Here is a 71,588-nt window from a genome sequence, read left to right on the forward strand (position 1 = left end):
GCCTCTTGATAAAAATGTCATTGTCCACCGTGTCAAAAGCTTTAGACAAATCAATAAAAAAGAGCCACACAGCGTTTCTTGCTATCTAAGGCTTTTGAGATATCATTAAGAACTTTCATAGTAGCAGTGCTGTTCTTTTCTAAACCCTGACTGATGTCTGGATAAAATTGAATGGTTGTATAGGTAGTTGTTTACCTGTTCACTAACCAGAGACTCTAGCACTTTGGCCAATACAGAAAGTTTAGAAATAGGTCTGTAGTTATTTAACACTTATTTAACACTGTTGGAACTCCACCTTTTAAAAGGGGGTAACACATAAGCAGCCTTCCAAATCATGGGGATCTCATTTGAAACCAAGGTCAGGTTAAAAAGATGTGTTAAAGGTTGATCTATAAAGTCTACAGCTAACTTTAAAAAGCCAGGCTCCAGATGGTCCGGGCCAGATGGTTTTCTGGGGTTTAGCGTCTTGAGAGCTTTGTGAACCTCAGACACAGAAAAAGGCACAAAGCTAAAACCGTGGTTCACAGCACTTTCATAATTTGCATAATCATTACCTGTGGTTCCAGGGCGAGTGAGAGTCAAACAGGAGCCCTGATGTTTTAACATTTCAGACTTGTCAGATACAGTTACATTGTTTTTAACAATACATTTAGGTTAACCCTTATCTGGGTAGCAAAGAATGCCAAAATGAAATAAGAACTTCTAGTTACTAAATATGGGTGTTTAAAAGTGCTAAAAACAAATAAAAAGACAAATTACAAACAAAATGAGCAAACACTGAACAGAGACAATAGACCTGCTGCCATCTTCTTCATGATAACCGTTTACCAATATGAACACAGATATAGAAGGCTATACTAGAATATTTCAAGACAAAATATTGAGGACAAAAACAATGTATGAGGAACATACTCAAGTTGCAATGCAGGGTCAAGTCATCTAGCCAGGTGTTCCTTTTGAATGACGGAATGCGTGACAAGTTGGAGTAGGAGTTGAAATTGGACATCCTCTCCCTCATCTGGAGGAAAAACAGCTGATGGATTAAGAGGCTGGAGATTCCAGTAAAACCCTGTCATCGCTGGCAGACTGGGCACATCCCCCTGTTTGCCTGACTTGAGGAATTTTGGAGGATTCAGGAGTTCCATCTCCACTGTTGACATAAAACTATTCTGGCATCAGACTGGATGATGAGATAAATTGAAGTTAAATACTGCTCGTATCTCAATGTTTTTTCCTCTTGCAGGAGATCACTAAACCCATCAATTTCCCTTCAACGTTATTATTTCTGTGAGCATTTTCATTCCCTAACTTTGACACCACAATGAAATGCAGGTATTAAATAGAAAGAAATGTGGTTTGGCTTCTTGGTGATCTGCCCTCTCAATCCTATTTACCCTTTTAGAGTTAATGAAACATAAATGGATCTGTCATGACCGAAGGCAAAATCAGAGAGCCCTCCAAGCTCATGGTATGTATTTCTCAGTCTTTCCTTCATCTTTGGCACAGTGTGCAGTGTGATCTGGCCACTGCTGTGCTCCGTTATCAGTCATTCCTGGCAAGGCTTTCCCTGGCTGGGGAATAAGCCCACGTGGCTAGGGATAAGTCCTGCTGCTACCAGACACCTCTCTGCCTGCATTCAGCATGGCTGGACCCATAGATAGCACACCCTCTCCATGGGATGTGTGTGTGTGTGTGTGTGTGTGTGTGTGTGTGCGTGTGTGCGTGTCTCTATAGGGAACGGCCTGTGAGCAGCTTTCTAAGCACTAGGGTCCAAAGTCAGACCGATGTGCCTTAAAAAAATAAAATAAAAAAATTAACTGAGGGAGCCTAGCTCAAATGTGCTCTGCAGGAATGGGATGATGCTACTTGCTCTTGCTAAGAGTTTATTTTGACATGGCAAATGTGTGTGTCTAATGTATCATTGCTTTATTTTCCATGGTACAATGTCCAGGGGGATCATGCAGAATAGTATTACGACACATTTTATTTTTTCATTGTCTTCATTTGAAAGTGTAGAGTTGCAGCTCATTGGAACCATGTGTTGGCCTGTCCTCACACAGCTCGGTTGTGGTCTGAAGAAACGCACCAGTTCCTGGCCAGTGATATTCATTGATATTCCACTACATTTGGAATAGAGGTTCACAGCAGTTCACTTTATGGAAGTACTTTAACTTGACAACATATGGCACTGTCAAAAGATAAAGTTCAAATGAAGAGAAAAATGTGGCAATCGGTTACAACAAACAATGATCATATTCCAGCATCTAATAGGAACCTCATTGAAGTTAGATTCTACTCTCCATTCGAGTTTGCAATGTTTGTTTTAGAGTCACCGCTCCCAAGCACCTCATATCCTTAAACATCAAATCAAGAAAATAAAAAACAGGTGTCATTTCTGGAGAGGTCAAAATGACATCCAATCACAGCAATCTTACCCTAAGTCTTGTATACCTGATTAAAGAGGGAAAGCAACTGGTTGGGATTCATGATTGACCAAATCCTTTTACCCCTGAGTCCTGGCGATGTATCACATCCTACTTGAAGGTAATTCAGTCTTGTAAGTAACTGAACCATGACAAATTAAAGCTGGAAGACACACGTTAAGACATCCCTATCATTCTTTTTCAGTCTTTTCTGGTAATTGTGTTTCTATTCTTGATTTATTTTTGAGGAAAGACTTATTTTTTCTTTGCAACATTGTTTTTTCTATGCAACATTGTGTACCCTGCATGTATTTGTTCACGATCTGCCATGTTTGTAGTCTGGTATGATAAAAAGAACACACTGCTTGAAATTGTTAGGCATGATGTTTATACAGTACATTTCAGAGTCCTAACTAAACAAAGCAGACAAGATTCAGACTCAAGAGCCCATGACTATTTGTTATGTGTCTTGCAAACACATTTGGCAGAGTAAGATATGCTTTTGTTTAAACTAAGCCTTTTAATGTAAGTTTGTTTATGGGAAATAATTTCATTTCTCATGTCTCTGCTCTGTGAATTCACAGTCAAATGATCAATCTGTATTCATGTTCCCAGTCCTCCTCTCCGATACTGTAGATCAGCCCTGAGGTGCTTCAGTACATCTGTCAAAATGTTCTACCTCTCTGACTCTTGGCCCCCAACAAGTACAACCTCAAGCACTAAAAGTCCCTTAGAGACAGACTGAAGGGGGGGAGAAAGAGTGAACACATTGATCTGATTTTGTAACATGAATACATTTGGCAATTGGTCAATAGAATCCCATTGGTTCTCTTCTCGGCTTCCATCACAAGACTTTCAATGGACATTGGCCTTTCAACTGGTTAGCCAGTGGGTTCTATGGTCAGCCAACCTTCAAACTTTGGGTTGAATATTTTGTCCAGAACGGAGACATTGCAGGTCATACATCATCCTGTTAGACAGTGGAACGATTGGGGATGAAATGTCTCACTCTGTGTAATAGAAAGACAACATAACGTCTCTGAATCAGAACTTATGATACTCTATCTTGGATTTTCTGATAATGTAACACTGCATCTCTCATTGACTTGTCAACCCTTTCCTCATTGCAGATAGTCTACTACAGGTCCATTAGAACCTGTCATGTTCTGTTGCTTTCTCAAGCCTCCATTTGATTTAAAAACTGAAATATTCTTGAGAGACGGATGTTTTTTGTTTTTTTTCCCAATTCCCCATCACTTTTATTTGCTTACACAAGTAGACGCCTAATGTAGACAAGGTCTATGTTCATTTTTCACACTTTAACAGTTGAAAATATTTCAATTTGGATCCTATAACTAAACGATAAATGGAATATTTCAGAAAAATGAAAAACAGTATTCATTTCCAACTAACATTTTTGTTTCACTGACAGTGTTTGGAGAGCAAAGTGCTCTCTCCAACTTCCATTTTGCCACTACCTCTCACAGTTCTATTCCTAAAATAGACTATTTTACATATTACCTTGGCAACTGCCTCTTTTCTCATTAGGTAGTTCAGTATTTCTTTAATAATAGTCTCATTCTAGCCCAAACGTTTCGTATGTAAATGTGGCTCCGCCCAGCATTGACAAAACAAGGGTCCCACTAAGAAGGATTTGTTTCACCCTCTGCATTAACAAATCAAACCAAGATGAGACATTCCATATCTCAACCATTTCACACAAGTCCTAGTTCTTTTTTTCCTTCTTGTTTTGACTACAAGATGACCTCAATTGGCTAGCTTGCTAAATGCATGACTTCAATTGTTGTATTACTATTACATTGACATAAATAGCAGTATACAGTCATGGTCAATAAGCTTTAAATCTCCACCATTCCTCCTCTTTAGTCAAACATTATGGGGTCATAGACCCTATGTACCATCACACTCCCTGTGTCTTGTAGCAGTTTTGTCAAGTGAATGACCAAACATGGCCACTGGTGAGTGTGTGATACCGGTCAGCTGGGCTCTGCATTAATGTACACTCTGTGAGAGGGTGAACGGGAGCTGGAGAGAGGCTTAAATGTCTGTCCACTTCTATTTCTCTCCTAATTTCACACACTGTTGAGTCGGCCTGGTGACTGACTGCTTATGTTGAAGCTGGTTTTCCACCAACACTGCAGAAGTGGGACTTAGAAGTGCTTCTCACTGCTTCATTTCACCATGTAGGATGTTGTCCCCCAACACTTATTTAATGATCTTGATGTGTGAGCCACCATCAGCTCTCAGGATGTAATGTACAGCATGTGTATCAGTCCTTGTTCATGAGAGTGGGTGGGTTTGTATCAGTTTGTCACAGTGTGTGTGTCACTGGGATGTATGCACAAGAGCATGCTATCAGTGTGTGTGTGTGTGTGTGTGTGTGTGTGTGTGTGTGAGAGTGAGAGAGAGAGAGAGAGAGAGTGTGTGAGGGAGAGAGAGAGAGAGAGAGGGGAAAAGAAAGTAAGAGTGATCTCACATTCATTCTAGAAGATTATTATCATACGGATGATGAGTCTGGTTGTGTCTGCATTCAGCAAACCTGCAATGCATCATGGGTACAGGGTTGCTTTACTAAACAAGACAAACGTGTTTAGTAAAGCAACACAGCAGGTTACTATGTAGGCCACAAAAAGCCTGAAACAGCCTCTACATCTCTGATTTCCAAAATGACTTTACACCCCCATCTACTCTTTTTTTGCACAATCTGAGTTTGACCACTGCCAGAGGAATATCTAGAAACAAGCACACTAGACATAATAAATCTCATTGCTCTGTCTGCAAGGAGCCATACCATGAATTGAAACGACACTTTTTTTTCTAGGTCACTGGAATAAATAAAGTAAATCACAGTCTTATAATCAGGTTTCTGTCACAATGTTCCAGTGAGGCCCTTATCTGGGCGGACAAAGCTGTAGACATTTTGTTTGCGGGTGCAAATAACATTATGTTGGACATGAAACAAGATAAGGTGCTTTATAAAATATGAACCATCTTGACAGGTTCTGACAGGAGGCTGATATTCCATAAAAGTGATTTGGTTAGTGGGTGCGAGCAAAGGAAATGAGGTAGAGGAAATATTATTTTTTGCACTCACTGATATGAAGAAAACGTGGTGCTGTGAATTTTCCCTGATGATATTCAGATGTCAAGGTCAATCGATGTGTGAATGGTGACAGGAATGTTTCCCTCATAGAAGGAGTGAGGATTAGTTTCTTTGTTTGTCTTAATTGCTAAGGTGTTTACATTGTGTGAAAATGTCTTTGTTAATAAGGTTGTTTACATTGTGAACATACCGATAAAGCCTATGACTGAGAGAAAGTATAATTGAGTGCAAAGGTTTGTGTGTGTGTGTGTCTGTGTGTGTGTGTGTGTGTGTACAGTATGCCTACAGTATGTTTGTGTCCCCTCAGGCAGCATGTCTCCTGGGTTTGTCCCCCTCTCTGTCTAATAAACCCCTAGTGTTGCACTAGCATGTGTTGCACTAGCATGGCTTCCTGTGAGGGGACAGTCTCCTGCAATCAGCTTCTTCAAAGTGTGAGTTGTGTTGTGTGTGTGCGTGTGTGTTTGTTTGTCTATGTGTGTGTAGGTGAATGTGTATGTGGGTTGGGGGAGGTTTGCTTGCCCCCGTGATTTGTTATTCAGTGAACCGCGTCGCCAGAGAAATGGATTTACTCGCGTGCCCTCCGCAGAGGAATGAAGGTCGGCCCCAACCCTCGGCGATGTCATTTGCTGCGCGCTGTGGTTGTTAATACGGCGCTGAGAGAAAAGTGGACGGAAAAACATTCAACGTCGATTTGGAATTCCAGTGCTTCTGTGATGAGAAGGGGAGATGAAGGAGAGGGGTGGGCTGGATTAAGAAGGACAGAAGGAGAGCTTGGTTACATCACCTGTAGCCTTTTCTCTCATTTTGAGGGCTCTCTGCAGTTGTCGTTAAGCAGTAGGCTACTTACTTCTGCTAGGGGTAGAAATAACACTGTTAGAAATAACACTGGATAAGGAACAACGCCGGCAACATTACATTTTCTGTGTTGCACATGGTGCCCTAATGTGCATCGACGTGTTGTGGAGCCAAATGGAACCATCACATTGTTGCTCCCTCCACATAAATAGGTGGAAGTATGTTTTGGAGATACATTCCATTGGTTTGATGTGATCGTTTCTTTCTGAGGACCTGTCCTTGACCACCAGCACCTTGACCCTGGTCAAGAAGGCCCACAGGAAGCCTCTTCTTCCTGAGGAAACTGGCCAAGCTCCATCTGTACACCCCAGTGCTGGTGAACTTCTATCGCTGTATGATTGAGAGCATCCTTACCACCTGCATCTCAGTCTGGTACGGAAACTGCACTGCCAAGGACCGGAAGTCACTGCAGAGGGTGGTGAAAATAGCTCAGCGCTTCACTAAGACCCCACTCCCTTCCATCACATCAGTCTACGAGAAGCGGTGCTTACGGAGAGCACGGAACATCATCAGAGATTTCAGCATGGACTGTTCACCCTCCAACGTGGTACTTGCTCTGGACCAGGCGCTACCGTTAAGTGATCTTTTTAGCCGGTTTTTGTGGCATCGTCGGCATTATTTTTCAAGGTAGTCTTCTTCAACCGCCATACAACTCCGCATAGCGGACAGCGCCCCATCTGGTCGGAAACCCTCGGAACTACCTCGAAAAATAATGACGATGCCCCAAAAAACGGCTAAAAAGATCACTTAACGGTAGCGCCGAGCTTTCAAAACCCATCGTTTGTTAGAATAGGCGTTTCTGCTTTGGTGAGTGGCTTTGAAATGTTCATTTGACACTTTTAAATATGAGTCAAAATGTCCTTTGTTGGTAGAAAGGACTGTGGTAGCAGATGCTACGTCATCAGCGCACTCACAGTTCCTGAGAAGGGCTATCCTAACCCTAACTCTAACCCTAACTCTAACCTTAACTCTAACCCTAACTCTAACCCCAACTCTAACCCTAACTCTAACGAACCCATTTGTAATGCTTCTAATAGTTAAGCCATTGTTTTTCTACACGGGGAAAAACACAATATAAAAGTGCACTCATATAGAATATGCATTTTTAATGTGCCAAAACATGCAATATGAACATATTGTAACAGTAACAAATTGAAGGAAGGAATTTTCTTAACAGGCATCCAAATAGACAAGTGTCACAGCAAAGGCTATTGGACAGCAGGAAAGATGATTGTCTCTTCAATGGCTGAGGCAGGCATCCATATGGGTGTGAGGTTTAGCGGTTAGAGTGACATAGAAACACATTATCTGTCAGCAGGTGTGCTGTACTATGCCCAGAGGTGTTTGGACACAGTACAAGTATGCTCAGAGACAGCTGGCACATCTGCCTGTGCCCTACAAATGTCCCAGGGCACCATGCCAACTGGACTAGTATCTTTGAGAATATCAACTCTATTCATCATTGTCCCCCACCTGGCGACAGCCGAAGGGGGGGGACTTTAGGTTGGCCGGTGTCACCATAGACATAATAAAGTTCTTTACTATGTCTATGGGTGTCACGTCGTGAGTCTGTCAGTCCCCCCAGAATCCACCACAAAAGGGGCGCCTTTCCAATGCATTTTTCCATTGACAAGTACATTTAGATTTTCACATCAAAAACTATGCTTGGTGTCTCAGTATAGTCTCAGACAAGTTTACTCGGGAAACCATGTACTTTCTACATCCACAGAGAGTAGAGCTTGAGGTGTTTAGTAGAGCTAGATATGTCTGTATTTCAACATTCATTAAAAGACTTTAGACCATACAGGTGCATGGACTTGTTTGCCCACTAGATGGAGACGTTATTGAACTCTTATTCACTCAACCATGGTTTGTGAAGAGCTTACTTTGGTCAATCATTGATACACATGATGTGACATTAGTAGCGCCAGATATGTCTGTATTTCAACATCCATTATGGGACTTTTGACCATACAAGTGCATGGACTTGTTGGCTATTAAAACGGTGCTCATCCGTTGTTGCTTTCTACACAAAAAACTGTAAGTGTCTCAGTGTTGGCACAGTCCATTCTAGCCAGGGGCTTTTTAACTTGACCAGTGTCATCAACCACATGAGCTGGTTAGAGCTCACATAGTCGTACTCGTTATGTTGTTTTTCCCATTGCTAGTAGATTAAGATTTGAAGACAAACTAGTATGTATTTCAGTTAAAGTATAGTCTATTCTACTGAGGGACACTTCTACTTTTCAAATCCAGAGTTTAGATAAAAATATAGATTCCTGGCTTGTTTACTCATTGTTTTACATGTTAGGGGTCTCATAAATTAGTAGTGTATCATATTAATTCAAAAATAAATTCCATCTTTCCACTCCATCATTGCCACAAAGGAATATGCCTCATGGGCGGGGGCCATGTTTACTGTGCACTTGTTACAGTATGGTGAGGGTTGTTCCAGCTCACAAATCGTTGTAATCTACGAATGATTTCCTTTCATCTTACTTGCCCGTCGATTAAAATGAAAGCATTATACCCACATTTGACGTTTTTCATTGCCTTAGGATATGTGTACTCTGCAGACAAACCGCTGCACATAGTGAAGTCCATGGATTATTTTGAATTGAATGGTTGTCCAGCTCACAGACATTTTGGACAATAATGATGAAACCAGGCCAGGTCAAGCCTGGCTTATGTGCATGGCTGGCTTGTTTCTGTTCAGGACTGGTAGGACGGAAGCTAGTCATGCCACTGAAATAGCTGTGAATTGAAATGACATGAAATAATGTCTGATAAATAAAGATGGGTCTTGTCACCTGGACACATCAGTTCCAATGCTTCCAATGCTAATCCAGCACAATAAGAGTGAGATAGCCAGTTAGCTCATGAGCTCACAACAACTAACAGCAGCTTCCAAACATTAAAGGTAGCGGTCAGTGGCTAAAGCAGTTACACTGATGATTCCTGTAATATTAGCTATTTTGCTGTAATTGGTTCAACTTCTGTTTCTGGACAAAGGTAAGGGATAAACCCAGATAATACAAGGCTAGCGGACCTATAGCGGGTCCCCGATGGACGAGTTGGCGGACCTCCGGCGGAATATAACACAAGGCTAGCGGACCTACAGCGGGTCCCCGATGGATGCTCCACCACCATTCCACCGGTAGTTAATTGTCTATATCCTAGGCCCATTGGCCGTGGGGTCCATGGCGTGGTGGCGAGACTCCGCCCCCTCGCGTCAGAGCAGTTTGGGTGTAGTGCAGTTACGTCCGGGCAATCTCCATACACCCACTGGTGAAAACCGTGTGTCTCTAGCCCGCTCAGGGGCTGAGTTGTGGGATCCTTGGCGTGGATAGTGGCGTGATGGCGATACTCCGCCCCCTCAGGTCAGAGCTGGTCGTGGACAGTGTACCTCTCTCTGGGCCACCCACCTGCCCCCACCAGTGAAGACCCTGTGTCTCTAGCCCACTCAAGGACTGAGTTGTGGGATCTCTGGCGTGGTGGTGAGACTCCGCCCCCTCCCGGTCTGCTAGATTGCTGTGCAATTAAGCAACAGTTGCCTACTTCACACAAGCCCATTTCACATGACTGGAGGTGGGTGGCTATGCTGGTTTAGGCCAGAGTACAACAGTCTGGAGACTCCTGCACTTTCCCTGAGGTTGTAACTCCTCATCGATTACCTGCTCATTTGGAATCACTGAAGCCAAGCACTCTGCTTAAATTATAATTACTGTACCAGCACTCCATTAGTGTGTGCGTGTATGTGTGTGTGTGTGTGTGTGTGCGCGTGTGCTTCCGCACTCACATGCACCTGTGTTTTGATTCCAAATAGAAAGAAGTGCTGATGGTATTTCCCCCTCTCCACATACTGCATGCACTCAATGATTTTCATACATCAAGAGCAGCCTGCAAATTAGGGCTGCACAATTAATCGTGAATTAATCAAAATCGCGATTATGACCTCCGCGATTAACTAATCGCAAAAGGCCGCAATTAATGTGATTAAATTTTTTTCTTTGAATTGAGTGTGCTAGGACTACACGGACGAATCACAGGCGCTTATGCTATCTGACCAATCACATGCGTTCAAGCAACGTTCAGAAATTTCACTGAGAAGACGGATAGCAGTAGGTCAAGACAAGTGTCACAAGTGTCACAAGAGTACCCGCAGCCGTGAGTAGTGAAAAAATTAGCAAAAACAAGGTCAGTGAGTTAGTAGCAAGAAAGGGATCAACGTCCGTGATTTGGGAGCATTTTGGTTATTATGTATTAATATCATATTCTATATTAAATATGAATCGCAATTATTAATCGCAATTACCATTTGAAGCAAATAATCGCAATTATTATTTGTCATAATCGTGCAGCCCTACTGCAAATAAGGAGACGTCTCCTCTCTATACTGCAATTTAGGCTACTTATGCTACATCTTACAAGCTTTCAACATCATTCACCAGTTTCCTCAAACAGTTGCTTGAACTTGAAATGAAGTACCAGTATTGCTTGGCCTTCTGTCAATCTTTAATACAGAGCATTGGCTTGAAACATGTTCCAGTAAAGTTAGTCAAGTATGATAACATTGAAAGCCTACCACTTCCATTGTGCACACCTAAGCTCTTTGAATATAAATGCTCTGCCATGATGACAAAGCATGTAGCCTAATTCCTCCAGAGACCAAGTTGACATTTCCCAGTCTAGATGTCTAAATTCTTTGTCAACCTCACCTTATGCTGCTGCTGAGACCCTTTGAAACCGAGCTGAACTGATTCCCTCGGGTGTTAAGATAAAGATAAACAAATGGTTTAGGAACAAATCCCTCGCATTAGCATTAAAGAGTCATAGGCTAATGTTAGCGAGTGGTGCAGTTTCTAAGTGAGATGCTGGGCAAACGATTTGAATGAGTGCCAACAGTGGGCCTACAGTTAATAGTTCACATAGACCCCGCTAGCAATCAGCAGCCCAACTCTCACCTCATTAGCTTTGGCTCCTCTCCACAGCAGGGAGAATGACTCAGATAAATAAGAAGATAATCAGGAAATCTTCCAACTGTGGTCTGACCTGAATTCAGACTCCTTGCTGATGCAGACGGTAGCTACTAGCCTACAGCAACGCATTCATGAATGGCACAGTCAATTGAGTGTGCATGAATTGGACTGGTAATAATGAATTGAATGATAACTCCTACCACCCAAAACATGCTCACACACGCTCACACACACACACACACACACACACACACACACACACACAGAAATTACATCATCTCAGCATAAGGGGTAACAGGGAAACCATCTATACATACAAACATCAGTTCAACACATTCTCCACATTGGTGGAGTTGCGGTTGATAAAGTTTGAATTGATTGAAAAAAGTGAACCTGAGCCAAAAACATCTCCATATTTTCTTTGGAGTGCCGCTATTTCCACTTATTTGGTGTTTTTTTCTACAGTATCGACTGTAGCTGAGTACCCACGGCCAAGGAGGCAATTAGAGGATGCCAGCTGCTCTGCATCTCAATGCTCTATGTTTGAATGAATGAACATGAATGAATGGTACAATAGATGCTTTCCCCAGAACCATGTTGCACTTTTTACTGGTGCCCTGTAAAATAATAGAGTGTGACCTCGGTTTTATTTCCGAGTGGAACAGTGATCACATGGTCCACCTGATACAAAATGAAAACAATTATGTTTACTTAGTATATTGATAGTGCACTAGTAAAGAGTTTAGGACTTACTGGTTTGGGCCCACCCTGTTGTTTTCTGTTATTCTCACTATCACCATTCACCACTATCACACGGCTAAATCTGGAAAGTAAAAATACAGAAGGTTCTCACAGACATCTCAGTGTCCGAGCGCTTCGACAGCTACGCAGTCTGACTCACTGAGTCACAACTGCTGTTGGCTTCCCTGGCTGGACTTCTGAGGGTGCGTCTCACTCATTAGTTGAGTGGCTTCAGCTGGGGCTCTCGCAGGTAGAGCCTGATCACCCAGCTGGCCGCACCTGGGGGACTATCTAAAACATCTAGTGTACCTAATGTAGAATATCTAGTGTACATAACATAACCACATGCAAATATAGTTTATTCTATTCAGGGGCTTTTCCAAATCTTGTCTTTGAAATTGAGAGTTTAACATGTTTTTTGAATGATTTTTCAAGGTGCCCACCCACATCCATTGTATGACCAAAACGGTGGTAGAGCAATTATCAGACTTTCTCAAAAGTGCTAGTTTTTTCAACGTTTTGATCTGAACCATTGTATATGATCATAAGTAACCTTAAAACAGGGCTAAACATGCATTTTCCCTTTACTACTCCTTTAATATAAAAGAACCCGCCCAAAAGGAGGACTGTCCTCCCTTACATAAGATATGTACAGTAGGCCTATGGGTCCGCCAGCTGCACTTTTTGTAGATGTCACTTTAGAATTTCAACAATAGGTTTTTATCCATGGGGCAAATCTGAATTATGAACAAAACTGAGATAATATTCAATATGAATTAATTATTAATAAATATATATATATTCATATTAAAAATGTAATCCCTCTCTACTCTCCAATCCTCCTGTACCTAAATGGACGAGCCTCCTCTGCCCCACACTTGGTGTGCACTTGGGTGATGTATTTCCAGAGGTGCGCAAGAGCACAGCCAAGTGTGAAAGTTAGCAATTTACACGGCTGCTACCAAACGAATTGGGACACCCTTGGTGACGTCATCATTGTTTACAACTCTCACAGCTGTTTTTGGTCTTTTGCCAAGTTTCAACATGGTCATTCTCTAAATCAATCAAAATCTACAGTTTAACAAAGGTGCCACCAATTAAACATGTCTTTACCCAAATATGAAAATAAAAGTACCAGTCAGGATCCTTTGAAAGGTTTGTTGATCAAATCATTGATAAAAAAAAAAGTAGAAAACAAAATATTGCCTACAAATCAACCTTTTGAACATGCCATAACAGGCACACCTAACTCTCTACTGTCGTAACTTATTATTGTAATGCACTGAAATGCATGGCGCGTCCATCTATCCATCCAGCATCTTCTGACCTTGACGGTGGTACCCATATAGGCCCGGGGGCTCGGGGCATGGGTTAAGTAATGCCATCTCAGCTGCGTTCCACCTCCCCTCTCTCCCCCCCAATATCCGTCCGGCAGCATCCGAGCCACATCGGTTACAGATCCCTATCTGCACACGCGCTTTAATTATTCACACAGCTGAATCACACACTCTTATCAGATAGATAGCCCCGGCGGCCAGACTCCCTGCTACCCCTCCCCTCATTGTCTAACACTAACACATTCCTCAGCGTGAGAGAGAGAGAGAGAGAGAGAGAAGGAGAGGGAGAGAGCAAGAGAGAGAGACACACACACACACGTATACAAACAGAAGTACCTGGAAGCAGTTAGGTTACCTGCCCACACTGTGACAACGACCCAAAATAGCAAGCCTCAACTTCCTTCCTGTCTTTACTGTCGCATGAAGCAGTAGAGAGAACTCTGTAAGCCTTTGCAAGAACCTGTAGAGTTTAGCAGAAACATAATTGTACTGTCACAATCTCTAAAATATTCTATCTTTTCAGTAATCTTAGATAACCGTTCATCATCGCCATTACACACCAAATCTATCTGTAGCAAAGCCTGTCCAGTGTACTTACAAGAATGAGTTCAGCCCGTTGGCTCCACTGTGCCAGACAAACAATCATCAAAGTAAGTCTAATGATTTCAAATAGTATTTTGACCCAGGTCTGCACCCCATCCCACCCCCAAACCCCCGTATACAGTACCTCACGCCAATGTGCACTCAACATCCCAAGGCCTTGCAACTGGAGCTTTGTGACTCAGTGACAGGCTGGGGACAAAGAGGAGGAGGTAGATTCTTGGGAGACGGGGACATGGGATGAGGTGCCAGATTGACAGGGAGATGAGGGTGTCCCGTGTGGTGGGGTAGGGGGATGGGTCGTGCTCACAGCTCACAGATAAGCGCTGGTGTGAATATGAGAGGCAAGATGGTAATCTTTGTGAGGAAGTGAGTCTATAGCGTCGCCGGAGAAACCGCAGGAGGGCGGTTGACCTTGTACGTCTGAGCTGCAGCCGAATAGCTTTTTGAGTCAGGCTACGCTGCTGCAGAAGGCACTGTGTCCTAATACTACTGTCATCTGACACCACGGCCAAAAAGTTCTGACATTTCTAAACTGCTACTGCCAGCTGATGATCCGATATTCTCTGTTCTACCTGTGAGGTAAGTATCTCTGTAAAAGTTGTTTGGTTTTCTGTGTCACACTACAATATAGGCATAAATAAACCTATTTTGGCACAGTTCAGCCTATATTTATTTTGGGAACTGTTATGGATCCAAAATGTTAACAGTATACGATATGACTTCTCATATTTTTAGGCTATTTGAACCTCCAATTTGTGCATTGATCAAGGGCTTTTGATGTGTGACCTACTTTCGCAAGAGTAACATTGAACAGCTTTAATATATTGTATATTTCTTTATAAACAGGAGTGAGTTTTTACTCCTAAAATAGAAATATGCCTAGATGGAAAGTTGATCTAATAAAAAAAGAGTAAATGTCACACTCCCACACTCTGATCTTCGATGAGCTGACGCTGAAATGTCACGATGCTCAGGTTTAAATTAAGAGTCATACATCTTTACATGTACCTGTAAAGAGAGGGAATTTGAAGGCCAGCTATTTTGAACTATAATTACGGAACGCTCTGTGTGGGAAACTCATTTCAGAAACAAAATTGGACGCTTCCCTTTTCAATGAATACAGGGCTCGACAACCAGACTGAACAGCTTAACCAGATTGCACCAGTTGCAATCAAACTACAGCAGTGCTTTTGTTTGTGCTGGGCAATTACTGTAATGTGAAATTCTGAAATCGTTACACCAAGCTATGGACAGCAGCATGAAAAGGCCCATGAATCAAATGAAAAATTAAGTCTTAAACAAACCACCTGGCATGCTGCCAAATACAGAAAACAACAACTCAAATGTCTGAATTATCATTTAAATTATTTAAATGTTTATTGGCAACCTTCCTCTCAGAATGAGCAATCTAAACAAACGTCTTCAGCCAGACCACGTCTGCTTAAAGGAAGCGCCTTTGTCATGGAGACTCTGTAAAGGTCAATATTTTGTGATGCTCACCACAACAGGAAGTGATTTGGAGCTGCGCACAATTGCAGTGGGCTGCGCACAATTAATCTGTTTGAATTATGAGAATTATGAAAAGAATAAAACCCAGCATTAGAGTTGACACTTTGCTAATTTGAGTTACATCCTCAATATACCAAATATAGGCCTGATAGTCTCTTTTCTTGTTCTAAATTGGAAGGCTGTCGATGGGGTATTTTGTCACTAAATGAATGCATGACATCCATTCTTACTATTTGTCTGTTCCTGCATTGGCCTCATTTGGTAAACATACAATGGCAATGGCAGTGACCCAAACATAACTGATGGGCTGTTGTCGAAAAGAAATGTGGACACAAAGAGAGAGCAGACGGGCCGTGAAACTCATACATGTAGCAGAATCAAATGTGAAACCTAGGCCCTTTAGTCCTCAGTCTATTACATCACAGAACGCAACTAGCTGCTCTCTCTTGAAATATTGTTTGATTTTAATGGCTGTTTACCATCTATATCCAATTTCCTTTTAGATGTTGTAGCATCTCAATCATCTGTGGAAGAATAGTGTTCTGTCTCATCCCTTCACGGTTATTTGGTTCTGGCTTTTACTGTTTCTGTTAGGGTAGTCAGTGATAATGTTCCCTTTACTGTCTGTGCACATGATTAATGACACTGTATGCTGTTCTGAAAGTAAAACCAGTCTGAAATAGTATGTCATTCGAGGTACTGATGCAAAAATGTATTGATTACTGCTAAATTAAGCATGTACGAGTTTTGTATATAATATTATTGCCACTGTTTCAAATAAATCTTTGCAACTTAGAGTCCAAAGTTCAGCAACACGAATGTATAATGCCCAGTGAAGCCACAACTCTGAAGTTGAGGTTTTAGTTTGTTTCCCCTCTTGGGGCATCAAAAGGTCCGAAGCGAGGCAGTAAGCTGTCCTCTGTCCGCTACTCAATTAACTCAATGTCAAATTTGATTAGGCTTCATTTGAGCTGGAACTATGCAAGCAGGTCTTATTGAGTTATAACTTGTTGATGGTGAAAGTGACTGAAAATGACTAAGTAATGTCATCCATTTTGAGTTAATTTGCCAGCAATAGGCCATAACATTTACTCTTAACCCTTTCGATACGACCACGTCACCGGCAACATTTAAAAAAAAAATCTAACAAATATTTAATAATATTTTAAAAAATATCTAACAAATCTAAAAAATTCCTCACTCCAACACTTGCTGAAAGCTGAGAAACTGCGCTTTCTAGTATTATAGGGAAAATCCAATTAATATTCAAAATGTTGTCACTGTTCAGGGTTAAAAGGGTTAATCTAATCACAGCCATTGAGTTTTTTCCATCCCTGAGAGCTGCAATTAAAGTATTTCACTATCATTGCTATTTCCACTCACTGTTTTTATCAAAACAGACCTGCCACTAATCATGTGACCCACTGTGCCCCCTTACACCTTTCGGAAGTTACACTTACACTTCAAAGCACAGGTGCTTTTGCCAAACACACAGTGGCATGTTTTTCCTGTACTTGTACACAACACAAAGGCATATGAAGTAGAGAGGCAATGGAACTGCAGGGAGTCCCTTTAACAGTCACAAACTGACTCACAAAAGCCCACAGCTCTGCATGTGCTCAATTGCCGAGTGGCTCCAAGGACGTGTTTTGTACTCTTGCATTCATGCGCCAAACTAATTATGTTTTTCCATTTCCTTTTGCCTCCTTGTTAGCTCAAGAGAGAGGGAGCAGCTATGCGTCTATTGTGATAATGGTGAGTAATGGCTCTAACACTCTTTACCTGTCTGCTCCACAACACTGTTCCCCTTGGGAAGGTTCCAGAACTCACAACCCTTACTGTAATTACTGCTCTGTCCTCAGTGACGTACACAGAATGAATAGTGGGTCTCTGAAATTCAAGGACAATTTGATATATTGTGTTGTGTATGTTATTTATGTGTTTATTTTTGTTGTACCCGTAGATTAAATCCATTTGTTGTAGCGAAATATTTGGGGTATTATGTCAAGTCATGCATATGCATACTATTGAATTTTTTAGTTATTCAGCTAATGGCCATCGAGCGGGCATTAGGGGGCTGGACCCACGCCCAAAAGTGCTAGTGCCCCCCACTGGCACAAGTGTCTGTGATCTGCCCCTCTGTGCAGCACAGAGGAATCAGATTTCAGTTTCAATTTGCGTGAAGAGAGTAGGGTGAGGGGAGAGGAGGAGAAGGTTATGGCTATAGCCTCTCGAGGCTAGCTAGCTAACGTTAACAGCTAACCTATCCACCAAGGAGTGGCTGTTGCCATAAGCTAGCTGGCTAGCTTATTCCAGCAGACTATTCTCTCACCTATTCTAGCAGCGTTCCATCCACAACAACATCAATTTGCAGAGGCAATTTGACGTTGTATGCCTCCGCAGCTTGCCTGCAAATGCAAGATAAACATTACACTCGGCCCTGTTCTTCTTTATGATCAGAATCAGAATTAATTTACTGCCATGTAGTTTTTCAATATACAGTAGGCCTACTAGGAATTTGCTTCAGGCTTGGTTCATATTCCTAGTAAGCCATGTTGAAAAACAACATGGCAATAAACTAATTCTGATTATAAGGAAACACAGGACCAAGTGTAACGTTTATATCTTTCCTTTCTGTGATCACACATTTGTAGGCAAGCCGTGGAGGCATACAACACCAAATTGAAATACACAACGGTGCAGTTCAACGTACGGCAAAGGTCTAATGTACGCGCTCTCTTATTGTAGACGGTGTTACCGGTAATACCGGTGTTGTCATCCCTGGCATAAAGCTCTTGACCTGCAGCAATACCAAACATGTCCTGCTTGCATGCGCGCGCACAGAGCCACGGAATGCATTCATGGGCGGAGGTCTGTGCCCCCCCTAGCACCATTTCTAATTTACGTTGCGTCTTCCTTAAATGTTACAGTATTTTTCTGTACGAACTTTATATTCCTTATAAATGAAAACATTAAAATAGAGAAACAATTGTCTATTTTTGTTTTGACGGGGTTCTGTTATGTGAGCAACAGCCTTTATCTCTGGCTGAGGAAAAAGGAGGTTGTCAATGTAGCGGTAACCACCTGTGTGATTTCAATTGGGAGACGAGCAGAGTTGTGCACTCCAGACCCTGCTGACTGTCACAGCTTATAGGCCTACCCTTGGCCTACATTTGGGGACATCTAGGCTACCGCAACAAAACTGCTTTGCAACACTTACAAACATTTTCTCTGAGAATTTTTATAGTATGTTGCACAAACGCAAGGCTCAGCTTATTCAGCGTGCCTTTGAAAATGGTCAAGTTCAATGATGAATGGAAGGACATTTTGATGAGAAGATTCAACGCTCAGAAACGCTGCCTTCAACTTTACTGAGTCAGAGGGAGAACGAGAGAGCTCATTAGCCTATATTTACTATGTCAGTGCTGCACAGATACAATAGCATAGCCTATTGTACTATCAAAAATGTGTAATAATTGTGCCCCTTCATTCAGTTCATATGCCCCCCTTAAGACTGAGCCCTGGCAACGGGTCTGCTAGAGCTGCTTACGGTCAATGCTATTGGTGGTACAAGATTAACGAGACAAAAACAGAAACCCCACAAATGATCACACATTAGGCTACTGATGAAGACTCGGACCATTAAGCACAGACGCTAGTCATAATGAGCTCTGTGATGCGTACATGTACCACTGCTTGATTGGTCGGGAGGCTTTGACCTGTGGACATCCTTGTAGCCTCGACGGGTGAATGTGGCCCGTGGATGTATTGATGTGGGCCCCAACCACTCCCAGTTATTGCCACCGTCTGTCTCATTGTGACTTGATAAAATAATGCGCATGAAGTGAGCGTGAGGAATTAATGTGGTGGTGACGCTTTTGGAGAAAGCTGTTAAGAGGGAAAAGTTGGAGGTTATTATGGTTGTAGTCAGGATGGCAGTAGTCTCACTCAAGGATGTAGATTTTGGCAATAAACCTTGTCATTCGTTGTCACACTGCCCAATCAGTGGCGAGACTGGCGACACAAATTAGTCTGATTCGGGCCGAGAGATTCTCTCGGCACCAATCAGATTCGATCCAGACTATTTTGCAAGAGCACCTTCGCTGCGTCTGGGGCTGGCTCCGCCCAAGACGACTGTGATTGGTTTAAAGAACTACTGAGTCCCCCCTCCCCATAAGGAGGGACAGTAATCTCATCGCCCCCTAGTGGTAGCATTCCTATTCCACGGTTAGTAGGTTCTTACTGTAAAGACACACAAGTTTTTGTTTTGATAACTTCACAGAAATGGCTTTGTAGTAATTATTAGAAAATCCGGTCTATGGGAGTTTACATTGAAACTCCTCTCATATAGGAACAAATCCGCTAGGGGCGCATGTTTTCACTTCCCCTCCCTATTGCAGAATGGTAATACAGTATGTCCATCCCTATACCTCCATGGTCCATCCAGACCTGTCCCCGGCGCTGGCACAACATAAACGAAGTGTGGAGATAGGTCTGGTTAGGATGCCACCCAGCAAACACGCAACGGCAACGTCAGGGAGACGTTCAGATCAAGTCTTAATAACGTCCGTCGGTCCTGAACCCCGTGTGTTCGTCTGCTGGACCCCTCAATATTCACACGTCTGGCTTGGACCCCTCTAAGACGACTGTGGACGTGTTCATCATCATTGTTCACGTGGAAAACGGGTCCAATATCTGAACGTTAAAAAAAACATTCATTCTGGCTCCTAATTGGATGTCTTTGGACGTCCGAAAAGGACAAAAAAAAGACGTCTAAAAACGTCTTTTAGACGTGTCTTTGCTCAGTGGGCAGCGACCTTGTGTCAAAACATGCCCTAACACCAGCTTTTATAATCAGGGTAGATGTGTAGCTTTATAGCCTACAGGAGGGGGTGATGAGAATAAACACGTAAATGGGCTACGTGCGGTGTCTGTGTTAACTCTAAAATGCTTTCATACTGGATCTATCAACACATCACTGAAAAGAAAACACTAGTTCTAAATTGTGTGTTCATTGCTAATCTGAGAGGCTCCACCTTGTTCTACACAGGAACCTGGTAATAAGATAACACCAAGATATGGTCGATATAGCAATGTGGAGGAGACAGAGTACGACGTGGTGGACAGCGAGCAGGATGTGCACATCCATCAGGCCAGGGGCCCTCAGTCTGAGCCAGTATATGCAGGTATGCTATGACCTCTAGCCCGTCACACATCTCTGCTCAGGTTAGGAATTCAACCCACTGTCAAACACCCCCAAATGTCTACTCAGAACCCCAAAGTGGGGGTTAAAAGGTGAAAAGGGGTGATTTTCCCCTCCTTGCAGTGCTCCTAACCCTTCAACGCATATTTTAAGACCAACCACAACTTTTAAACTAAGTGTACTTGATTATAGTCAAAACCAATACACCCACACACAACAAAATATTCTATTCCTTTTCCTTGTTTTCACATTCTATGAAAGTTGTTTACTACAAACTCATATTAGATCCAATGATAGACTACTTAAGGGACTGGAGAGAGACTCGAGAGGAAACCCCGGTGAGAATGAGAGTGCTGTGTGGAGATGTCACGCTGATGAATAAAAAAAGGCCTGTAAGTTGGTCTGCAGAGCCATCTGTTGGCCAACCCACACAGTGGGAGAAATGCAAATGATCCTGCAATGAGGCGTGTGTGGAGGGCTCACCACCTCCATTCACTGTCTTATTACCATGATACAGGGGTTTCATGTGTTTTAGTATACAGCGCCACCGCGTGGCTAAGGTAGGGCCATGGTTTTCATACAAAATTTGTTTTGTGTTTTAAAGACAGGGACCCTCCGGGATTTTCTTCTGCTCAGAGTCTCTGCTTCAACACCAGTGTAAGTTAACCTGTGAAAGTTAAATCAGCCTTTACGTAGTCCTCCAAGTGTGACAGTCACTCTTGCGAGACATTAAATGCATGTGTGTTGTACGTCATAGGGCAGCCCTGTTGTACCCTCTCGATTTCCCCAAAGAGGACAACATTGTAATCAAGGTAACAAATACAAATTACATATCTGCCAAATATATGACCTTTAGATAAGACTGGACCAAAGTGCATAGCTTGTTTAAAGTACAGTTCCATATTTGAGTCACTGAAATTGATACATGAATTACAGCACCTGCTGTCAACCGACATTTGAAGCCAGGCAGATTGACGGCTCTATTGGGTAATTTTGGACACGTCATATACAAAACAGAGCAGTGTTTTAAACACACAACTCATAACATTCATGACTTTTAAATGCTTTTTTTGTTGCAGATGAGAGAACACTGGGCGTGGAGAGTAAAAAACAGGTACATATATATATTTTTTAATTTAAGCCTATTTATTTTAGCAAAACCTGGCTTTCATATTTCACATATGAAAAATCACACAATTGATGTTAACTACACAAACTGCATTTCAATTTGTAATTTTTCATTACTGCATCCCTCTCTTTCACAGAACATGCCTCTCCCTCATAGGTGATGACTTAGGGTTGACAGTGTCCAGAACTTGGCTGGAAAGGGATGAGAATGCTGAAATGTTGTTTGGTTCCAGGTCCCCAAAGTCCTTGTCCAACAACATGGTAAACCTGCTATCTGAGTTGGAGCTTGAGAAACCCTGCAGAAAAAGAGAGTAAAATATCTTCTATCTTAACTATATAATAGTAGCACCATCTCTTGGCCAGGCCAAACATGGCTCCAACATCTGTGCTCCCAGAAAGAGTAGGCTGTACACTGCAACTTAATGCAAATGTGGGAAAGATGACTGTTTGTTTGTTTTTTCAGTAAAAAGAGACAGCTTCAACATGTAAGTGGACATGTTGAATACATACACAGTACAAAGCAAAATAATGTATGATTGAGTCATTGATGTTTCTCATTCGTTAGGGAGTGTGTGATACTTCATCTGAAGGTGAGTACCATTTCGATTCAGCACATAAAAGAACAGAGTTTTGCGAGTGCCAAGAGTAAGATTAACAGCTCTCAGATCTGTTGTCCTCAGAGTATGAGACAAACAACCGCTCTCAAAGACATTCTTTGGACCTTGATTCTCAACAGTACCCAGACACAAGGTATGATGACCATTTCAATGAGATGTTTTTTTTTTTCTTTCCTTTTTTTAACAGTACCCTATGCATGTCTTTGTGGTTTATTTATATTATTAATAATACTTTATGTTTGGTCCTCTATGTAGGCTACTTCCAAGACAATATGTTCCAGGTAAATAATGGTTTGCAGCAGTGGCCTTCTAACCTGATGGGTCGGAAATACAATTTAAAGATCAATATCATTTTTGCAAACCAGAGTGTGTCGCAACAAGGCGCCAAAACCACGAGTGGCCTCAGACTAAAGATGACGTTCAACAGCATGACTTTGTTGCCAAGGAAAAGCCCTCTCAGGTAAGCTGCCTGAATACGCCTTATTCACCTCAGCTGCCATATTGGTCAGTCTGACGTAATTAGGGGTGCAGATGCGGAAGTTCCCGTTGACTTCAATGTTAATGGAAATACATGGAGGTGAACGCAACTATGGCTCATTCACCTCCATGTATTTCCAAACGCGAAAACGACAGTGAAAAACAATCAGAGTCTGGTAATGATGAGTTTGTAACCCCGATAGTGTATTCAGTCTGTTATTTTGACTATTTTGGTTCTTGAAGTGGTGTTTTTACAATGAACTTTTAACATTGAAGTCAACGAGCACTTCCGCATCCGCACCCTAGATTGACCAATATGGCTGCCAGGTGAATAAGGCGAATAGACATCAACACCAACATACAGTTCAAACATATCTGTGACAGCAACACCAACATACATATCGTAGAATCACAGTATGTTAAGTAAAGTCAAAGCCTATGGCCTTTAACAATACCAACTGTTTTTGACAGGCATACAATGAACAAGACTGGTACATAGGAGCCTGTGACCGGTCAGCGGCAGAGCACGCCTTACACCTAGTCAACAAGGTATTTATGGAATATAGAGAGCTGTTAAATCATTTCATAGAATATGAATTCTATTGAGATCTGACAATAATCATTCAGTGCCCTGTGTACAGTAGCATATATCAGTTACTGATAATGACCATGTCTCACTAACAGGATGGAGCATTTTTGGTGCGGAATTGCTCCCAGAACTCTCCCAGGGAGCCCTATGTCTTGGCTGTTTTTCACGAGAAGAAAGTTTACAATGTGAAAATTCGGTTCATTGACAGCAAGTATGCCCTCGGCCAACGGTCAAACGATGTGAGCAAAAACGATATATTTCACACAATACTCATATTTCCATTAACCAGCATAAACTTCTCTAATGGAACCATGTTTTTTTTTTTTTCTCAGATGTTTGATTCTGTGGTAGACATCATCAGATTCCACTCCATATTCCCAGTAGCTTTGATTGATGGAAGGAATCTGCCAACTAACACATTAGAAATGAAATGTGTGTTGATGTACCCAATCACAAAAGAGGATGTCAGCCAGCTGTTGGCATAAAATAGTTCTACATTTGCAGATACGGAAGACATTTCGGCTTCATAATCTTGTTTTGTTGGATTTCTCACAAAAATGATGTGTGTTGTAACTAACACTTTAGGACTAAAATGTACTGACCCTCAATGTATTGTCCGAGCCTAAATAAAGGCTATGAATGAAAAAATTGTTTTAATAAAGTGAACTAATTGCTTTTAAGCACCGGTTGATAGTGTATATTCCTCATTCTAGATAAATAGTAGATCGATCAGTAGGTACTTTATCCCTGAGGGGAAATTGTGTTACAGCAGTAAAGACAACTACAAAGGCACCATCAGGGACTTAGGGATACTGTCATGGAAGAACTCAAAACAGAAAAAAGAAGTAGTCTTGTTTCTCTGTTGCATAAGACTACTTTAATTTTACCACTGCAGTGGAGGAAAGTTTACCAAGCAAGACAGTCCATCACAAGTTTTCCCCTCCAAAAAAACATTTCATTTTGAACACAACACTGTCTTTATACTGCAAATACGCCCCTAAACATTCATTTATCCAACGTAAACATAGTTGTTTTACTCAATATTATAGTTTGAAGATACAAAGAGACAAGGCCATATCGTAAATAAGAATCAACCCCCCTTCCCAATTCCCATCCTTCCTGCTGCATCTTCTCAAGCGGGGCGTTCACTTTGTATTAGTTATTAGCTTATTGTTTAGGAAGTTGGAAACTTCAATCAAAGACTTGTGGTTATAAGCTCTCTAGACATGATCATGTCATTCTTTTTGCTTAATCCAATGCAATTTAGGCTGTAACAGTATATTCATGTTGTACAAATTATATTAGTTTAAAGGGTAAAAAATACAATTCTACTACAGTACACAGAATATGCACAAAGTATATTCTATTCGTCATAACCTTGTTTTGCTTGATTTATACATCACAACAATAACATGTTATAAAGGAACATGGCACAACTTTGTCTCTCTAGGCTTTACAAAATGAAAGTGACTCATAGGTCAATGAGGTCAGATCTGAGTAGCATCATCCTTTTAGACCATCACAAAGAGATGACTGAAGGCAGCAAAGACATTAGGAAATGTATTTAAAAAAACAAAAAACAAAGACTAACTACAAATACGACTAGAAAGATGACAGTAATCATTTTGGTCGATGAAAAAACAAAGATAAATTGTAGTGACTGGTGAGTCACCTTATAGCCCAAATACTTTCACATACCATAGTTATACTTAAAGATTATAAAAAAATGAAATATCTTAAACAGTTTGCCATGTTTTTCCAAAAAAGGGTTAGGGTTACCTCCACTTCGGGCACAAAGAGAACGCAATGGGCAAACATTAACCAATGAACAATAACACTTTTTCACATCCAATAATACACAGATCTGTCCTTCAGACAGGCAGTTCATCAGCAAACCTCACAGTACAAAGTAGTCTGAAAACTGCTTTCTTTAGTGATGAATACAGTACTTCACAATCACTGTCTAAGTGTGTCATTCAGTCTTTCTTTTTTGCCCACATCCGTTTCACGCTTCCTTCAGACAAAGCCTTACAGTACATCCACTCACCTCATACTTCTGCCCCATGACTTTGTTAAGCTTCATTTTCAGGATATGGCACGTTGGAATGACATCAGACTCTACGGTGTCATTTATACTGTCTGCCTCCACCTTCCTCCTCAGAGTCTGTGGCTTGGCGAGGTTGAGCACCACCACTGGTTGGTTGGGACCTGGCTGCTTAACATGTTGGTCCGCTTTCAGACCCACAAAGTTACCTGAGGAATGCTCTAGCGAGCATGATCTTTGCATCTTCCATTGTTTTCTTTTCTTTCCTCTCCTCAAGTTGAGTGTGACATGTTGCTTCTCGTTTGAGGGCGGTGGCGCCTTGTCATCTTCTAACTTGTTGTTCTCCAACTTTATCCTTTTCAATGGTATTGTAAGGTATGATGACAATCGGGGACAGATGTCCTGCTTGTTGGTTTTGCCTTGAGGGACTGACCCTGAAATACCTCCAGCCACAGATGGATCTATGTGAGAGGTACCTGAAGGAGGTGCTTCATTCTGAACTGACATCGACAATGATTCTGTCCGGGCTGGTGCTGTACTGTTGACCATACTTGGGGAAAGACACTGATCCTGGGTAGATTCCTCAACACTGTTTATCCCAACCCTTCTGTTTTCTTCCTTGATGTACAAGAGATTCAGAGTTTGTGTTTGGATCTGTTGACTGTGTTCCTCAGTCTCTTTAGTCTCCGCCTGCTGGTGTCCAGTTTTTGGGGTAATTCTCTGTTCATGAACAGGAGACAAATCCTTGCCATCCACTTTGTTGTTAGCGTTTCCTGCCTCTATGTTGTTTTCTTGACTTGTGGCCAAAGCGAGTGTCTGCTTGTCATAGATCAAAGATGTCTTGACAGGTGGCGTACTGTCACCCGTGGCCATTCTACGCAGAGCCCTCAACAACGGTGGAGGGCAACCTTGAAGGTATTCCCATTGCCGACTCAGCGAAAACACACATGATATAACTGGAAGCGCTTCTGGTCCAGATGTTACACCTTCAAAGGACTTTTCAGCCCACCCTCCAGTTTGTATCCACGTTGAGGAGTCAGAAAGAGGACTTCTCTCCTCTACGTTTAGTTGCTTGGTGGAAACCTGGTCAGCCGGGAAGTTTAGATGTGATGGCTCTGCATTAGTCTCTGGCTTAAAGTCTACGGATGAATGCGCGCCTTGGATATTTTCAGTCACGGCCACACCTGTGGCAGGGGGCGAGGACAAATGTTGAGTTTTGGACTGAGAAACGCAGCGCTCACCTTTCGCTTCCTTGTTTTTTATCTCTGGCCGGATGGCACTGCCTTTTGAGTTACACTCTCTGGGTTGATCTTTCGCAGTCGTCTGAAAGTGTGTGAAGTGATTCCTTAAGTCCGTACTATTCTTGGGTACATGTTGATTGCAGTTCTTTCTCTTCAGAGTCATTCTGTTGGCTGTACATGTTCTGTCATTCCCTCTGGTTGGGGAGGTGGTGCTGGATGCTGCTGCTGCAACTGCGGTGGCCTTTTGTGAAGTTGTGTCCCTACAATCTTTCACCGGAGACCCAGTCGGTTGTTGTGAGACAAGTCTCAGCTTCAGTTCCTTTTTCCCGTTGACGGTGTTCACCTCTATAAGCTCAACAAAGCATCCAGCCGGAATGGTCACCTCCTTTGGGAGAGCGATAGTTAGAGGCTTGTTGTTTTCAATTTGTTCATTCAAAGGAGCAAACAGTTCTGTCCCGTCTTTGGGCAATATGTTTGACTTCACCGTTTCACCCCTATGTCCATCTTTATCCACTTTTTTCCTAATTGTCTCAGAGCAGGATGTGATCTGGGCAAATTGGCTGACTGAGGATGTAGTAGGCGTACTGGCTGGTCCGGGTAAAGCATTGGAGACAGTGGGGTGTTTTCTCATCAGATTCATAGGTCTTTCAGCAGTTGATGGAGCATGCATTTCCCTCATATGCCTGAAAACATGGTCTCTTGTCAAGGATCCAAAATTACAGAACTGACATTTGAATGGGAATGAGTGCTTTTGTACCATGTGATGGTTTAATTCTGACTTGCTATATGAGAGGTGATTGCAGTAAAAGCAGTAAAATCGAAATTTGTCTTTGAAAGGGGAAACTTCTGCAAGAGGGACACTTTTATTAAGAGGCTCCACGTTTGAATAATTTACTATAGGCTGTGGGCCAAATTTCCTTTGTCCAGATGAGGTCTTTTGATGTGTCGCAAACATGTTTGATTAAAGCTCTGAGTTATCATCCAATGTAAAGAAAAAAGAAAAAGACTTTTCTTGCTTTCCTAGGCAGTGCTTGAGTGTAGCCTCTGTTGAAACTTCAAAGCTCATCTCATCACTTCCTAGGTCAGATGTAGGGTTCCTCTAACTTCTTCCTGTTGGTGACGGAGTAGAGAAAAGGGAATGTTAAATAATTACATGAATGATGCACACCTTCGGAGTGAAAAAATATATATTTTCAGATTTTTTCCTCTACGACGTTTCCGAACAATAGAAACGCTGTCAACTAGAGTTGGGCAAAGGGACGATGGTACTGTATCATCTATCGATAAAGATTAAGGGCCCATTCATAGGCTGCATTCCAAAAGTACTTTTTACTACCAGTACGTACAACAGCTGCCCCAAGAAAGTAGTACTTTGCACGCAGTACACATACAATTGGGACCACTTTAACATTGTGCCTTGAAATTTGTCCACATCCGTCACAGTCCATGAAGAAACATTCGTCCACAGCTGTTGCGACTCACATGTGAAGTAATTTCTGCTGCACATAGGATTGTGGGTCAGAATAGCCAGAAAAGTCTGCTGGCTTGCATACTGCAAAATACGATCGGATGTAGTAGGACATCCTGGTATTTTTGCCATACTGCATGTGGCATACTATGTATTGGGACATACTACTTTTTTTGGCATACTATATAGTATGGAAGTAAGCGATTTGGAATGCAGCCATACTCTAAACAAGCTAGCATGAGCTACACAAGGTAAATCTTAAACCGCTCTTCACATTTCTACTAAAGAACTGTTCTGCTTCACTCAGTACGGTTAGACAACCGTGCCATGGAAACGGTTCTGGGCCCAACCAGTCCCATGTGGAAACACCGTCGGAACGGTTACCCTGCATGCTCAGAACGGTTCGGCACGACAGTGGAAAGACGGCTTATGACATGACAAGAGTAAGGAGAGGGAGAAATGGTTCTAGTTTACAGATTGTCTCAATGCTGTCAGATTCCCTATAGGGAGGCTAAGCTTAAAACTATGCCCTCTATTTGGTTAAGGTTATGATCATTAGATAAGTAATACTAGAGAACAAAACTACAGTTCCTCATACCTAAAATGTTCTCATACCTAAAAAATGTCATGAGACATCCCTAAATCCAAAGGAATCCAAATATTCATTCATTCATTCATAGGCTACAGTTCACGTTTTCCTCAGTCCAGCATCTAGTTCACCAAACTAGCCTTAACTTTTCAGACTGTTTTCTGATGTTTCCAAACGTGAGGTGCGAAAACTTTACGCTTAAAAATGTTTCAAATAGTTTGCACTACTAATATACAAGTACACTAGACTAGGGGTGTAAGAAAATATCAATACTTAAATATTGCGATATTTCGTGATGCAATATTGTATCGATTCCCTGAAGCGCTGTATCGATTTTTATATTTCAACATGGTGACGTGTAGAAGATTTTTAACTGATCTAGTCAAAAAGGGTTTGCCAAGATTCGCTCAAAGGTTAAGTCTGGTTTATTGAGAAAACATACGAGCGCAAGGACTTCAGGACAACGCACGTGAGTGGTTCATCCAACAGAAGTGCCCCAGTCTGGTCTTGCGCGGCCTTATATTCAAGCAATACACAGGTATGGCGCTTCCAGGATGTGATTGGCTAACCCACTGTACACGTCATATTAAATAGCAGACATCATCAACAGTGGTCAAGGGATACAGAGAAAACGCGGTACACTTTGAATATAGACAATGGAATAATGGCCTAGGCCAAACGGGAAGTCTGAGGTGTGAGGCCTTCCTGTCAAGGTGAGGACACCACGGCAGAGGTGTTTGTCCTTACAAAGAAGAGAGGAAGACAGAGGTTTTAGAGGTGTTTGGAATAGCAAAGGCAGGGGACTGGATCAATAGGTTTTAAGAACAAAGGCTGAGATCTGAAAGGTTTTGAGGCCAGTTGTAAAATTCCATGACACATGTTTTGGTGTTGTATAAGCCTCCGGCTGCTAGATGGTAGCAGGCATTTAGCCATTAGACCCGTGCTGTTTCTTTTATATATATATATATATATATATACAATTTCAATGTTTCCGCTGGTAAGATTTTGCCGTGTGGCACAGGTGAAAGAGGAGAGGATAGAGGTTGTTGAGAGGAGAGCAGGAGAAGAGAGAGAAGGAAGGGGACAGGAGAGAGTGAAGATGAGAGATTGGAAAGTCTGATGATTTAGATGGAATGAGTATGCAGTTAAGCATAAATGAGCATAAAACATTATTTTTTATTAAATAATAGAATAGAACTTTAGTGTCCACCGAGGTGGAAAATTGTCTATTATTCTTACCCCATAACTCAAAATTAAAGAAAGCATATTTCATGTAGGTTTAACATGCTGTTTCAGTATACTTTTCAGTATATGTTTCACGATTTTGTTATTTTCATTCTTTAAAAGTCACCAGAATACGGGAAACTAAACTTACTGAAACTTTTTTTTTTCTGGGAGAAGACCCCCATCCCCCGCTTTGGTATAGAAATCCTCCCTATCTTGAGCTTGGCACCACCACACCAAGAGAGCAATTCCACAGGATACTGATATATGATATAACTGATATATCAGTTACATATGTACAGTGGTGGACACAATTATTAGAACACCTGATGGATCTGAATATATTGACCTTTTGTGCCTCCAAAACATGATTTCATTCCATAATGTTCATGAAACATGCAGATGGATGCTCTGAGCACAACAAATATCAGATGAAGTGAGTCCTAATGTTTTTATCCACTTTTAACTTCAATATTTGGTATGTCCACCATTTGCAGCAATTACAGCAGCACATCTCTTATCCCATGCCTTCTTATGCTCAATAAGAGAACAGAGGTCAGCACATTCAGTGTGCAGACCCGTCTTCTCTTATCAGTTGTATATTTTTTGGTCAAGCACCTGTTACTTTTCATTCTTGGATGTGCGTGCATTTCTCCGCTGCTATATGTTCAATGTTCGCTATGATGGACTCAGACGAAATGTAAACAAATTACCTATGTAGACCAAACAAATATGGAACTTTATACTGTACAACAGGTAGTTCCGACCTTGCAATCTGATTTACAGATTATGAAAATGCAGACTGTAACCTTTCAAATGATGTGACATGCACTGACATCTGCAAATATTTGAAGATGTGTATTTTGAATGTTGATACACCTAAAATGAACTAGCAGAAAAAAAATTGACCTACCCTCCTCAAAGTTCCAAAGACTGAAGCGCCGAGGACAGCTAGCTCCGTTGTCCAGGGATGAGGGGTTCGGAGCATAACACTCTGGCCTGGGGATGAAGGCCTAGTCTGGGGAGAAAAAACAGCAGTGTTATGGCAGACAACATGGTTAGTAAACCAGCTGGCTTGTCAAGCTTTTGTACCATTGCTACTTTACCTATCTAACTGACTATAGTTTAACTCATTGATTGGATCATGTGACTTGCTCAAATGTATTTTTAAGATGGCATCTCACTATGTCCCCTCATGGCTTGGTGCTCGAAACGTTACTCTTGAGACTTTCAGGTGCAATAAATCATATAAACTGAAGCCCAGCAGTGTGCAAGCTGTTTCTTTCTCTTTAAAGCTATACTGTAGCTGTCATAACCTACCTAATTCACATACAAAAATGTTCCAAGTTAAAATGCACAATTTCAATGACTGAATATTTGTACATGTTCGGCATGGCTTGAACTCAAGCATTCCCTTGGCACTTGTTTTCATTGCTCCCACGGAGGACTATGTGCAAGTCATGTCAAACACCTTAAAATATTCAGATTGCGATACATTTCACAGGAGAGCATGCTGAGACTGGAAAGATTAGAACCTGCGCTTCCCGTCTTGGAAAAGCACATTTATCATAGTTTTCCAGCATATTCACATATGCTCTATTGACTTCAATTGTAGCCCAGTGAGAGCCTGCATAAAAACTGCAGCTAGCTCAATACTGAAAGGATCAGTAAAATGTTCTCTATGTTGCAGGCTCATAGTAGACAAACAACAAGGAATAAATGTCCAAAATAGCACACTACCCCTTTAAAACATTTCATATATTCATAATCATTAAGAAAATATGTTATACAAAGTGACTTTAAAAGTCCATTAAAATGTAAAAACATATGTACATGAATCCTCATATAAAAGTAATGCTCAAACACCAAATAGATCTAAACTAGAAAAGTCCACTCCACATTCAGCATCACTCTGACAACACGCATCATGGGTGGGGGAGGGACGACAGGTTCACTGTCAGTACGATAATTATCCTATTTGTATAATAATTTTGTCCTCTGTACGATGTACGATCAATAATGCCATTCATACCAATATTGTCATTCCTTTCCCGAGTCCCCACAAGATCAGCATAAGGATATGGAAGTATTAATATACTGAACTTCCGCCCCGCGGAGGACTGTATCGTCTACAACGTAAAAGGCGCGGAAGTTTACAGTGGTAGTGCGGTCGGCAAAAAATATTTCTGGTTCAAATGTAACTGTTCTTTGCACATTCTGTATACTTTGCAAATAGGACAGCATACACTGTCATAAACAGCATACTGAGACCTAAATAACATTAAACCATAAGCTTCCCGTGTCTGAAAAAGCTACATTTTCCTGTCCCCATCCACCTCCATTAAAAAGCCATTTGAGTCGAACCAAAATGTCTATCTAGCTCAAACCTTGAGCGATCTGTGAATTTGTGGTCTCTATGTTTCCAGTTATACCTACAATACATACATCTATGCATATAACGAACATTATTTGACCCCCTCCCCTACCCGTAGCTAACATTATCTAACGTTACCGTTATGTAGCTACATAACTAGCTAACGTTAGGTAGTAATATATATATAATATATATATTTGAAATGCATGAAATGTGAGCCGTTTTCAGTCCTGTTGTCGCATGAGCGAGCAGGCGACAGAAAAGGGCTAGAAGTGTGACAATAGCTCGCCAGCCACCGTAGCTAGTTCGAGCTACCTAGGCCAGCTATCTAGTTTACAAACCTTTTTGGACGCGAGTTAGGACTACCGTTATCTATTTAACACTCCAGGATCGCGGTCGACTCGTTGATGATGATATATTGTGCCATAATTTACAATCTGAGCTGCAGATATACAAAGTCCTTTGTGTATCCCGTTTGTTCTCCAGTGTGCACTCTTGGTAGTGCAGGCCCGAGGAATGCACGTATGTAAATTTCGTTACGTAAAGTACGTGACCGAGCTACGTGACCCCAGTGGTTAAGCTCGGTATTGCAGGCGTTGGGGGCAAAAAGCATTTCCCCTCCTCCAGCCCATAATGAACCAGGCCAGGTCCAGCCTGGCTTATGTGCGTGGCTGGCTTGTTTCTGTTCAGGACTTGTATGACGGAAGCTAGTCATGCCACTGAATTAGCTGTGAATTGAAATGACATGAAATAATGTCTGATAAATTAAGATAGGTCTTGTCGCCTGGACACATCAGTTCCAATGCTTCCAATGCTAAACCAGCACAATAAGAGCGGGATAGACGTTGGAGAACATCTTGATTCCGTACTTTGATGTATTTCCGCCTGAAATGGGCTGCAAGGGCGGGACATACGTTAAGAGGAATTTCATTGGATCGTTATCGAGCGGGCGGGATATTCAACATTTGAGGCTGCAGAGTAGTTTTCATTGACAGGGTGGATGTTGTGAGATTATTGGCCTAAAATCTAAGGTACCTGGTGTCGTAATTGCACGTGACCTACCGTTTTCCAGGAAGTAAGAAATTATATACTTTGATATAAGATTACAACAAAAGTAAACATAAAAATAAAAACTTTGTCGTTTTTTTGGCATACATCGTTGAATAAGTGAACACTATGACCAATTATGTGAACCAAAATGGGACACAATGCTTTTTTCATTTCTGTGCAACTTTAATGGTAGCAGTCAGTGACTAAAGCAGTTACACTGATGATAACATAAAGCCATCCCTACCCGGTCTTGAACCCCGGTCTCCCGGGTGGGAGTCCAATGCTCTCACCAGTACTCTACTTGTGCAGTGGAGACCTGTGAGTTGGTTTTGGTGTCCTTCTTCCAGTCCCTAGTTTGGGTTGGGGTTAGAATAAGAGTTGGGGTTGGGACAGGATCTGACCTATAAGACAAGGGATAATGTGGAGGTTTGGGGTATAGTCCCATAAAATCATCCCCATCGCGCCTTGAACCCTGATCTCCCTTGTATGTTTGTTGCATGGTTGTTTTCTCTCTGGCGATCCGTTTCCCCTCTCCCACTCACAGGTTGGTACGGTCTGCTTGCTAGCCTGCCTCCTGCCTACCGCTAAACCTGCAGTGTCCAGCGCATTGGCGGGCACTTCTTTTGTTCTGCGTGTTAGTTTGTTTGCTGTCTAGTGTCCCATTTTTTATTGGCATTGCCCCTTTGCCCTGTGGGTATAACAGGGGGGGACAGTGGCAGGTAAGACACTCATGAGCATACCGTTCCAACTTTTAAAATGAAAAGGTCTTAAAATGTAAAAGTAAAATGTATCCTGATTAAGATCTCGAAAATTGTCAAAAATTGTCGGACGTTTTTCAAGTCATGAGCTGAATCCCAATTTGTGTGCGCAAACCACACTTGCGGCCCCTCACACTTGCGGCCTGAGGCCTGAGCACTTAACTGACGTCAGCTGGAAGGGCCAGCGGGTGCAGAGCCGTGAATTAAATGGGACAGCACTTCATGCCAACGATTCCCAAGTCAGTTTAGCTCAATGCCTCTCCCACTTCGTTTTCATTGGCTGCCGCGTCCCTCCTACGCAGAGGCTGCTCTGACGCGCTCCTCAGCTCTCCGCTCGGCTCTGCAAATTGACCGATTGACGTCTGTTTTAATTTAATAATAATTTAAAAATTATGTTGGGTGGGATATGTTTGCAGCATGTGGATTTAAATATAAATGTTGTGTTATCGGCAAATGTCATCATTTATGTGTGATGCACTCAAGCACTGTGTCACATGACACGCGGTGGACTATGGGTATTTTCTGCTCCTAAATCCGCGAAATTGCGGACTTTCGGTAAGTGCGGTTAAAGTGCGCAAAATGGTGGCAGTGGTGCACTTGTGGACCTACCAATTCCGTTTTGGGACTACCCTGAGCCCTTGTGGACCATGTAAGGCCACGAGTGCTCTGCTCGATTTGGGATTCAGCTATGGAGCATTGCCAACGTGTTGTCTTTCCGTTGCCAAAGGCACCACCCTCTGTAAATAAGAATCAATAGCTATTGGGCTTTTATTTTGAAAGTGTATTTGGGAAGCGTGCAGGAAGTGCTACAAGGAGGCATGCTTGAAGGTTATATTTTGCCCAACTCATGAGAATGATCTATACGTGCAGAAGCGAATTATTAACATGTTAAAAGATGATCTAAAGATCACGTAAATTCTGCAAACCCTCGTGCTGTGGGTGAGAATGTGCAGGCTGTTGCTGTCAGCCGCACTTAAAGCGACTTCCAGGTGAGTGGACCGACGGTCCGACCCGTTGCTTTTGTGGTGGTGGTGTCGATGATGATGATGATGATGGTGGTGGTGGTGGTGGTGGTGGTGTCGATGATGATGATGATGATGATGGTGATGGTGGTAGTGGTGGTGTCGATGATGATGATGATGGTCTACAATAGTTCATTCGTCAAGTCAAGATGGCGCAATGGAATCGTATGTTTGTGTTATCTTCCATTAACCTTTATGCTCGTTTTTGGAATCGATTTAGAGCATATGGGTGTGCATCAACCGTGACTATTGTAAAAATTGTTTCTGGGATTTACACACCATTGTTGTAATTCACAATGACTAAGCATAGCTTTCACTTGAATGACTCCCATTGGCCCACAGCGTCCGGTTCCTGGTTATAGCAGTTTACCCGGATGCAAGCTCTTGTGTTTGACACTCACCTTCTTTCAGACATAAAGTCTTCCATCGGAGCATGGCTTCTGACTCAGCAACCCGGTTCGATTTCCTGGTGATCGGCGGCGGGTCCGGAGGGCTGGCCGGCGCACGGAGGGCAGCGGAGCTGGGCGCTACCGCGGCCGTGATCGAGAGTCACAAACTCGGAGGTACCTGCGTGAGTAAACGTTATCATGGGTTACCTGTACTTATGGTGCGTTCGTTTGTGGTCGGAGGTGGCAAGTCGCAAGTGGCAAAATACCTACCTCCGACCTGTGTGCATTCGAGCTATATACCATTATATCACAGTTACCTGGTTATATCTATATACCATTATATCACAGTTACCAAGTTATATCTATATACCATTATATCACAGTTACCTAGTTATATCTAGTGCATTCGAGCAACTGGGGGCTGAGAAACATATCCGAATTTGCGACGAGGAAGTGCGAGTTCATGCGGTGTTTTATTTAATCATTCCTAGTAGCAAGTCGCAATTTGCCACCTCCCAGTTATAAACGAACGCACCCTTATCATGGGTAACCGCGTTATCATGTGTAACCGTATTCTGAAATGACACTGCATCATTTACTGTCTTTCTTTGCTTCACTTGTCACGTTAAGTTCATAACGGGTTCATGGGGAAAACTCGAGACCCCTCTTTTTGTGGTACAGTATGTTTTTTTTGTGCGGTGGGATCGGACAGTGTCATTGCTGTTGTTGATATTTGCATAATATCAACCATCATCATACATTTACGTGGAAGACTCACAGCATAGGATAGATATAGGATAGATAGATAGCGAAGCTGCTGGTGACAGGCAATGACATCACACCGTTATTGTTTGCCTCTCTCAAGGAGGCCACTTGAGGAAGTGGGCATAGTGGCGGGCAAAAGGGCAAAACAGTACTTCACTGAATCTACCGACAGTGCTATATGGAATTTATGTAAAAAGTTAGCTGTGTCCAAAGGGGGTAACACCAGCAACGTCATGAAACATTTACAAGTTTCACATTTGGTAAATGTGAAGCAGTTCAGTGTGTTTGAGTGCTTTAGCGAAGCGGCTAATGCTAAGCTTGTTCCTTCTGAAGTCCACCACCAGCTCCTTGGTCTTGCTGATGTTGAGGTGTCAGTGTTCGTGCAGTAGTTTCCATATTGAGCAAGACCACACAGCATAAACCGGTTTTCTTAGCTTCCTCTTGAGAGCGCTTTCTCAATTCTCAGTTCCATCCTTTCTCTTTGAGCAACAGATGATGCAAAATGACATAAAACACTGTCACTTTACAAAACTGAAAAGTAAATATTTTGTTAATTATCCTTGAATGAATTACACACATTTTTGTTTGTTTCTTTCCAAGTGTAATGTCACAGTCTTTATCATGTTTTGTTCTGATCATGTGGTTCTCTTCCTCAGGTAAATGTTGGCTGTGTCCCTAAGAAGGTATTGTTTTGTTGTTACCCACTGAAAGTGGATGTGTGTGAGTAGGCGCTGTCGCTAATTGAGAGACAAGCTTTGACAAAATGTACGGAAAAGGAACATCTTGTCAACAGTTAACATCCTTCTCAAGACAAATGTCCCTGTCTCCATATTCTGTGACATTGTCAGTCTACTTTCTCCATCTCTTTACTATGTTTGTTCAAAGTAGCCTTTAGTGAATCGTTTTGATAGTAGCAGTGATAAGAGTAGGTCGGTAGACAGTGATAAGGCTTGTTGGTTGACTCAAAATTGCCAGGGTAATGTGAATTGTGAAGCCCAAAGTAATCCTATCGCCTTTTGTCTCAGGTTATGTGGAATGCGGCAGTCCATGCAGAGTATCTCCACGATCACTCCGATTATGGGTTTGAAGGCGGAAACATTAATTTCAGATGGGAGTAAGTAATCAGTCTAGAAAGGATTATGTATAACACGGCTTATAATGCTAAATTAAGAACGTATAACACGGCTTATAATGCTAAATTCTGAACGTGTCCTTTAATTCAACCTATCTGCATTGTTTTTGCAGACTTAATTTCTTTGTAAACCAGTTGTCCTCTAGCTCCCTCTTCTCAGCATACCAGTCTGTCTACTCTGTTTACTACTTTTGTGTCTCTGATAGGCAATATGATCCACATTCCACACACCCACATCAAGGTGATGGTATGATCAGGTTAAGGAGTGGTCGAAACCGGCGGATACCATGCAGCTCAGGATGTGTGTTATGAATCATACTGTATTACATAAGCATATGAGGAAGTATTGTGTTTCTATGAAAGGCAAATATGTCATGTCACTTGTTCTTTGTTAATGGAATGGGTTGTAGGAAGTTGTTGGGCTGACAGATTTTATGTATTCCCCCCAAGCTATATTATTTCTAAGTGCTGTCCTCTTATTCCTTTCTCTTGTGGGTGCAGAACTATTAAAGCTAAAAGGGATGCATACATTAGTCGGCTGAATCACATCTATCGCAGCAATCTTGACAAGGTAAGTTCAAACCTGTTCATGAGGAGCCCATTCTGGTTTTCCTGATTTGAGATGCCCAATTGTCACACAGTTTATTTTACTTTTTCTGCCCACAAATCAAGTGTGCATAAACATCAGGTTACTATATAATGTAATATCGTTCTTCAATGCCTGTGTACTTTTGCTTCTTGTTTCTGTCATTGGTAGAATAATAGACTGCTGTTTTCCCCCATCAGGCAAAAATTGAGACAATTCAGGGTCATGCCAGGTTCACTGATGATCACCCTGAACCTACTGTGGAGGTGAATGGGAAGAAATACACTGCGCCTCACATCCTCATATCCACTGGAGGGTACCCCTCTGTCCTGAGTGATGTTGACGTTCCAGGTAAAGGACATGGGAGAGTCCTGCTGAACTGTATGAATCTCTACTTTGCATATTTGCGACGGCGCAGAGTGAAAGGTGTTTTCTGTGGCGTGTTTGTAAGCTCCGCCCTAACGACAGCGCAGACTGAGGGGTAACGTTTTTGATGGCATGTTTGTTACCTCCGTGTAGAGACACAGGGTTTGGACTGGGGAGTGCCCAGAGAGCATGAACCGTGCTGCCTAAACACGGCCGCCCATTCAACTCCATTCATTTTTTAGACTTGGGCTCAGGAGCGAAAAATGGTGAAAAATGTCCCCTATTCATTGTCAATGGGGGAATTGAAACGGCCATATCTTGAGATGGGAAGGTCACAGAAACATGGGGTTTGGATTGGCATAAAGCTCGCGACATGGTGCATTCATGGGTGGAGGTCTCGGCTCTCTGAGCACCATTTCTTGTTCCATATGCAGTTAGCCATTTGTTCCCTACCACCTTTGACACAATGTTGTTGATTTCAGGGGCAAGTCTTGGCATCACCAGTGATGGCTTTTTTGAGCTTGAAAGCCTTCCTAAGTAAGTTTATTTTAAATGTTGTCTGTCTTTATATGGTATTTATATGTCATAGACTCAGAGCTTGCATACATACTATGTTCTAAAGTTTCCTTCTTGGTCTCCAACAGGCGCACTGTCATTGTGGGGGCAGGATATATTGCGGTGGAATTGGCCGGCATCCTTTCCACGCTGGGCTCCAAAACATCACTGATATGTCGACAGACAGAGGTGATAAGCATTTCCAAGATAGGATGTCACATATTAACTTTGCTTATTACAATTTAATTATTTTCTTTGGTTCGGCGCCTTGACGTATGGCTGCTTTTCCCACTAGGTGCTGAGGAACTTTGACAGCTTGATAAGCTCCAATTGCACAAAAGAATTGCAAAACTCTGGCATAGAGTTGTGGAAGAATAGTCAGGTGAGACATTTTTTCAGAATTATGTTTGGTGATTTTGTAGCCACTGTATCACTTCAATAATGTATAACATGTTATAATGGTTTACATCTATATTCATTGTTATTATCCAACTACTCACAGGTGAAGTCAGTGAGTAAAACAGACAAGGGTCTGGAGGTTACACTCGCCACCAAAAACCAAGAGAAGAAGAACAATGAGGAGAAGATAAGCACCATCCAGGAAGTGGACTGTCTGCTATGGGCCATCGGTCGAGAGGCCAACACTGCCCAGCTCAACCTCAGCCAGATGGTAAGGATCAACTTGCTCAATGCTTATGAAGCCCGCTGGAAGTTTGGAGAGGAATGCACTATGAATGTATTTGGAATGTTTATGGAGATGTTATAACTTGTCTGTGACAGGGTGTGGATATAGATGAGAGGGGCAACATTGTGGTGGATGAGTTCCAGAACACCACACGCAAGGGCATTTATGCAGTGGGGGATGTGTGTGGCAAAGCCCTCCTCACACCTGGTAAGCAGTCCACCACAGAATCTTCACTGATTCATCTTTTAGAAAATCACATCTTGTATTGTACATCTTAAATAACATCTTGTATTGTACATCTTGTATTGTAAGTTACATATCTCGGTAGTATTGACTATTTGGGGAGTGACATGGTGACATTTATTTTGTTGTATGTGGGCAGTTGCCATTGCTGCAGGCAGAAAGCTAGCTCACAGACTGTTTGAGGGCAAGCCGGAATCCAAGGTGGACTACTCCAACATTCCTACGGTCGTGTTCAGCCACCCACCCATTGGCACGGTGGGCCTCACAGAAGGTGAGTGTGCCCTTACGAAAGTTGGCTTCAGGCGGGTAGTGACTTCAACAAAGATTGAGTTGGGAAGAGTTTGTGTGGAGTCATTTTGCCACAGTAAATTGCATTTCCACTGTAAATGATCAGGCAAGGTGGTGTTCTTACTCTCGTTCTTGTGTGTTACAGAGGAGGCCATTAAAAGCTGGGGAAAGGAGAAAGTTCAGACGTACAACACGTCGTTCACCCCCATGTATCACGCAATGACCACCAGAAAGACTCAGTGCATCATGAAGCTGGTGTGTGTGGGCAAGGAGGAGAAGGTGAGGGGCCTTTGAGATCTCAGAGAGGCGGGACAGAGTATGGAGGTGTTTGATCTTACACAGCACTGGCACACGTGATACTAATCCACTAATCACCCCAGTCCTCGATTAGACGAATCTGGTGTTCGTACTTGGCTGGACCAAAAGCCTTGACATCACTGCTTTCATAATATTTGACATACTGTACGTCTCACTCCTCCAGGTGGTCGGCCTTCACATGCAGGGCATAGGTTGTGACGAGATGCTGCAAGGCTTTGCGGTGGCCATTAAGATGGGCGCTACCAAAGAAGATTTTGACAAGACTATTGCCATTCACCCCACTTCCTCTGAGGAGCTGGTTACTCTGCGTTAACCTCAATGAACCTGAACCCTTTCTTCATCTAGCACCCGCAAAGATCACCAGACCAGCTGCGTTCACACGGCAAGCCTTAGTGCTCAATTTTTGTTTGGCTGTTCACTTAAAAAAAACAAAAATAATAATAATATGTGACCGATATGAGATTCTAGTGTGAACTGGTCACAGTCCTGAACTGACCTGCGTGCGCTTAAGAACAATAACATAATGTCACACACTCGTACGGAAGTAAACATGGAGACCACTGAAGTCAGCGGTTACGGTTTCAATCATAAGTTGATGTGCAGTGGAAGCCAGCAAATTTGTGAGCAGATGAGGAGAAAATAGACAATTTTTAACTGTGGCTTTTTGTGGAGCAAAATAATACTTATGAGGTCTCACAACACACTGTCCCTCCACTGACTGCCTCCGTCACAGCTGTCTTCCATGTTTGTATTCACCGAGTGACTCCCGCCAGCGCATGTTGGTCTAGACTGATGTAAAAGTCGCATGATTTCCGATATGACTGTTCAGGCTGAGATCAGACCTGTATCTGATTTAGCACCACATTATGTAAGTGGCCCAAACCAGAATTGAAAAGATCAGATTCAATGTGATTTGTACTGTTCACAATGTTATTGGGGGGGAGATGATCTGAGCCACATATTGGCAGAAAAAAAAAAGATTTGAGTGTGAACACAGCTCACCATCTTCCCTTGCAAAAGCTTGACTATTCTCTACATACATTTTCTCTCATTTAAGTGGCCTTTATTGTGCTCTGTGTTTGACAAATTTTAAATATTTAGATGGACCAATTGAGCAACTACTTTATTCACTTTACTGTGGGTGTTTAACCAGTGCTTATCAATTCATTGAATATGCAAGATTATTCATATTAATGTGAAATGGTGATGGATAACTATGATTACCACTGCTGGATCCCAATTCCACTATTGTTTTGTTACATTTAATAAACCTGCAGTTTTCTTAAGTATTGTATTATTTTCTCACTCATTGCTTCTTATGTGTACTAACTCATGGCTGTGTGTACTAACTCACAATTTTATTATTTTCTCACTCATTGCTTCTTATGTGTAATAACTCTTCAATCAATCAATCAATCAATCAAAGCTTTATTTGTATAGCGCATTTCATACCCAGAGGCAACACAATGCGCTTTACAGAGGTGGGCATACGACCCACTCTCTACATATAACTCTTGACTGTATGTGTGTACTGTATGTGTGTACTAACTCATGATTGTATTATTTTACCACTCATTGATTCATATGATTCATATGTGTACTAACTCATGACCATAAAGCCAATGGATTTGTTTGTGTGTATTTCACATGAATCAGAGGGGTGTTGTATTGGTTTGCTCAGCCGAAAGAGAATCGTATCGGTATGCAGTTAATTTGACACTATATTGAAATTAAGAGTATGCTCTCGTGGTAGGAGTTGTGACAGAAAATTCTTGCCTTTGCTGTGGCTTGCACTGTAGCAAGTGATCAATCAATTTCCACCTGGGGTGCAATAAAGCAATATATGCAATGTACAATAGTGAGGCTTCAAGACTGCATGGGCTAGAATTAACCTGCACACATCGCATAGGACATATATATATTCTTACCTTTATTACCAAATAAAGTCAATATGTTTTAAAGTAATCATTATTAGGCTACTGGGTAAAGTCTGAATATGTTTTAATTGGATGGTGCGTGTCATTGATTTACATGACGTTTCTTCCCGCGATACGATGACATTCTCGCGAGAGCAGCTTCACTTGTCTGTGTTTCTGTCTGATGTCTAACCAGCAGGAGAGAACTCACTTAATGGACTGAGATATGCCGAGAACACATCGTCTTAGAAAGGTAGCTAACGTTATGGCTAAGAAACATAGTTGTGGACCTACTATGCATTATTTACGTATGTAAATAGGAAGTCTCTCTAACTTGGCTATGTTAACGTCATGTAATATGCCCTAGCTACGGGTAGCTGCTAGCTAACTCGTTTCCAAATCTGATGATGGCCTCACTTGCAGGATCCAGTGATCTAACGTTACCCGGTCATTTAAAACAGCAAGTCCATTGTTTTCTAGTTCATTGTAATGTCCTGTTAGTTAGCTAACGTTTGCTGTCTAACTTGTTAGCTAACCTGCCAGTTCCTAGTCTGACCACTGACTCATGCTAGCCTAGCTAAGTTAGCTAGCTGCAACTTTGTCTCTAGCTAAGCTCTCGTATGTTAACATTCTTCTCTAGCTAATGTAATGTTTCTCATCATTTGAATAGTCTTGGTGTGAGTGACTGTCTTTTTAGTTTTGCCAAATATTGGACGGGATTGCCCAGAGACCAGTGACTAGCTGGCCACATTACTAACAACTACCTTGACATCATCACACAGCCAGTTCCAGCATTGCTCTCCTAAGCCCCGCCAGTGCCAGGATGTTCCCCGGCTTGGCCCAGAGACCATGGCAGGTCTTCTGCAGGGTCTACCTGCAGCACAGGTCACAACGACCCACCTGGATGAACCGACCGTGCTATGGTGAGTTGAACATGATTTCATTTCACTTCCCAGCAAACACGCAACGTCAGGGAGACGTTCAGATCATGTCTTAATAACGTCCGTCGGTCCAGAACCCCATTTGTTCGTCTGCTGGACCCCTCAATATTCACACGTCTGGCTTGGACCCCTCTAAGACGTCTGTGGACGTGCAGAACAGGTTCAAAATCTGAACGTCTAAAAGAAACTTTCATTCTGGCTCCTAATTGGATGTCCTTGGACGTCCGAAAAAGACAAAAAAGACGTCTAAAAGACATCTTCTAGACGTGTCTTTGCTCAGTGGGTTGTCACAGAATCAAAAGGTGGTGCTGTGATACCTATGTGTACCCATGTCGTGACATGCATGGAGCTATTTGTTGATAAGATATAGTGTGGTCGTACTCGTAATACTGACCCATTTCCATTGTAGGCTGGCAGAATGGAGGTACACAGGGTCTGTGGATCAGTGGCCCAGACTATCGGGTAGCGCCTCTCACATTAGGCCAGGTCCAATACTACTCTACCTCTGGTAGTAGTAAGGATGGTCCACCTACACAACCGAGTCCAGACAGCCCTCCTACTGCAGAGGATGTGCTGGCAGGGGCTGCACAACTCACCTCAGAAAAATCAGGTAAGCAAGAGCATACACCTTATGTCCCTTATGACTCAAGTCCTGAACTTGGGGAACAAAACGTTCTTGAAGTCTTGTTACTGTCTGGGAGACATTGTTACAGTGTGTCTTGGTTGTAATGTTTTTGTGTTTGTGTCCTTACTTATCAAGCAACAGCAGCAAGAAGTTCTGGTAAGTTGGTACTGGCATGATTTCGATTTTGATTGATTGTTTAGTTGTCCTGTTTGGCCACTTAGCTGTCAAATTGATAGCTACTCTGTTGCTTTTATCACAGGGACATTACCTCAGGGCCTGACTAAAACAGAGACTATTCAAGTGAAAGGTAATTCTGAACCACAACACTGAATTATTTTTGGAATGATGTTAATGTGTAAGACTATTAGCTTTTCAATGTTGCTTCAGCTCATTCTTTTTCCTGCTGTATGTTCTCAGTACGGGCTGTTCTGAAGAAGAGAGACTATGGATCGAAGTATACTAAGAACAACTTTATCACTGCAGTCAGAGCCATGAATGAGTTCTGTCTCAAGCCAAGGTAAACCTTCTTCATGTAGTGTAGACCTGATTGTAACTTAGTAGCTTATAACTACTGGTCATCTACCCCTCAAGGCTACAGGATTGTCATGCTTGAGCTGTGTTGCAAATTTTTGTATTTTTATGCTTTCCTGTGTATTTATCCTAAACTGTTCAGTGATCTGTTGGGTTAGCACTCTGCACACAACCTCTGCATGGTTCTCACTGAGCTAACGCGTAAACACACTGCTGTGATTATAACATTAAGGCTTGTTAACATGGTTGCAACTCCACCATTGATGCCGCAGTGAGTTATCTTGGGCTGCTCTGTGTACTTGCTCGTCTTTCTCTTTCTTGGCTGACTCTTCCCCTCTCTCTGGTGTGACCTCAGTGACCTGGAGCAGCTAAGGAAGATCCGCAGACGCAGCCCACACGACGACACGGAAGCTTTCACTGTTTTCCTGCGGTCAGACGTTGAGGCCAAGTTAGTACATTCTTCACACTGTTTTACTTTCAGTAAAATATGGTGTGAAGCAGTGTTTCCTGTGGAATTGATCTCTTGGGGTGATGGCAGACAACTATTGTCCTTCTATTTATACGTTTTAAATGTCTGTGATTTGCAGAGCCTTAGATGTGTGGGGAAGTCCAGAGGCCCTTGCCAGAGAGAGAAAACTCAGGAAAGAAGAGGAAAGAGAGTACGAAGAAAGTAGGTATCCCCAAGCCTGCAAGTAATTGTACAAATCAAATGAAATCAAAGGAGGCTTGTCTATGGGCTTATGATTTGTGTACATGCTTTTCTTTGTTATGCAAGTTATCCCAACCATTATGTGAAAAAGGTGTGTTGATAGATTTCTTGATTAATGTGTTGGTATAACCTAGCTGAACATGAGGTTTTTCAGTAATCTGATTGGTCACAGGAGGGACGAGCAATAAGCAGACGCACCCTCTTCTTGTCAGACCAGACTGAGCACTTTTCACTCCCCTTTCTTTCAGATATTTTCCGGAATCAGCAACTGCTGAAAGAATACAAGGACTTCTGGGGAAACACAAAGGTACAGTAAGCACAACTATTGGACCCAAGCAGCGTGGTGGTTATTCTTTTTGGAGATTGTCGTCGAATAGACATTTTCCCTTGGTTCACATCTTGACCCATCCATTCTGGACATGATCATCCTCCAGCATAAGATGGTGGCTCTAATCAGCACTCCACATCATGTTCAAAATAAAGTTGTATTCAGTTATAAGCAAATGGATAATTTTAAGACGGACTTTGCCAAGATTCAGTTTGCCTGACCTTTAACCTAGTACCCTCCACACGACCTTTGCCCCCATTTGAGGTTACTGAGCCCACACAGCTTTGAGTCTCTGCGTCTAACAATGACATTCAACCACTGTCATTCATACGTTGTCTCTATACTGTATAAAGTCAACTTTCTTTCAATAACCCTTTACAGTGCCTTAGCCCTCTAGCATGTTAAGGGGGACCTCTTTTTGTCCTAGAAAATCCTCTAGTCTATATTCTAGTCTACATTGTTCAGGATATGTTCATTCGCATGTTCGTAAATCTCTGCCATATGACAAGTGACAATGAAAGTTTTGCAAAGTGGAAGTAAGCCATGTGCATTTGCAAACTTTATTTTTGTGTGTTTTTTCTTTAACGAGGCTGTTGCTCCATTTAGGGCATATTGCCGATCCTCTAACCCTTTCTGAATCTCCCTGTGAAGCTGGAAATCCACCAGACAGTCAGGCAGGGCGCTCCTGCTCCTGACCCAAAGTCTGACCTGACTAAGAGTGTGTGTGCTTGATCCTTCCTTCTTCTGTCATGTCTAATTCAGCCTCGATCAGGCAAGAGGGCCATATTTTCTCAAGGGCCCGGGAAGGTGGTAATGGTGGCAATATGCATGTAAGTCTTTACATCCAAGCATTGGGCTATAAAACCCACTTTGTTACACTGTTATTGTCGGCTGACCTGAAGGAGTGGCTGTTGTATGGAAAACAGTGTCAGCCGTATAGAATTACAATTCATGTACCTAAACATGTACCTTCCTTACACACATTCATAATAGTTCCCATAGTTTGAGCTGGGTTATGTCCTCACAGGAGACCAAGTGTTGGGCTATTGGATTAGAGCTATTGAGTTAGCAGGCATGTGCAGTCACATGAGGAACAGCCAAGGCCCTCCACTAAATGTCTGCACGTGCACGTTGTCCCCCACTGTCTTGCTGGAAGTACTATGGATTTAAATGTATTCACAGTACACATATTGTGGGTGTGTACTTTCACGCCATTACATCCTCAGTCATTCAGAAGAACTAATATGGACAGTCTGCATTGCATTGAAAAATTGTAATCCATGTTCTAAGTAAGAGACGTTAGTATTCGCTCAATTTGAGTTGCGTCACATTGACCATGTTCTACCCCTGTTCCTCAGCAATGGACTGAATTTCTTCTTCAAGCTTCTGGCTTGGGTGTACACTGGGTCAGCCAGCATGTTCTCCGAGGCCATCCACTCCCTAGCGGACACCTGCAACCAGGTGATGTGTACACACCCTTATATTCAAACCTTCATGCTGCCCAAACGATCTGCTCTTGTTTAGTTGTTGATCAATCGAGTTGGACTACATGGTGGTCAGTGAAGTAGTGTGTCTTGGGTTGAAAGTTAAAGCTGCAGGGTTTTTTTGAGGTAGAATTTTCATTTTCAAACGCTCCATCATTAACGGTGGTAAAATTAAGAATACACATTTTATGCATCTGGGACACGAGACCATTTAAAAACTGATTCAAACTCTGCCCCCTGTCCCCTGTCCCCTGCAGGCTCTTCTTGCACTTGGAATCAGCCAGTCTGTCCGGAATCCTGACGCTGTGCACCCGTAAGCACCATAAAGTCTATCTTTCAACTGAAATTCAAGTCATCTAAACAAACCTACCCAGTGACCCCTCAGTTGAACCAAAGTAAAGAAAAGAAAAACGAAAGTCCATCCTTATACAACTCTCCTCTTTTTAGATACGGCTTCTCCAACATGCGCTACATCGCGTCCCTTATCAGCGGGGTCGGCATTTTCATGATGGGAGCCGGCCTCTCTTGGTACCACGGCATCATGGGACTGCTGCACCCGCAGCCAATCGAGTCCCTGCTCTGGGTGGGTGGCTAGGCCGCTAGTTTGGATTCCTCCTAGAGTTGGTTTCGGTCAGCCTGAGTGAATGTAACGGTGGTTAGTGAATGATGTCTCCTAATTCTATTGAATGCTGTCTTCTTCTCTCAGGCGTATTGTATTTTAGCTGGGTCGTTGGTGTCTGAAGGAGGTAAGTTAAAAACCAAAGTTTGTAAGTGTCGTTAATATAGAATTGCTGTGATGCCCTAAATAAGTTGATTGAATGTAATAATGTATACTGCTCTTCTGGGATTCAAGATGTTTGTTTCGTTTCTCTTTACTCCTCAGCAACACTACTAGTGGCCATAAACGAAATCAAAAAGAGTGCAAAACAGCACGGAGTGACCTTCTATGACTATGGTACGTCTCATGCAGTCATTAAGTTACTCTGAGCACTGGATTCGTATTGGATTTGAATACGTTTTAGCAGTATGTGTTTGGTTGTGAAACGTAAAGAGCTGTTGTGTTTGGATGCGCAGTGTTGCAGAGTCGAGACCCCAGCACAAACGTGGTCCTGCTTGAGGACGCTGCAGCTGTGCTGGGAGTGATCATGGCTTCAAGCTGCATGGGACTCACCTCCCTCACAGGTACACACACACACATACACATCAAACACAGGCACCATTTATTCCCACACGTTCCTAAACATTTATCATACCAACACTGCCCTTGAGCGGAGCAACATTGCACAACGTGGGTCAGGCTCAACAGCGTGCGGCTGGTTGTTTTATGGCGTCTCGTCGTCTCTCGCCAGGCAACCCCTTCTACGACAGCCTGGGCTCCCTGGGCGTGGGCACCTTGCTGGGCGCCGTTTCGGCCTTCCTCATCTACACCAACACAGAGGCTCTGATTGGCCGCTCCATCCAGGCCGAGCACGTGCAGAAGCTCACCGAGTTCCTGGAGAACGACCCTGCCGTCAGGTCAGTTTTTCCCCTCGTTGGTCAGTTTGCCCGGGACGGTATACAAGCCTCTTAGATGTTTGTTTGCTAAATTGAAAACAGGGAGTGAGGATCTTAATAGACCGGCATCGAGCCTTTTGACGTGATACTATTCACGTGTTGTTTCCGAACCGGCGATCTTGTTGTGAATGAGGTATTTTAACTTCCCCAACGTTGTTGAACTGACCAGGGCAATCCACGATGTGAAAGCCACAGACATTGGGCTGAGTAAAGTGCGCTTCAAGGCAGAGGTGGACTTCGACGGGCGAGTGGTGACGCGCTCCTACCTGGAGAAGCAGGATATTGAACAGCTCCTCAACGTAAGGCCTTTCACGTTGTGGTAACACGGTAGATAGTTCGCTACCAACGTAAACTTTTGGATGCATTCGTCCCTCTTGTCTGAAACGGGATTGCGTGCGGGTGTGGTCCATAGGACATCCAGCAGGTGAAGACCTCTGAGGAGCTGGAGAACTTCATGCTGAAACACGGGGAGAACATCATCGACACCCTGGGGGCGGAGGTGGACCGCCTGGAGAAAGAGCTCAAGGTACGGCATTAGCCTCGTCGCGAGACGGGTGTCCCCTCCGACCGCTTTTTAGGTGGCAGTTAAGATTCACAAGGTTTTCCCTCTCGTTTGGTTCCCAAGCACTCGTCTTTTACTGATTGTAAGTTATTGACCATCAAACTCTCTCCTGTGGTCATTAAACTGGATAACTGTAGTTGTCTGATTTCATGTTTTATCTTGGATATGATTTGATTAGAGTCTATGCTTTTGTCCCTCCGCAGCAACGAAACCCAGAGGTTCGACATGTAGACCTGGAGATCCTATAACGCTACGACATCTACTCCCCACCGCAGGCAGCAAGAAGGAATTAGAGGGGGTGGCTGAGGGCTGATGACCAAGCTGACCTCTGCACTCATCCTCCCATTCCCTTCCCCTCCTCCCCACCCTAAACATCCATCCTCTCCTACCGACTCTCCAGAACAAGTCTTACTGTAGAATAGGCTGAAATCCCATTTGAGCCAGTCATGCTCACTGGGACTTTATTTTCTGTTTTGTGTTGATTGAACCACGACATTTGCTACAGTGTTACAGAGAAGTGCATCTGTTAAAGAGACATACAGTACATGGGGTGTCTGTGTAATCAAGTAAGAACAGTCTCCCTATGCTCCAAAGGACCTGGTCTCGGTGTAAAGTTTGAATTGTTGAACTGTTGACTTGAACACAAGTCAATTGAAATCTTGTCTTTGGACAACTCAGTCAGAAAGGACCAGCATCTGTTAGCATTATTTATATAATAATGCTATCAATATAATAATGCTATCACACTGTATAGAACCACGGCCCCTCTGACAGTATAGTATCTTTTTTTATAGTGTATTTTTCCCTTTATATTGTAAATGAAAATCTCAAAAACGATGGTGTTGCTACCAGTTCATGCAGTGAAATGAATGGGATTGTAAATGAGTGATAACTAGATTGTATTGTAATGAAAGAAAACCAGGGTATATGTAGGCTATAGATAACAATGATGAATGAAGGATTCAAAGCTGTTTTTTGAATTTTTACAGACCTTGAGTGAGCTATCTGATCTTGAATACAGCAACAATTCATGAAAATCTATCAATGCTTAAAAAAAAAAAGCTGAAAGCACAGCATTTACTTGATAGTTCTATCAAACCCTGAATTTAGATATTCCAACAACTTTGATTTAATGTGCTCCCAGGAAACACGCTCTTCCCCCTAACGTCCATCTCTTATGCATTGATGCGATTGTAGGCTCTGGCGACCAACTGTCAAAGGCGTTCCCTCTTCTCTTGCTAGCACTGACCCCTAAATGCTGCGGTGACATCCTCCAAAGACGAAGACGCTCACCTGTTTGCTGACTCAGCAGCTTGTCAATAGATGTCAGTAGTGTTCTGGTCCACAACAAAGTACTCTCGGACATCCACACAGAGCGAACCCCTCTTATCACTGTAAATAATAGTGGGGTGTTGGGTGCCATTTTGTTCGTGAGCCTAATGTGTAATGCATAATACATGCACATTCATGTTTTATGGTGGACATTTCTCTAAAGAAGACAACTATCAGACAAGGAAAACTGGCCCGATAGCACAACCTCTTTACAGTTGTACTGTTTGCCTGTTTTGAGTTCCTCACACCCATCATTCAATGGCGTGTGGAATAGCATTTGCCCCATAATTAACCCACTTGATATTTCCACACTCAGACCTGCATTGTTCTGTGCTTTTTCTGGTCATGCTCCTCTAATGTCTGTGTTGAGTAACAGACGGTCTGGTCAATGAAGGTGCAGGGGAAATGTGAGCTTGAGTTCAGTTGTGTTGGGGGATGAGATGGGTATATCTTTTTTAAAGGTGTTTCTTGACTATGTAACATTTCCTTTTGGTTAGAACAATGTAACTATTGCGGAAGGACTTCAAATAAATTTAAATTAATTTATTAAATCACCTTTTGTATACATTTTCTTCTTTGACATTAGAATTGACTGTCCATTGATTCCTCTGAAGTCTGTTTTAACGGCCGGGTGTGATTGGCCAAACAGTAATGGACCTCAGCTCTCCTGTGCTTGGGTTGGGTCTGGTCTGGTCTGGGTACAGTATTCATGTGTGCATCTCATAGCAAACCTGTGTGATCGAGATCCTGATGGACCACAGCTGGTGAAATTTGAATGAATTTGAATAGGCCTACATTAACCAGCTCCAAAACATACATTTTAATTGGTATTGATATAATGACATTATTATAACATTTAGGCTAAACGTTGGTAAAGAATCTGCATCATTTTCTTGAATACTATGAATATGAAATGACTGTAAAGGTAGACCATTAGATGGTGCCGTTGTAGGGATGAGGAGAAGCAGTAGCCTATGCGCTGACGTCAATAAAAACAGTCCCTCCAACCAGTCTGCGCATTGACCAACCATTGAGGAACATTACGCACAGCATCGCGGCAGGACCGTAAAAGACAAAATCGACTGAAATTCTGGTTCATCTTGGCAGAAAACCGCAGGAAAAGGACCTGCTTCGTTCCAGGTTTTTGGACATTAAATGTTGTCTGACACATTTGGGTGTTGAGAGCTTGCCAGTGTCATGTCTCTTCATATCCATTCCAAAGTTAAGTGTGCCTCTGCCCATCATGTCGTTTTCTTTCCTGCAGGCCAATCCCTCCCTTTCGCCCCAGTCGTGTTAAGAGCAACCTCATTGAATGATATCTTATGTCTCATTTAAGACCTGTGTTGCTGTGTCGTAGGTGCGCATATGGGCTATCTCGATATATGAATTAGGCTACAATAATTTATTTTGCGTTCCTGCATTGTATATTTCATATCTCCATCACATGCATACCCCTGCGCTCTGCACCAAAGGACATCATCACTGACGTCTTTATGATACAGTAACCCAATAATTGTAAAATTTTCTTTTCATCGCTACATGTTTTTTTCCCTCTCCTCGGTTGCGTCCAAGATGCATATGGGGGCGCAATAGTCCGTTTTAGGCTTGTTATGGTTTCTCAAAACCATAAAGCCACGATCCCCTCCCCCTATAGACCACTTCACCCAAACACCCACAATGTTGTTGTTGTTGTAGTTTATTTTATTTTTATTTTATTTACAAAGTTCCTACTTTTGTGTGCAAATTGAGATATATATGCACTTCTTGCCTGCAGGGAGGTAGCCTACTCATGAGAGTGAAAGCAAGTGATGCTATTGCTCTATGCCTTTAGCCTCTTTACGGTGCTGCCTTGTAGAATCATGTTCAAGCAGCATTGTACAGGGCTATGACAGCATAGAGATCTCCTCCTCATTGACACCAACCTGACTCTTTGGATGCCAGCCAGTGAATGACATCATCCGACATCCGGTGTGTTGTCATGCTCGCATACAGACACCAACTACTGTTTTAAAGGTATCTGAAGGGAACACAATTGTATACAGGTTATTTTTTCCTCATATTTATTTGTAAAGTCCTCTCTCTGGCTTGAATAATGTAATGGAAGCTAGACAAAAACATTGGAATGTATTAAGTTATTTATAGAATCTGTTCTATAGCCTTTAAAATATTTAATCTTATAAAACAACATATCTGCAGCAATGTGTCTGTCGTGTCAATGACAATTAAAAACACTTTTTTAACTTCACCACCATAAATGAGGTATTTTCTCTCTTTATTGTTTCGCATCAGGGTTCAATAGGGGTCATTTCTTTGACCTAACGCTGAGGTGAAAGGCCTAGTTGTGCACCTAAAGACACTTCACTTTCCCTGTCTGACATGCGTCCCTCACTCCTGTCTGCGTCCAGTGATGGAGGCATTGTTAGCGATGGACACTCCTCGTTAATTACCTAACAAGGCTAAGCTCATCAGAGGTCAGCTTACTCCACTGCCACACAGGTGTGATTGTGTTACACCTCGGTGCACACAGCCCTAGATCGGCTGTCTTGGATGAGGTAAGTCTTATGTCGGGTGATGTTAAGCATTATTTTTGTCCTCAATGCATTTTCCTGGACAACAGGAACAACAATGTCTCTTGAGCGATGAAAAATCCCATACTTGGATACACCACAAATACTGTAGCTTTTGCACAACAGAAAACCCAATTCATTGAGTCAGATTTTCGTACAAAAGCCGTTTTATTGATAACATTCCCCATGGAGGAAAAGCCATAGTGTATCCAGAGCATTATCTTCGATGCAGTCCGATGCTTGGCCAGGAAAGGCCCACAAGGAGGGGGATAGTGGGGTGAGGAGAGGGATAGTGGGGTCAGGAGGGGGATAGTGGGGTCAGGAGGGGGATAGTGGGGTCAGGAGAGGGATAGTGGGGTCAGGAGGGGGACAGTGGGGTCAGGAGGGGGATCGTGGGGTCAGGAGAGGGATAGTGGGGTCAGGAGGGGGATAGTGGGGTCAGGAGGGGGATATTGGGGTCAGGAGGGGGATAGTGGGGTCAGGAGGGGGATAGTGGGGTCAGGAGGGGGATAGTGGGGTCAGGAGGGGGATAGTGGGGTCAGGAGAGGGATAGTGGGGTCAGGAGGGGGATATTGGGGTCAGGAGGGGGATAGTGGGGTCAGGAGGGGGATAGTGGGGTCAGGAGGGGGATAGTGGGGTCAGGAGGGGGATATTGGGGTCAGGAGGGGGATAGTGGGGTCAGGAGGGGGATAGTGGGGTCAGGAGGGGGATAGTGGGGTCAGGGGGGGGATAGTGGGGTCAGTAGGGGGATCGTGGGGGTCAGGAGGGGGATAGTGGGGTCAGGAGGGGGATAGAGGGGTCAGGAGGGGGATAGTGGGGTCAGGAGGGGGATAGTGGGGTGAGGAGGGGGATAGTGGGGTCAGGAGGGGGATAGTGGGGTCAGGAGAGGGATAGTGGGGTCAGGAGGGGGATAGTGGGGTCAGGAGGGGGATCGTGGGGTCAGGAGGGGGATAGTGGGGTGAGGAGGGGGATAGTGGGGTCAGGAGAGGGATAGTGGGGTGAGGAGGGGGATAGTGGGGTCAGGAGGGGGATAGTGGGGTCAGGAGAGGGATAGTGGGGTCAGGAGGGGGATCGTGGGGTCAGGAGAGGGATAGTGGGGTGAGGAGAGGGATAGTGGGGTCAGGAGGGGGATAGTGGGGTCAGGAGGGGGATCGTGGGGTCAGGAGGGGGATAGTGGGGTCAGGAGGGGGATAGTGGGGTCAGGAGAGGGATAGTGGGGTCAGGAGGGGGATCGTGGGGTCAGGAGGGGGATAGTGGGGTCAGGAGGGGGGTAGTGGGGTCAGGAGGGGGATCGTGGGGTCAGGAGGGGGATAGTGGGGTCAGGAGGGGGATAGTGGGGTCAGGAGGGAGATAGTGGGGTCAGGAGGGGGATAGTGGGGTCAGGAGAGGGATAGTGGGGTCAGGAGGGGGATAGTGGGGGTCAGGAGGGGGATAGTGGGGTGAGGAGGGGGATAGTGGGGTCAGGAGAGGGATAGTGGGGTGAGGAGGGGGATAGTGGGGTGAGGAGGGGGATAGTAGGGTCAGGAGAGGGATAGTGGGGTCAGGAGGGGGGTAGTGGGGTCAGGAGGGGGGTAGTGGGGTCAGGAGGGGGATAGTGGGGTCAGGAGGGGGATAGTGGGGTCAGGAGAGGGATAGTGGGGTCAGGAGGGGGGTAGTGGGGTCAGGAGGGGGACAGTAGGGTCATGAGGGGGATAGTGGGGTGAGGAGGGGGACAGTAGTCAGGCACTTGAAGTCCTCATTGGCTGCAGCTCAGACAGGGCTGCAGGCCGTTCTCGTTGCACGCAGTGCACTTGAGGGCTTTGAAGGAGTCGGTGAAGCAGTTGCGGTATACGGACATCTTACTGCCATGGCACATCTGGCACGGGACGAAGGCGTAGCCCCCACAGGTCTGGCACGTCTGGGGGTGCTGCACCCTCTAGTGAAACACACACACACACACACACACAAACACACACACACACACACACACACACACACACAGGCACATCATGGACAGTCATTCCACTGGCTGATTTCAAGAGTATACATGACATTTGAATGGTTTGCATGCTTCTTAAAGCTTAATTGGACCTGTCATGCTTGCCGACACAGCCTTGGTATCTGTGAATACAGGGCTATTTCAGATGCCCATTTTGTTGCCTTGGCTCTGTCTGATATATCTTACACTTCACACAATCGCAGTTTGCTAAATTATATGACCCATGACACCTGTGTTTGAACAGATTTGCTTTGTTGGCTTTGAACAAATTTGTTTTGTTTTGATGGTCAATTTATTGATGCACATTCATCTTTTATTGCAGTTCACTGATGTATTACTGATGCCAACTGTTCTGTATTAATCCTTCTCCTAGATAGAGCATGAAACAGACATGAGTTCTAATCCCAATGCCCCATTTCTCAGATGAATTAAGTCCTTTATTAACTACTGTGCATCAAAGTCAATGTTTTATTCCTAGCAGAATAATCAAAATCAAAACAAAAATAGGAGTTGGCAACAACAACATGACAATGTAGTATTTTAGATGATTGTTGGTTTGCGTACATGGTGAAGATTTACCTCAATTTTAGTTAGGAGATCCTGAAGTTCCCCTGATTCATTCATATCCAATATTTTCTCAGCACCCTGCAGCACAAGTCACAAACATAATGTCAGTACTCCTCAGGTTGTTTCATAGTCCTAAACATAACCATACTGACATTCAAAGGTTGATCGTTCTGGCGCATGTTAATGATGTAAGGGCATTAAGCCACTATTTTGTTTATCTTATTCAACTTTTATTTAACCAGGAAGGACTCATTGAGGTTAAAAACCTCTTTTGTGAAGGTGACCTGGCCAAGAGATCAGCAGGTAGTCTGAATGTACACGCAATACAATACAATACACTAACCCCAAGATAGTGTCCATCAATGAACACGACTGGTAATGAAGGAGGTTCTCCCACTTTCTTGCATCGTTCCTCCAGGTCCTTCCCATACTCACTATCCAGGGCAATGTTCTTCTCTACAAACTTGATCCTGTGGTTCTGGAAGATCTTTCTGACCAGCTCACATCGCTCAAAGGTGGTCCTCACAACACGGAAGCTTGTGGTGTAGATTATTATCCGACCAAACTCTAATGTCAACTCAGGCTGAGGGAAGAAAATGTGTTCTGGTGAGGTCTTAAATAATGACACAGCTCTCAAATCAGTTAGGTCATAGGTCATCATATCATGGCGGGTGTGGGGCACAGACAGGTTTTATCCACCTTCTCCAGTATAAACCCAACACAGTGATGCTGTGTGTCAACTGCACCAGTCATGCAAGTAAGACCACTTGATACTTCCAGCTGTCATATCTATTCACTGCTTTGGGTGCTTGCAGATGGAGTGATTCCCGCTTCACACTGAACAAGAATGCCACAGTAGATATTTACACCCAGAGAATGTGTACATTATATTATATTACATACTAGTGTACTTGTTACCTAAGAACAGCCAGACGTCTTTGCACAGGGAAATTAGAAAGCGAAGTTCTGAGAATTCATTAACCTGATTAACTTCTCTCAAAACACTTAACGAAATGCCTCATTAATCTTTAATTGCCCGGTGACCTTGTCCTCTTTTGTGTTCATTCAAGTCCTGGATAAGAATACATGTAACTGTAACCAAACATCTGCCTGAGACATCAATGAAGGGGTCGGCTACTGACCTCACAAAGGTGAACAATTCATGCCAATATCAATATCTGTTACCTGATTGCGTTAACGTATACACAGTACTACAATATAACTTATTACTTTACCAAAAATGTTGTTGTTTACATGTTGATTCAGTTTTACTACATTGGTTACTTCAAAGAGCAATTTAATGTGAAGTGAGGCCAGAAAAACTAATACCAGAGGGTTAATCTATCAAAGCATAATTGAAAGGCTTAACACACAATCATTATTTCAGCATACAAGCATTCAAGCATACTCACTGCATTGCCATTGGGGAGGTTTTCAAACAGTGCTTGACCGGCACTGACTTTGTGCTTGACCCCCCTCACCGTTCCATTCTTGCTGAGGATGTTGACGCGCTTGGTGCTGAAAACACGGTCTTTGGAGGCACCTACATACACCAGCAGATCATCCGGCTCGCTTTCACTGTCGTCCAGCTCCGAGCCCAGAAACCCGTAGTGTCCAGTAGTATCGCCACTTGTAGAGGGGGTGCTAGCCCGGTCTGCGTCCGAGCTGCTGGTACAGTCGGAATCCAATGAGTCAGAAGGCCCCTCATCCTTGAACATCTCCTTTAACACCCGGCCACTGTTCCCCGAAGCCACACGGAACCTCACCCGCTTCTGTGGCTTCTCCTCTCCCGGTGACAACACTGTCCCCTCCATTGGAAGACAGGTAGTAGATTACATGGTCTAGAACAGTGCTTTCCGATCCCTTCTCTCAGACAAAGCTAAACATTAGTCCTAGACACTCCTTTTCCTCTCAGGGATTACTGCAGAGTGTAATCCTCACAGTTTCAACAGTCTAAAAAGGACTGGAAGCGATGCTGTTTTACAGTCAGACTCACAGAATCAGTAAATAATACATGCATTTCTACCATGGTAACCTCTAGTAAACGGATAGCACCAGTTGAATTATTTATCACACTTTATATAGATTTCTCCAAAGCTTGGACAGAACTGCTTTGAACAAATGGGTCAACATTTTATTTGAACGAATGTCTCCTTCCCCTAATAAAATTTTGATTCAATAAATTCAGGAGTGGTAATAGACCTACTGTGTATCAAATAAATTCATGATCACCTAACAGTTTTGCCTCTTGCACAAGAGAAGCTGAATAAGGTAATCTAACTTTAGTGTGAGCACTACACTTTTTGATATTGTAACTGTTTACAGTATGTTGTCACAGGAAAAAAATCACTTTTCCATAATTTGCAAGACAACTGTAAAAACAGTATTCATAGTAGTTTGTCAAAGCCAACCTGAACTGTGCGGAGGGGCATTGTCATTTACAATAGGCTAAGTGCTGCCTCTCAGAATTGTATTGTGTACCTGCTCACACCTACTCGCCATGAATCAATGACAATGAGGGTTTGTCAATTCTTTGTTCTCATTGGTCCATACACTTCCCTCCCATTGCACTCTAGGGAAGTGACGTGTAAGGACCCCTTTAGGTTTAGTTACAATCTTCAATGTTCTTTGTTCAGTAGTTGAAGTCGAATCAAAAAGGCACTGGTGACCGGATCAAATGCAATAGGCTTTATTTGTTGGTACAATCAGTAACAGACAACTAAAACCGGTGGGCTCTCGAGAGATATCACACACGACTGACTTGTTGACAGCGTCTTATATACTTTATCTGATGAACAGTTTTGAGAGCACCTGCTTTCCCACGCTATGTATTTTCTAGCCTGACTCTATGTTATCTGATACAATGTTTCAATCTCATTTCAACGTTTCTTTTGTGGCATCTGCTTTCCCACAGGGGAAAGCACTGCTCTCCCCCTCCCTTACAAAACAAACCTCGTGATAGCTGTTCTGGCCCTACTGTCTGTCACAGTATGCTGCTCTGTCTTAAACTGACTTTAAGAATAGATACATATAATATAATCTTGATTAGAACAAAGGGTTGAGCCTAATTAGGCAAATTAATACACGACAGAAGTGAGGCTGCTATTACACCAAACACAGACCAGGAGGTAGGGCAGGTGTTCACTGAGCTCCCTAGCACTGCAGAAGTGGACCAGACCATATAACGTGTCACAGCCACACAATGCAACACCGGGTCTGTAGAGACACGTCACCTAGTTAGTTACTGTCACAGGTGATGAAGTGTACCCCTCGAAAGGTGACACGTCAGCTACAGTCGTGACAACACCACTCTCTTTGAGTGGCACAGTTCGGCGTCTGTGGTAAGAAGGACATGTCCCCTTCGTCCCTCCCCATCTCTGCGTGTTGCCTTGACTACTGAGTTGGAGTGATAAGACCATGAGATTAGACCTAAAATTCATCAATCCCTCCCTAGTAATATGTTTCTCTAGCTGTGGTGCCAACTCCTATGGATCCTCAGTAAACCACATTGTGTGCTGTGGTGTTCTGAGACTAGAAGGGCATTATGGGTAGTATCTGAAAAGAGTCATAGCATGTTAGTGCCAATCAGGTACAAAGTGTCTAGAAGCCCATAAGAACAGCATGTTTCTCATGGATTAGACGCCACATATGATGGATTGGATTGGATGGTAAAGAAAACCAAAAACATAGTGTTATGTAGTTTGTGTTGAGTTGTGTTATTTGGACTGTGAAATAATCATTTTATTCAATTCAGACTATGCATGGTGGTTTAAACTATTCACCTTCACTCTAGTCACATGTCATTTCTGTGTCATCCATTCTTCTCAGTGGAGCTCAGGACTCAACTGTGAGGTGCTATTGTACAAAGATGAAGCAAGTACAGTTAATGGGTTTCACAGCACAACATCTAAGCCTTCCCAACACTCAAGACTACAGTGGAGTCAAATGGGCACTAGACCAGTTAAGAGAAAACCCATTAGAAACGCACTCCTCTTAAACATCCTGAGAGTTGTACGCACTCAAATCAGCAGAGCCATTTTATCTTGTATGAGCACAGACAAGAGGCCACTGTGAAGGTGACAATTGTGACCCTGAGGACTTTTCTCTTAGCCCCGCTTATCAATGGCACTAATGTAGCCAAACCATTCATATAGACAATAGTTTGGTTAGCCTTCTTTAATTTAATTTCTGACTGGAAAATCTGCCAGAGACAGTATGAGAAATGTTTTCAAATTTGCAAGGTTTAACTAATCCCATCAATGGCTCATTTCAGGAGTTTTAATTGTCATCATCCTTGTCAAGATAGTTCCTCTATTTGCATATGAGTATTGTTAAATTTGGTCATAGTTGCATGAAGACAATAATCTTTCATCGTTTGTAGACTACTCTGGGCTATTTGACGTGTTTAAAGGCTAAGACAGGTGTAGCATATACACTTAGCTCATTAATCTTGAAAGTTAAGTTTAGTATATCAGGAACTCTCTGCACTCAATAAAAAAAGTATATTTTACAGTGACAATCCCATCCATTCAGCATCTCTGATTATTTGATTTATCCTTTACTAATTATACATGTAATAGAACAACATCCACCACCAGAGGGCAGACTACAATTCAATTTCCATAAACTGTCCCACAGGGCTAGAAACAAACTGAAGGCATCCATACATGCTCATCCTAGGCCTCAAGGCTGGTCCAGAGATCGATCTCATTCAACAAGAAAATCATTCAAACCCACTGACCAGAGAAGCAGGACTGCATCTCCTCTAGAGACCGCAATCCTCTGAGTTAGGAAGGTACCAACATGATTGTAAGGCTCATATATCGTAGGCCGTGGCCTCTCTGTCGTGAAAATTAATGAGATGTTTTCGCTTGGGTCCTTTAGGTTTTATGATCTTTCAGATCAGGTCTGACCCTGACATGATTCATTAGTTCAGCACAGTGCTTTGCCATTTACGGTCTTGCCTTATCTGAAAAGAGGAGAGCAGTGAAAACAGAAGGAGACGACTGAAAAAGCTCCATAAAGATGAGGATGCCTTGCTGCCTTGCAGATGTGTCCATCAGTATCATCAAACAAGGGCTTTAGAGGCAGAAGAGAAACAATCTGTTATATATCTATAACTGATCATTGTCAGGGTTTTGCATAGAGGATTTTTTGTCGCCCCCCAAAGAGATTTTAGCCAGAGCCAAAGGAAAATCACCAGTGCCAAAATGCTACAAATTGAGAATAAAAATAGCAATTCAAATCCTCTCCAAATGTGTTTGATAGCTTGTTTCAAGTGCAGCCCATCCCTCTTTCTTGCATTGTCCATTGGACCACAAGTAACCGAGATAATTAATAGACAGGTTATCAGTATCTTTAACATTTTGTCTTATAATCCATTTTGTGTCATGTCGGGAGATTTCCCGCGATTGTGAAAAGTGAGATCAGTCAGAACGACAGTGAAGAATATAGGATATATATGCTGGCTACTTGGCATAAAACAGAGGTTTCCCCAAAAATGGGCGCGCCCCCATGTATTTTTAAAACAAACAAAAAAACAGAAAAAGATTTTTAGCTTGTAATTCACACTGGCCTGACAGAGGGGAAGAGTTGTAGATGGGTGGGTGAGCCATTAAATAGACTGATATGCATCGCAACATGAAACCACCACACACACATAACCGAGGAGGCAGGCTTCTTGTCACTGTTGCCAAGCAACCTCAGGAGCCATGGACCCAAATCTCCATGGCGTCGTGCTCATGTTGAATTATAGGTGGAGAGAAAAAAGGGGGTTCATTGGACGAGATCCATCTGCAGTAAGCTTCAGAAGTACTAAATGTATGTTCAAGAATATTGCTATGCATGCATGTAAGTCAATGCTCTCAAGCTCTCTTTCCATGCAACAGCCTTTTGTGATGAAATTGAGGTGCCTCTAGGAGATAGGCTATTCTAATAAACCAAAATGAAGTGTGCTTTTTATTACTGCATATCTAATACAGCAATGTAAACCGAATAATTTGACAGATATTTTTTCTGCTTAAACTGCTCTCACTCACTGCATTGCACAGGGTTCGAGACGATAGAAAGGCAACAGTAGCTGAAATAACCACTTCTTACAACCAAGGTAGGCCTATGCCATCTCTGAACGCACAACAGGTCGAACCTTGAAGCAGATGGGCTACAGCAGCAGAAGACCACACCGGGTGCCACTCCTGTCAGCTAAGAACAAGAAACTGAGGCTACATTTCACACAGGCTCACCAAAATAGACAATAGAAGATTGGAAAAACATTGCCTGGTCTGATGAGTCTTGATTTCAGCTGCAACATTCAGATGGTAGGGTTAGAATTTGGCGTAAACAACACGAAAGCATGGATCCATCCTGCCTTGTGTCAACGGTTCAGGCTGGTGGTGGTGTAATTGTGTGGGGGATATTTTCTTGGCACACTTTGAGCCCCTTAGGACCAATTGAGCATCGTTTAAATGCCACAGTCTACCTGAGTATGTGACTGCCACCAGATGTTTGGTCCTGATGTCTGCGAACGTCATTTTTCAATTTTTACAGATTATGAAAGTATAAATTGTAAGCTCTCTGATGATGTGCCATGCATTAAAATCTGCAAATATTTGAAGAAGATATGCTTCTGTGAATGTTGGTACACCTGAATTCACTAAGTAGAGAAAAAGGGCTTCAAAGATTAAGAGGTGTTTAAACTTCTCACAGCCAGGTAATGAGTGGGAACAGTAGCTGGTTAACCCCTAAATTGATTAAAGGCAGCGTTCATAAATCTTTTCTATATGGTTATATATGCACAATGCCCATGTATTATTCTATGAATAGTTCCAAAATGACAAACCATGATTCTACCAACAGGCCTCCAGCAAAGCAATTTTTTATAGGCCATAATAATTTGTTACTCCTGGACGATGCCCTAACTACCCTCTCTCTTGTTTTCCTAGCTACCATAGCGCGCACACTGTGAGAGAAACAAATGCACTCGCATGCGGAAACAAGGCCAGGTCCAGCCTGGCTTATGTGCGTGGCTTGTTAACATCCAGTGACAAAAAAAATCTTCCCCTCCGGGGCTTGAACCCCTGACCTTCTGCATGGGAGTCAGACACTTTATTTACTACACTACCGAGGATCTGGAAAGTGCATGGTGTCAAAGTGTATTCATTTTGATGTGCTGGGACTACTGCCTCTTGTGGTATACCATGAAGACTTCAGGCAGTTCTGAAGGCAAAAGGGGGTCCAACCCGGTACTAGCAAGATGTACCTAATAAAGTGGCCGGTGAGTGTAGTTCCCATAGCTAGATCAAGCTAGGGCATAGGCCTAGGCCAACTGTATAGATACATATAGGGTACTTCCCCTTTACTGAACTTAAAGGTATAATATGTAATATGTGGATTATATCCCCCCTCTAGTGTCTATAGATAAGAACTGCAACAACACAATGTATTGGTTGCCAAAATGCCAGAGAATGCACTGTTTCAGTCATACTGTGATAAGATCTTCACTCCGAGAGGAACTCCATAAACTCCGTCCAACGAGCAATGGCTGGCCCGATATTTATCCGACTTTTGCTCCTTCTTCGGTCACTGAGCTTTTGAAATTCGTATCGCACGGTTCGCCGGGGCTCAGGTGGAGAAGCAGGACGACGAAACTCGGCCATTTTACCAAACGTTTAGCTGAAAACAGTGAGCGGAGGTGGAGGGAAAAGCTACCGTTTAATAGTCGCACACACACTTGATGCTAACCAACATCTATAATGCTGCTAATTCATGGAAGTATAAAGTTAGCTGGCTACTGCTAATCTCACAGTGGTGAAGCTAGAATAGTAGGCTACCTGGCAACCCAGCGTGCAGTACCAACGCTGTAATACTATTGGCTGGTATGATATCAACAGAGTGTCATTGTCGGCAGTCAAAATTTCATAATGTAATAATTTCAGACAAAATATCATTTTTTATGGAAAAGCAATACTTTTACTCTGCAGTCTTCGCAAAGCCCTATGGATATATATTTTTTATTTTTATTTTAATCCACATATGACATATTATACCTTTAAATCACCTATTTGATTAGCAGGAAAACTCACATGACCAACAATTATGGGAATGCATAAACATAAACATTATTTTGCATGGTCTTACAGATAGATGGTCTTACTTCCATCCAGACTCCAGTGCAGTTCTGCTGTTCGACTGCAGTATAGGACCACAACAGACAGATGCCCCTGTAGAATAATAGTTTTCTGCACAGTATTGTGAGGGTCGTGGATCTGATCTTTTTGGGATATAGACTGCATTATGCCAGGTTATATCATGACGTTACTTCTACAAACTACTTGTATACACTGGCTGGCTGATATTCACAAAAAGTTGTAAACTATCTAAGTCACCCTAGACTAGACCGTATAAGCGTCTTTCTAAAAAAAATAACACATGGTCACTGATGCTGCTGATTTAGGTGGATGTACAGCTATCCAAAAGATATGCTTCTCTTTTCTAAAACATCTAGGCCTATTGATAAATGAAATAAAACCGTTTAAACAGTAAACTGTCCAAAACAAAAAATAGGATGCTAATCAAAAGACCAATTCCCCTTTTTAAACCACACCACCTCACTTCTAACAACAACGAGCAAACTGCAGTGGGGAATCTCCACTGGAGTCGCTTATCGTCTGTTATTAGGGTGAGATGTCTTGCCAATGCATTTCGTTTCTACAAAATACATCGCGGCGGTAGATTGAAACATCCAGTTTCAACATTTCAAGACATTACACATACAATTTCAAACACAGACGTCAGTTTATTCGATACGACATAAACAGCTTCTTCTTTTAAACTACCACCCTCCCCCCTGAAATGCAGATGGTACGATCCACATCGTGAAGAATAACTTGAATGCGACGCCGTGACAGACTTGACCAGCTCTGAACCAACGAGCACCAACGTGCAAAGAGATGCAGCAGGGAGGACATGGTTTGCTCAAGAAAAATGAATGTGTACATCTTCTAAACTCGTATTAAACGTTAGGTTTCTGTCCGCATGAGAGAGGCTTACCTCGTTGAATGTATTAGTCGTGTCTGGTCCTGAAATTCCAAGACGGAAGAGGCAGCAAACCGGAGCCCGTCAAGCCGTCTGACAGGTGCCCTCTCCGGGTCTTCCGTGGAGAGATGCCGCCCGTCCAGAGAACCATGTCCGATCTGCGCTCCCGTGCGGAGGGTGAGTAGATAGCCTCCTCGTTGGCTCACAAGTGTTGAAAATAACCACGATAGTCACCGTTAGAATGTCGTTATTCTTCATGTTCAAGTTTTGCCCCGGGTGTTTAATATCTAACGATAGCTAGGCTAGCTTGAGCTACACGTTCATTACAGATTGGGTAACGTTGCCCAACAGTGCCCAGCAGCTTGCTGCAGCCATGGCTGTGACTTATGGTATGTTCGTTTGTTGTCGGAGGTGGCAAGTCGGAAGTGGCAAAATACCCACCTCCGACCTCTGTGCATTCGAGCTATATACCATTATATCACAGTTACCTAGTTATATCTATATACCATTATATCACAGTTACCTAGTTATATCTATATACCATTATATCAGTTACCTAGTTATATCTATATACCATTATATCACAGTTACCTAGTTATATCTATATACCATTATATCACAGTTACCTAGTTATATCTATATACCATTATATCACAGTTACCTAGTTATATCTATATACCATTATATCACAGTTACCTAGTTATATCTATATACCATTATATCACAGTTACCTAGTTATATCTATATACCATTATATCACAGTTATCTAGTTATATCTATATACCATTATATCACAGTTACCTAGTTATATCTAGTGCATTCGAGCAACTGGGGGCTGAGAAACATATCCGAATTTGCGACGAGGAAGTGCGAGTTCATGCGGTGTTTTATTTAATCATTCCTAGTAGCAAGTCGCAATTTGCCACCTCCCAGTTATAAACGAACGCACCATTAGCCTGGCTAATACAGAGCTGGCATCATGTTTGCTGTCTTCCAGATTTGACAGTTAGACAGCTTCCAAGATAACTGAGCAACTTTACCCATCTCAGGCTGCATCGCCAGCTGTCTCTTTGTTTCAGACACGGGATGCTAGTAGAGGTTATCTAGCTTGCTGTTATCTGTCTATTTCATTCTGTATAGCTGCTGATGTTGGCCTCAATGCAAATGGGAACTGGTTTGAATTTAAAGCAATTATTATGTGTAGCAAAATTGTAATTCATTATTGTATAAAATAAATAAATAACAGTAGATCATTTGGGATTTTTTGAGGTTAAATGAATGCTGTGTCACATCACTAGTTGGAGCCTGGTCTTTCGAAAGGCACCTAATTGTAATCATTCAAAAGGAATCCATTTGAATTGATTTCACTTTCAACATTAATCATCGTATAGACTAAAGGAACACAAGGGCACACCTGCCCGAGCACACAAGAGATCTGTTTACCTTCCTAATGACTCCACAGGTTGTTATGCCAATGGACGCTGCACATAGGGGAGGGTACACTACAATATGCCTGATGACATGATGTCATGATCATAACGTTGCTAAACCAAACATGATTTAAATGTGAGATTAGGCTATGGCAGTCTATTATTATTTACCCCTGTGGTTCTGGACCTTGAAGTGATCAATTCATTCATTTTATTTGACAAATTAAAATAAAGTGTGCATACTAAAAAATAATAAGGATATTGAAATAAAGGGACATGACTTATTTCCATTGCAGTCCTGAAGTCTAAGAGGCAGGTACATGTAGGAAAAGGGATTGACTGATATCCCATTAGAAATACACCTAATAAAAACATTAGTATTGGCCTATACAAATAATAAACCTTACCACACATGTTCAGAAACCAGTCCAAACTTGGAAACTGTCCTAGAAAACATGTTCTATTACCAATTAACTCCGCATCCAGTTTGTAAAACTATCCAGGGTATGCGCAGATTAAATTTTGTTTGGAATTTTATATTTGGGATTTTATTCCTCCCCCTCCCTCCTATATAGAGAAATGTACTATGCAGTGCCAGTGACCATTTCATATATGAGATCCCAGGGAATGCATTGTGTTTGTTCAGTCTTAAATAATTCAATGAGAGCATGAGAGGCTAGATTCTGAAGAGAAGACTGTTGACCATTGCTGTTGCAGCAGTCACAAGAGTGAACACATGAATTATGCAGCACAAGCTTATGCTCTCACAACTACCACCATACCATTTTTTTTCTAGTTGCAAAGAGTATGCGTTTCACTTTCTACTTGGCTGTAGTTCCAACCTTATCCCCCACCCTCCCTACTGTTGTAAAAAAAAAAGTATTCTATTTTTCAGCGCCAGCGCTTTTTCAGACATTGGCATCGATCAGTTTTCCGTGTCCGAGGCAGGTCACCTATCCTGTCCCAGCAGCGAGAGGTTTTTTCTTCTCTGCCCTCCTGTCTTGTCTTGTTTTGCCCATTATTTCCTCATTCCCTCCGTCCACACACACAAACAAACACACACACACACTCACACACACACACACACACACAAGCATGGGCGCGTGCACAAGTGTCAACGCTTGCCTTACCCTGGTTTTTAGTTTTGGTTTCATTTTTTTTAACCACTGCACTCCATCAGGCTGCCCCCTCTGCCTTACCACCTAATCCACCCGTGGCCTGTCTCTCTGTCTGTCCGTCGGCCTGTCTCTCTGCCTGTCTCTCTGTCTGTCCGTCGGCCCGTCTGTCTGTCTGCCTGTCTGTCTGTCTCTCTGTCTGTCTGTCTTTCCGTCTGTCCGTCTGTCCGTCTGCCTGTCTGCCTGTCTGTCTGTCTGTCTGTCTCTGTCTGTCCGTCGTCCAGTCTGCCTGTCTGTCTGCCTGCCTGTCCATCTGTCTGTCTGTCTGTCTGTCTGTCTGTCTGCCTGTCTGTCCGTCTGTCTGTCCGTCTGTCTGTCGGCCCGCCTCTCCGCCCTGTCTTCCACCTGGGCGCCGCTCCGCCACGGTGGGATGCGGCAGACGGACACGTCACCACGGCCCTCGACCGAACCCAGCCACGCGTTGCACAGCTGCAGCGGATCCGGGCACACCGGGCAATATCACAGGTGCTGTCTGAATCCGTCAGCACTTATTTCCGAACCCGATGCGATGCTGACAGGCGGCGTCAGCCCGCATGGGCGCCGTCCTCGGAGATGGCTAGGCCCAGCAGCTAGGTAGTGTAGCTGGTTATTCTACAAATATCTGTCACGACGGTGTGTCGTGCTGCTGTACGCGCTCTGTTCAGAGCCCTTCGTAAAGATGGAGGATGGTGAAAGTAATCCCCAGATAGAGTGGGATGAGTAGAAAAAATGCATTGGCTTGACGCCCGCATGCATACACACACACACACACACACACACACACAGTCACACACAAACAACAACCCAGTAATCCAGCTGGGTTTGTTTAAACAACCCCTCCATCGCTCCGCGGTTCTTCCATTCGTTCTCTTCCTTTTCTCTCTCTTGTCTTGTTATCTGGCAGATAATACAAGGGGATCACTCCTGTGCTCTCCTCTTTTGTGCCTCTTTAATAGCTTAGCGTTAGCTTAGCTGTAGTCAGCTCCGTTAGCGGTTACAGAGAAGACGAACAGGCCGCTCTTCTCTGACTGGACTGAGGGCTGCCCTTCCCTTGTGCCGAACGGATCAGTGGCTGATAGTAATGTGGCACTAAATCCCCTGCCTGGGGCCGCCAGTGTGTCCCATCGAGCCCCCTCCCCTCCCCCCCCTCCCCTCCCTGTTCTCCTCCCAGACTTGCGCCACGGGACATCTCTTTCTATTTTCCACTTCATGTCCTGCCTCCCGTCACTAGCCTCCAGCCAATGTCCATTTCGCTCGCCCCCCTCTCCTCTCCCCCGCTCGGAGACTCTCGTCCAGTCTCTTAAGTCGGAGTGGATGGCAGATGATTGGGATGTGGGAAATTGTGAAAGTACACACACACACTCGCTCGCACGCAATCCCCCCACACACACACATACACACAGCGTTTATGCGCTGCCATTAAACAGGGCTCATCCCAGCTCATGCACATGGTTATTGATCAGGACTGGAGATGACGAGGGCCTGCAAACCTGTGGTAGATGAGAGAGCAGCACATAGCAGTCCTCTCCCCTCATTCTGTCACCAGCATACCCCCAGGCACTGGCAGCCAGGTAATATCTCTTTACCCCTCACAGGATAATGTATTTGACCCACGGGTTAGCCTGAAGTCTTGGGTAATTTCTTCAGAATGAACCTTATTTACTAGCCGTCCGAAGGCAGCGTGGCAAAACGTAACCCACAACATAGAAATGAATCAACACACATCAACTCCGCACATCAGACTCCAGCTCCATTACTCAATGGTGCGCTCCGTCTCCGAAAAACACTGAATCATTTATAGAATGTGTATTAGAGGCTTGAGAAATGGGCTGTTGGGGTTGGGCGCCCGGCCCCCTCTACTCAACTCTACACCTGCTCCGGGGGACTGGGCAGGCGCCATGTTTCTGTGTGCAGTAGCCAGCGCATGGGTAGGCTGATGCGGGACGGGACGCACGCTAGCCGGGAGACGGCGGTTGCGATCGTGCCACAGCAGGCAGGCCTGCGAGGTCTGGTGGAGAGAGAGGCCTCGACAGGCACTCCGTGGGAAGACAACACCATCAATGGTCAGGAAGCTGAAACCAAAGTTGCCCTTGCCCCCCCACACCCCCGCGTCTCGTTCGTTTTTACGACCCGTTCATGTCTCAACTTGACGTAGAACAATGTGACCCTTCCGCTCTTTCTTGATGGGTATTTCCAAGAATAGGAAGGCATGGTGATAGGCCTGTGAGATGATTGATGAGTTACCAAACAGATCTATTGAACTAATGTTCTCTATTAGATACGGTGTGATCCCAGTTGCTTCAATACAGCTTGGGTTTTACCACTGCAAGGTAGATGAACATCATGCACAAAAACATGCGGCTACCTTGGTTCCATTTAACTTTCAATATCTGTTGATCAGGGAGGTTCGCCACATTTACTTAATGCAGGCTGGGTGTACTGTCTAGTGTTGTTTGACTAAGTAAGCAAGTAAGTAGCCTTGAGAACCAATGGTTCTCGAGCCTAGTGGCCCATGTTTGACAAAGGTGTAATATTTTTATTTAGCCTCGAGTCTTGAAATAGACTGCCTGGCCAACTGTTAAACATTCTACAAACATAGTAGTAGGTCTAACCCTCACTATACCACAACAGATTACTGACCCTGGCTTAGATTAGATCACTCACTCATTCACTGACCACTTATTGCTGGTTGGAGGTATTGGATTTTTTTCATAATTGCTGAATGAGGTCCCCTGAATTGTGACTATGAAATTGATTGTATGTATGTATGCTGTTATGTTGTCTCATGCTTGTTATGTTTAATGTGTGTTACTTTGTTTGTCACTTTAGTATCCTATTGTCAACTTTGGTCTTTGTTTATTATTGTATTTTTGCCCTAGGACCCCCTCAAACGAGATGGCACATCTCAAGGGGTAACTCCTAATAAAAATAGGAATTTGGCTTATCTATTGTCGATCTGTATGTGTGGGGACACGTCAGCAAGCAAATATACTTGTTTACATCATAAGTGATGACACGCATCATTTATGCATGACGCTTTTAATATTTGAGCAGGATGTGTGTCTAATCCCCAGGAGTGTGTGCCAAAGTGTGTTTTTAAATTCCCGGGTGAGTGCTGGAGTGGAGCACTGACTCATCTGAAGTGCTGAAGTGGTATTTATTGATACAAATCGTCAGTTCCTCCCTAGAGACGGACACCAAGGATTTAATTTACATCAAGCAACCTATACAGACAACACACTGCTTCTATCCCTTATAATAAGGATCTCGGCTTAGTTGCTACTACATGGTGTTAAATTGCATTTTTGCAGTTGATAAGTGCGGCTAGGCCTACAGTGTCCAGCCTGACAAGAGACCTTTAAGTTTTACTGGAGCGGACCAGGGAACATGGCTTCGTTGCCACGACAACGTGAATTCGGATATGAAAAGATGATCGCCTTTGTTCACTGTGATGAAACGGGGGTTAGGGTTGACGGTATTTAGCACGGGCGATTTGTAGGTTTTAGAAAACCCTTTGTCCGCGTGCCTCTCCCGATTTATTTCGGAGCCGTGCTGAAAACAATGAGCCCGGAGGAACCGACGACTCGTGCGGCGCGCTTCCGTGCCTGGTATTCACACGTGCTATTTTCTGCTCTGCCACCTTTATTAAAAGATGTGTAGCATGCCACGAGCCTCTGCCCTCCGTCATTCACAAACTCCTCATGCAGCTGAAAGGTCTCCCTCCCGGCTGATCCCACGCTAAGATAAGCCGCTCATGTCACAACCCCCCCCGGCCCCCAGCTGCTCGTTACAGGACAGCTCGTGGAACAGTCCACTGCGATCTGCAGTCTTGGGAGACAGGGACAGAGACAGGGACCGTCTTAATTCCTTAGCTGCCCCTTTGTGTCATGAACACCGGTTACAGCTTTGTGATACGATAAGCGATTTACGGTTGTTACCCACACAATGATACCTCTTGCCTTGATCAAGTTACTAGATAGCGGGCCGGTATAAATCCCCTCAAGCTCCTCCCTCGCGGCTATGGGCCGATGCAATGGAAAGAGGCATCGTAGGTGTCCGTGAATAGATAGCCTAGAATGTTGTGCTTGTTGAAATATTTATCCACTGTAAATGAGTCATGTGTCGTCCCTTCATGAGTTGTCATGGGTTCAGTGGATCAGGGTCCTTAAGCCCAGGTACTCTGATCACAGAACAA

General features: G+C 43.2%; 5 protein-coding genes across 5 annotated transcripts; 3 read left to right on the forward strand and 2 right to left on the reverse strand.

The window, feature by feature from the left end:
• Positions 1-17,292: 17,292 nt before the first annotated feature.
• clnk (cytokine dependent hematopoietic cell linker) lies at positions 17,293-24,070 on the forward strand (the record flags this gene model as incomplete). Its single annotated transcript, XM_084459579.1, has 11 exons — positions 17,293-17,326; positions 20,622-20,757; positions 21,379-21,431; positions 21,532-21,586; positions 21,711-21,761; positions 21,854-21,888; positions 22,583-22,652; positions 22,861-22,979; positions 23,468-23,545; positions 23,681-23,824; positions 23,918-24,070. Exons 1-11 carry the CDS (start codon positions 17,324-17,326, stop codon positions 24,068-24,070), a joined length of 897 nt encoding a protein of 298 aa, XP_084315705.1. The 5' UTR covers positions 17,293-17,323.
• Positions 24,071-24,531: 461 nt separating this feature from the next.
• znf518b (zinc finger protein 518B) lies at positions 24,532-27,891 on the reverse strand. The gene has a single exon (XM_084459409.1). It carries the CDS (start codon positions 27,823-27,825, stop codon positions 25,591-25,593), a length of 2,235 nt encoding a protein of 744 aa, XP_084315535.1. The 5' UTR covers positions 27,826-27,891; the 3' UTR covers positions 24,532-25,590.
• A 7,281-nt stretch (positions 27,892-35,172) lies between these two features.
• On the forward strand, positions 35,173-41,968 carry gsr (glutathione reductase). Its single transcript, XM_084459354.1, has 14 exons — positions 35,173-35,322; positions 35,767-35,926; positions 37,166-37,192; positions 37,535-37,623; positions 38,143-38,212; positions 38,428-38,578; positions 39,076-39,130; positions 39,238-39,337; positions 39,444-39,530; positions 39,651-39,818; positions 39,929-40,040; positions 40,216-40,347; positions 40,510-40,643; positions 40,846-41,968. Exons 1-14 carry the CDS (start codon positions 35,279-35,281, stop codon positions 40,993-40,995), a joined length of 1,479 nt encoding a protein of 492 aa, XP_084315480.1. The 5' UTR covers positions 35,173-35,278; the 3' UTR covers positions 40,996-41,968.
• Positions 41,969-42,779: 811 nt separating this feature from the next.
• slc30a9 (solute carrier family 30 member 9) lies at positions 42,780-51,178 on the forward strand. The gene is made up of 20 exons (XM_084459378.1): positions 42,780-42,851; positions 43,381-43,521; positions 43,949-44,149; positions 44,300-44,320; positions 44,424-44,471; positions 44,582-44,681; positions 45,051-45,143; positions 45,283-45,365; positions 45,653-45,711; positions 46,495-46,562; positions 47,091-47,193; positions 47,474-47,529; positions 47,664-47,799; positions 47,923-47,962; positions 48,100-48,171; positions 48,291-48,398; positions 48,566-48,731; positions 48,940-49,069; positions 49,183-49,296; positions 49,536-51,178. The coding sequence occupies exons 2-20, from the start codon at positions 43,422-43,424 to the stop codon at positions 49,578-49,580; spliced, it is 1,743 nt and encodes a 580-aa protein (XP_084315504.1). The 5' UTR covers positions 42,780-42,851; positions 43,381-43,421; the 3' UTR covers positions 49,581-51,178.
• A 3,788-nt stretch (positions 51,179-54,966) lies between these two features.
• Positions 54,967-57,590, reverse strand: grxcr1a (glutaredoxin and cysteine rich domain containing 1 a; the record flags this gene model as incomplete). The annotated part of the gene is made up of 4 exons (XM_084459449.1): positions 54,967-55,146; positions 55,789-55,854; positions 56,120-56,359; positions 57,189-57,590. The coding sequence occupies 4 exons, from the start codon at positions 57,588-57,590 to the stop codon at positions 54,967-54,969; spliced, it is 888 nt and encodes a 295-aa protein (XP_084315575.1).
• Between the last annotated feature and the right edge of the window lie 13,998 nt (positions 57,591-71,588).

Source organism: Borostomias antarcticus (assembly GCF_949987555.1).
Source record: "Borostomias antarcticus genome assembly, chromosome: 28".
Taxonomy (NCBI): domain Eukaryota; kingdom Metazoa; phylum Chordata; class Actinopteri; order Stomiiformes; family Stomiidae; genus Borostomias; species Borostomias antarcticus.

What these genes read in the sequence shown, in the direction of transcription:
- gsr (XM_084459354.1), top strand. Translation starts at nt 35,279, where the DNA reads ATGTGCAGGCTGTTGCTGTCAGCCGCACTTAAAGCGACTTCCAG. An exon ending in AACATTAATTTCAGATGGGA is followed by an intron (nt 37,624 to 38,142) that starts GTAAGTAATCAG and finishes TTGTGGGTGCAG; the next exon opens with AACTATTAAAGCTAAAAGGG. An exon ending in GAGCTTGAAAGCCTTCCTAA is followed by an intron (nt 39,131 to 39,237) that starts GTAAGTTTATTT and finishes GGTCTCCAACAG; the next exon opens with GCGCACTGTCATTGTGGGGG.
- slc30a9 (XM_084459378.1), top strand. Translation starts at nt 43,422, where the DNA reads ATGTTCCCCGGCTTGGCCCAGAGACCATGGCAGGTCTTCTGCAGGGTC. An exon ending in AATCCTGACGCTGTGCACCC is followed by an intron (nt 47,530 to 47,663) that starts GTAAGCACCATA and finishes TCCTCTTTTTAG; the next exon opens with ATACGGCTTCTCCAACATGC. An exon ending in GGGACTCACCTCCCTCACAG is followed by an intron (nt 48,399 to 48,565) that starts GTACACACACAC and finishes GTCTCTCGCCAG; the next exon opens with GCAACCCCTTCTACGACAGC.
- znf518b (XM_084459409.1), bottom strand. Translation starts at nt 27,825, where the DNA reads ATGTTTGCGACACATCAAAAGACCTCATCTGGACAAAGGAAATTTGGC.